Source organism: Solanum lycopersicum, chromosome 3, assembly GCF_036512215.1.
Source record: "Solanum lycopersicum chromosome 3, SLM_r2.1".
Lineage (NCBI taxonomy): Eukaryota > Viridiplantae > Streptophyta > Magnoliopsida > Solanales > Solanaceae > Solanum > Solanum lycopersicum.
The window spans coordinates 3,188,597-3,259,701 of record NC_090802.1 but is presented as its reverse complement, the minus strand read 5'-3'; the positions used below and the strand labels follow the sequence as shown (position 1 = coordinate 3,259,701).

Sequence of the window (71,105 nt, the reverse complement as noted above, 5' to 3'; positions counted from 1 at the left end):
ATTAGAAAAAAAAAATATTACGTGTACCGTGAGTAACTGCTGCATCAAAAATAATAATATTCTCCTACGTATAACTTTTGCTGGCCACAAAAAGCTAATTTTACGTTAAAATCCCCTCAAAAGAAAAGTCTCAATCAATTGTGAGAAAAATCTTGCTAACAAGTTGTTTGAGAAAACGAAGAACAAAATTAAATAATTGGGGGGTCATTGCATAATTCAATATGTCAGCATAAGAGCAATTCGAAACCATATAATTACAAAATTTAATCGATAATGACAAAAGACGTATAGTTATTAATTATAAGAAAATTAAATAAAATTAAAAAGTCGTCCTGTCAAAAATTGTTCACTTGTCTTTTGGTTTGGTGTGCCAAATTTTGATACTTTGTGCTAATGTTCTCTTTGATATTATCGTTTAAAGCTTAGTGACAAAATTAACCAACAGTTCTTGCTTGGCAGCACGAGGTAAGCAATAATATTAAAATCATTAAAATTATAAGAAAAAACACATTTAATAATAACTAATTGAATTATTGAAGTCGTTTTATCGGACTTCCGTATCGTATTAAAATAAGACAAAATGTACAAAAAGTCATTTTAGGAATCCTATTTAGACGAGGTTTGAAATTTACAAAGTTTTTTAAGTTAATATAAATATTTGGTACAAATTAATTTGATATAAGTAGTTTATTTTTAAAAAGTAAGTTTATAACTTGATATATATCATCTTAAATATGCGTGGAGTGTTATTTATTTAATTGTATTGAATCCTTAAAGTTTCGTTTGTCATGTATCTATCTATTTGTCTATATATTATATTTTTTTTTAAGTATTGTATATAACATAATTTTGTAATATAACAATGAACATATTTAATTTGTCTCTCATGTGATAACTTTCTTTGATATATTATGTAATTACCAGGTTAATTGATGATTGGGTACTAAATTGATTATATTTTTACTCATTTTTATAAAGTCTTTGATTTATTGTTCGATTTTCTATTTTTACTTCTGATTGTTTCAAATACTTGGTTATTCTATAATGTCAAAACGTTTATTTTTTAGCAAGATGTAACTTGTAAACTCATGTACATGATTCATTTGGTTTATCACCTTATTTCTAAGTTATTTTCAGTGTTTTTTATTTGTGTGTCAAATCTTAACAGTCAAACCGATAACAATCAAAAACCGATAAACCGAAATAATTAAATTTAGTATCTCTGCAAACCGAAATTAATAAGTCAAGTCGATAAACTTCAAAATCGAATCGAACCGATCGATACGCAACCTAATTAACGGGGTATTTTAATTAACTTAAAAGTTAGTCAAACGTACTTTAAAGTCCGTTTATTATTTCTGGAATAAATTAAAATATGTCAATTTTGACTTAAAATAAGTTAAAAAGTATCAAGATAAAAAATTGACTTAAAATAAGTCAAAAATAAAAAATAGGTCTCCTCTTACTTTTTATTTTTTGATTAAAACATCATTTCAGTTTAATTTTTTATTTTAACTTAAAAACTACACCTTTTTAAGTCAATCCAAACGAGTTGTAAGTCACTAAATTAAAAAAGAATATAATTTTTACCATTTGATCCGATTTTCGATTTAATTTTCAATTTCTTGGTAATCACGCCTAAGTGGGTTAAATGTACGGCCGTACGGGTTCGTAGCTCTAATCAAAGTTTTGCAATCTCTGTGTTGTTTGACGATGTCCACCGGCCAACACCTTCTGCCGACCCTAAAACAGACTCAAATTATAGGCAAATGACAAATATCTCTAATACAATTATGTACCTCTGACTTTCTCCTCGTGACTGTATTTTGATATTTATTCGCTCCGTCTCAATTTATTTATATTATTTTATTTTGATAAAATTAAAAAAAGTAAAAGAAAAAATATAAATCATGTGTTTTAAGTTGAATATATGTTAAATATATTAAAACAGTTAGTGATTTTGAAGTTTTTAACGTATCACGTGGATAATTAAAAATGAAAAAAAATGTGAAAAAAAAAAAAGCAATCTGATCCGTTTTTTCGTATATTTAGTAGGTATAGCTTGAGCGTATATGACAATTAACATTGACGTATTCTGATGTTCCTGCACGTTCAAATTTATCATGATTGGAGCACAAAATAATTTACAAATTAAGGGGAAAAGAATTTTTCCAAGTACAGGTGTTTAGCTATGTTTTATTGTAATAATAGAAAAAAAAAATTATCTTTAAATTAAAAAATTATATTTGGAAATAGTTGGGTTTGGCTATGAAATAAATTAGAGTGGTTTTTGATTTTTTGTGACTAATTTTGGGAGGAAATCATAAAAATAACTTTTTTTATTTTAAAATAAATGAAAATTCTTGAAATAGATGAATTTCTGATAACTTAAATATATTTGAAGATGAGATTTTGAAATCTGACCAACTTTATGGCTAATATCGAAACAAACATTTGGAGGTAAATTTTCAAAATCTAAGATCGCAAGCTAGCTAAATATTTGATTTTCGTTTTAGTTTGTAACCGTAGACTATAGCTTTTGCAAGTTCGCAAAGGTCTAATCAGAAATTTCATATTTTATTTGGCGGTGACATGTAATTATAGAATACTCACATTAACCAAATAAACATATATACCACTGTATACTATCTATTACAATAGAATACTTATAACGTATATTAAATATACTATTTAATATAATAGAATACTTACATTAATTGTATATATATATATATATATACTTCTAATATATTCTAATTATACACAATATATACTACTATTATATTATAATACTTTAGATTGTATTATATCTATAATATAATATATACTAAATATACAACAGAATATATTATCTATTATTATATTATACTTACATTATACTTTATATATACACTTCTAATATATACTATAAAATATACTATTTATTAAAGTACAATACTTAATATATACCAATCAAAAACACCCACCACCACCACCACCACCACCTTGTGGATTTTTTCTGAGCTTTATTGTCATTTTTCGAAGTAGAAGAAACAAATTAGAGGAATGAAGATGATGGTGAGATTTCTAATGGTGGTTGTGGGTTGAGAGAAGTGAAGGAAATTTGAGAAATATAACTATTTTATTTATTTTTAAAAGAAGAATTTGTATTGATTTTATTTTTTTATTGAACAATATTTTTGGTTGATAATTTATATGTGGCGTTAATTATCTGATGTGGATATGATATGTTATTTATATAAGTGAGAGTGAGTTACATATATGATTTGAAAGGTTTAAAAATTTTATTTTAATTGAGTTTGAGCATTCAGTTGAAAAATAATTAAACAAGAAGATCCGGTATATAAATTCATAATGTTAAATTTAATTGTGAGCACCTCTATATTGAAACCTGGCATACCTCTTCTTATAAAATCTTCTCTCTTTCACCGTTAAGAGTTTTTCTCCATCTTCAATCTATCACCAGACATTCTTAAAGAAAAATAACTTAAACTATACTCACTTTTTATCTCCATCTCTAACAAAACAATTTCTGGAGCTTGCACTTTCATACATACCAAAAATAAAATTAAAAATAAGTGAACACTGACACAAAATACAAACAAAATAATTTTTTTTTTAAATATTACCATAAATCAATTTTTTTCGAGCTTTAATCATATAGTCTGTCGATGAAGCTTTATACGGGAAGATATAACTTTTTTGTATATTCCTTTTCGGTATTAATAATTTTTTCATGATTTTACTTTTTAAATATAAAGTAAAAAATAAACAAGATAAAGTGAAAAGTAGAATTTTGAAAATGTTCTTTAAACATTTGAAGAAATTTTAATTTATAAGTCGAAGGATTTTGATAATTAACTTGTTTTCTTCGATAAAGAAGAATTGGATCAAGGATCTTTTTGATCATTTTCTCTATCTAAAATTCTAAATAAATCAAAATCTAGTAAAATTTGTAATATTATAAATTAAATTATATGTAAATAATGAACTCTTAAATTAGTAAAATTTTGTTAAATTTCACAATAAATAATACCAGACAATAATTTGGACTTGGCATCAAAGTAATTGAATGGCATAAACCAATTCAGTACACTATGTAGCCTAATACTGATGAACATTTCAATCTAACGAGCGAATTATTTTCTATTGTTCTTTATTAACTAACTTATTTTCAAATCAAACGATTCCTTATTTATCTACCGAGAAATTTATAAATTTAATCAACTATATGATACCCAATCCCTAATTTTTTGTCAACCACTTATCGAATAAACAACCACCGATCAAAAAAAATCTGGATTTAATTATACCTATTCAATTAAAGAATAATAATCATTAGTTTACATTTCTTAATTAATCCACCTATTTTCTTCTTCTTCATCAGCACCATCTTCAGCCCACATATCAACCCAATTCTTCTGAGCTTCTTCTAGCCCAATAAACGAGCCCTGTTTCTCCGGATCCCAACTGGCTGACAAAGTCCCATAAGCAGCTCCAAGTGCTGAAGCCCCAAATGTGATAAACGTCGTCAAAAACGGCAACCAAATTGGCAGATCCAACAGTTTCTGCTGCTTTATTAAATCGAAAATCTGCAGCAAAATCACACCGCCGATCAACGGAGCTCCGACGTAAAACAGAATCCTTCCGATAATCCTTTCCCATATCTCCGTCGGAATTTTCTCGTCGCTATCGTCATTGTTGTTGTTATTCCTTCTGTTTCCCTTTTTTGAAATTTCAGGTTTTCCATTGCCGAAGCCTTTTGCTTCGGCATTCAATTTCCATGTGGTTCGTTGGAGGTTTGGAGTTCTGTTTATTCTTTGATGAAAATGGATTGGGAGTTTTTGATTCAATGGAGATGAGTTTGTAATGAAGAGATTTGGGATTTGAAGACATATGAGAGTTTCCATATGAGCTAATTAATTTTGTTTATGGAGTTTGTAAATGAGTAGTAGTGTAGTAGTAGTCTTATCCAAATACATGAATGGTTGTGCCTAAATCTTTTCTTTCATTTTCAAGATATTTTTATATATATTCACTATATATTAAGTATAGTTGAAGAATTATAATGCATTTGATATTTTTTTCCCTACACTATAACTATCTCTATATGGGAAGTGCACAAATACTAGTTTTTTTATAGGCATAATACATAAATATACCCTTTAACTTGGTTTTAAATTACATTTATGTCGTTCAACAGACACTTAAACTTGTATAAAGTTGAACAAACAGACACACATGCTCTACATGTCATTTTTTTCGTCTTACGTGATGTCTTAAGTGTCTTTTGTGCATTATGAAAATAGAAGGTCAAAATTAAAATTTGAAGTCAAGTTTGAATCTAATATATGTCTTATACCTTTTTGATATTGTGATGGACTATTTTCTTTCAACATGAGTATTTACAAAAAGTGTGTTGTTTGTCTCAAGCTTCAAAAACTTTAGATGTTCGTGTTTGAAAGTGTACTCTTTTTAACAAAACCTATAATTCGTGACTCGCTGGATTCTATTGAAGAAATACAAGTACTCTTGATTCCTCGTTATAAAAATAGAAATTATAATTGGGAAAATGATGAAAGGGTTAATTTAAATTTAATTTGTGCCAATTCGTTTAATATGGCAAAATCCCATGGAAATCTCAATCCTTAAATCGCAACGGAATGCTCACCTTGTTGCTGCTGAGGTTATCCTGGTTAAAAAAAAAAAAAGTTACAAATTTGAAAAATTGTAGTAAATAGTAGAGGTGTACATAATCTGGTTGGTTTGAGTTTTTCAATTATCAAACCAAATCATTTGTATAAAAAATTTAAATTTATAAACCAAATCAAATTAATAAAATTCAATTTTTTTTGGATTTTTTAATTTCGAATTGGTTCGAATTTTTCAAATACCAAATCAAACTATTGTGTCAAATTTTTGAATTTATAAATCAAACCAAATAAGGTATCATGATGATGTTTATATTAATAAGAAAGAAATTAATACTAAGGAGAACAAATTTTTAAATTATATTTAATTTAAATAAATTTAAAGAATGATTAAGGAAAGTTGAGAAAATATAGTAATTCGAACTTAATTAGAATTTATTGTTTGATATGATTTTCCTAGTTTATATTGGAATAGGTTATTTGGTATTTTTTAGTGTACGCTTATAAAAGTAGAGTTCTCCTGCAATGTATTTTCATGTGCAGCTTCTTTAGAGATTTCTTCAATATAATCATAGTTCACTGAGATTCGATTCCATTCTATTCAATGGCTTCAAAGCTTCCTAGAGCTACACGGGTGAAGAACAAAACCCCAGCCCCAATCCAAATCACGGCTGAGCAGATCCTCCGGGAAGCTAGAGAACGTCAAGAGGCAGAAATCAGACCGCCCAAACAGAAAATCACTGACCAAACTGAATTAGCTGATTACCGACTTCGCAAGCGAAAGGAATTTGAATCCTTAATCAGCCGTGTAGGCTGGAACAAGAGTGTGTGGGTGAAATATGCTGAATGGGAAGAATCACAAAAGGACTTGAAGCGTGCACGTTCTATCTGGGAACGTGCGCTTGGAATTGATGCACTGAACCGTGACCATACCATCTGGTTGAAGTATGTCCATATGGAGATGAAGAATAAGTTTGTTAATCATGCTCGTAATCTATGGGATCGAGCTGTTATCCGTTTGCCTAGGGTTGATCAGTTGTGGTACAAGTATATTCATATGGAAGAGATGATCGCCAATGTAGCGGGTGCAAGAGGTATTTTTGAGAGGTGGATGGAGTGGATGCCGGACCAGCAAGGGTGGTTCTCTTACATTAAGTTTGAGTTGAGGTATAATGAAATAGAGAGGGCAAGAGAAATTTTCGAGAGATTCGTGCAGTGTCATCCCAAAGTTAGTGCTTGGATTAGGTTTGCAAAATTTGAGATGAAGAATGGGGAAATTGGGAGGGCAAGGAATTGTTATGAGAGGGCTGTGGATAAGTTTGCAGATGATGACGAAGAAGCTGAGCAGTTGTTTGTGGCATTTGCAGAGTTTGAGGACAAGTGTAGGGAGACGGACAGGGCAAGGTGCATATATAATTTGCACTTGATCACATACCAAAAGGGCGAGCTGAGGATTTGTACAGCAAGTTTCTGGCATTTGAAAAGCAATATGGTGATAAGGAAGGTATTGAGGATGCTATAGTTGGAAAAAGGAGGTTTCAATATGAGGATCAAGTGAAGAAGAATCCACGTAACTATGATACGTGGTTTGATTATATTCGTCTAAGAAGAGAGCGTTGGAAATAAAGAGAGGATTAGAGAGGTTTATGAGAGAGCCATTGCTAATGTTCCTCCTGCTGAAGAGAAGCGGTATTGGCAGCGATACATTTACTTATGGATTAATTATGCATTATATGAAGAGCTTGATGCACAAGACATGGAAAGGACCAGACATGTCTACAGGGAGTGTGTTAAGCTGATTCCGCATCACAAGTTCTCATTTGCAAAGATTTGGTTGTTGGCTGCCCAGTTTGAGATTCGGCAGTTAAGACTCAAGGAGGCACGGCTATTACTTGGAGAAGCAATTGGAAGGGCTCCTAAAGACAAGATATTTAAGAAGTACATTGAGATAGAGCTGCATTTTGGGAACATAGACCGTTGCAGAAAGCTTTATGAGAAGTACTTAGAATGTTCACCAGAAAATTGCTATGCTTGGAGCAAATTCGCTGAGTTAGAGAAGTCCTTGTATGAAACAGAGAGAGCCAGAGCTGTTTTTGAGCTTGCAATTGGCCAACCTGCACTGGATTTTCCCGAGTTACTATGGAAGGCCTACATCGACTTTGAGATCTCTGAGGGTGAACTTGAAAAAACAAGAGCACTATATGAAAGACTTCTTAACCGCACAAAACATGTAAAGGTGTGGTTAAGTTACGGTAAGTTTGAGGCTTCAGCTATGAGTTCAGATATCAATCAGAAAAAGAAGTGCTTGCAACATACCAGAGATGTGTTTGAGAGGGCCGTTTCTTACCTGATAAATTCAGCACCTGAACTGAAGGAAGAAAGAGTAATACTTCTCGAAGAATGGATAGATATGGAAAACAGTTTTGGTGAGCTTGGTGATGCCAATATAGTCCGTGCCAAACTACCAAAGAAACTGAAGAAGAGAAGACAAATAGAGACGGAGGATGGTCCAGCAGCATACGAGGAGTATATAGACTATCTTTTTCCTGAGCAGATTACTAATAATATGAAACTCTTGGACTCTGCTTATAATTGGAAGAAGCAGCGAGTTGCATCCAAGGATTAGCCAAACTCTCTGTTTGCTTACATTTTTATTGTTTTTTTACTGTTTTCTGTTAGCTTCCACAACTATAGTTTTTACCTTTTCTTGGCAGTTTGTAACAAATAATATAATTGAGTAAAGGGCAGATTTACAATTTTTAGTATAAAAGATGACTGGTTACAAAAACCTCATGGATTTTGTTGGACCCTTCAGTTTGTGATTTTGAATAAACTAGCTCTCCAATATTCACTACTTGGATGTAGTTGAGAGTTTAAAAGAAGAGAAAAAGAAGGACAAGATCAAGGTGTTCGTTGCGATTTTTGAGAATTCATAACGATCAGCAAGTACACCCTAGAAAAAGGGAGCACTCTTGAGTCGTCACAAGACGTACTTGATCCTTCGGAGGTCTTGTACTAGCCTCTTAGCTATCTTCATTACATAAGACATGAAAAGTAGTGTGAAATTAAAACTTTTCACGACATTAATAATAATAATAAGGAAAAATCTTTTTTAAAATACTAAGGGCCCGTTTGGCCATAGATTTCCCAAATAATATTTGGAAAAAAACTTGGCAAATAGTGTTTATCCATATTTTTTGTCATTATTTAGCAAATATTTTTGGCAAATATCCCAAAATCCTCAAATATTAGTTTTTTCTAGTATTTGGCCCAAATCTCATTATTTGGGATCTTGTATAAATTAAAGTTTTACCCCAAACTTTTATCTATAACAAAACCACCTTCTATAGTTGTTGCTTGCGTTATATTACATGATTTTTTACGTTAACACCAAAGTAGTGATGAAATATTCCGTGATGATATGGTTATTGATGAAAATGATGAATAATCGACTAAGGATTAAAATGTCACGTGCTTTGTTTACTTCACGATATATGGAATGATGTTTGTTGTATTCATTCCAAATTACCACGTTGCTCTAGTGTCATGAAAACTATTTGTTATTGTTGTAACGAAGATCCAATTGACTTGTAACACAAACTTATGATTAATTTTGATAGTTTTTAAAACTTATGGATATAAATCATATTTTTCTGAAAAAGTGAAATATATTTCTCAAATACTATGACCAAACACATGGTGAAATTCACCCAAATTTTTACCCAAATAGTATTTGCCAAGTGTTGAGATCCTTTGAATTGGAGCAACGTCGCGATAACTCAATAAAAAAGAATTATTTAAAATAATTTTAAAACGGGTAAAAGGGTTAAAAGGAAAAGGGAGTCGCCACCTAATTTTTTAGGAAAACTAGAAAATCGATTAATTAATTACCTTGAAAGAAGTGTCTACGAAACCAATATGATTCTAGGTAAGGGGTTCAAGTTATTTCGAATGGAAGAGGTTAGGCACCCTTTGAAATCCACGAATGTGGGTTCCGATTGAATTCATTTTTTTCAAATTGAGGAGAAGAATAAAATAATGTACAAGTATATATGATAAACACTCAATATACACAAATGATAAAATATAGCAATAATATAAGAGATGACTTAAAGTTTGCCTAACGTCAATTTATACAAATTATGAAATTAAAAAATATAATTTGAACTCCTTTCGAATAGCTTCAAGGAAGCAAGTCTTGGGTACCTGTAAACACACTTAGTAAAAGTGTTAGTAATAAATAAATATGAAAAAATTCTATAAATCAAATATTAATTTTAAAATAAAAATCCGTCTTATGAACATGAAAGACGTTGAAAATTGACGGTAATTTCTTAATCGGCCATTTTAACAAATAAAATATATAAACTCAAACTAAAATTTTATCTTTTTAAAATGAGAATGCCTCTAGAATCAACGGAGATATTTTTTCATTGGCCAACATTTAACTTGTATTCAACACGAAATCAATATTGAAATAAACATGAATAGATCAAAATAACTTAAAACATATAACAAGATAATAACAATACTAATTTAAATAATAACACGGAGTTGCTAGAACTTCTTAGAACAATAATAGGAATTGAAGTAGATAAATACCAAACTATAGCGAGAAAGATAAAAATAAAAAATAAAAAGTAAGAAAGAATTTCAACAACAATAACACAATAATAATAACACTAATAATCTTAAGAAGATATAATGATTATTTAATAATGACAATAATTATAATAAAAAAAAACAAAAGCCTAATAATAATAATATAATAAACGGAAAACGATCAAATATCCTTAAACTATCTGAAATAGCTCATTTATACCCTTAAGCTATATTTTGGCTCAAAACTACCCTTCCCGTCAAACTATTGAGTCAAAATGTACTTCTAATTAATGAAAATTGTTAAATGTCACGTGGATGCCACATGACACCCCAATAGATTTCCACTGCTAAATAGACTAAAAGGAAAATGATCAAAAGTATCCTTAAAATATACGAAATAGCTCATATATATACCCTTAAACTATATTTCGGCTTAAAACTATCATTCCCGTCAAACTACTGCGTCAAAAGTGACATTCTTATTAGTGAAAGTTGTTAAATTTCACACGTGCCACATTGACTAAATTCCTGAATCTTAGTAACTCATTTTTCCTCATTTCATTATTTTTGAGAAATGATTTCACCCCTTCTCTCTCATTTCGCAGCTAAGGTTTCACAGTTTTCTTCGTCGCTGGGTTTCAAAGTGGATATTAGTGGTTATAGGTTAGTAAACTTTTTTCTTATTTTATTATGTTCACAGCCACGAAAATCCACTTTAAAACTCAACTCCGGAGAAAATTATAAAACCTTGGCCTCGAAATGACGGGAAAGTTGTGAAATTCTAACTATCATATTTGAAATCGTAAACGTAATAAAATAAGAAAAAATATTTAAATGAATATTCACTTCGAAACTCAGCTCCCAAGAAAGTTATGAAGTCTTAGCTGCGAATTAGGGGAAAATTGTGAAATTCTAATTATCATGCTTTGAAAAATAAAGAAGAACGGATGAATATATATTTCTGAAATAATAAAATGAGGGAAAAGTAATTACGATTTAAAAATTTAGACTATATACGTTAAAACCTTATTGGCATTAATGCAATATGACATGCATGTGACATTTAACATTCTATCATAAGAATTGAGGAAATGAAGTCCAAATGTTTGGAGAAAGGTTTATTTAACTCAGTTGGAACTATTTTGGTCTCTTTCATAGTCCTCCAGTTAATGTAGGATCACTGGACTTCCATGAATATATTTATTTCTTTTAGCAGGCATCAGGGCTTCCATGAATAAATTATCAGAACAATATTCAGAAAATGATAAACTGCTATTTCATTTGATGACATCCATTACAGGACCCTTGCGTCTTTGCCGCTATAGTTCCACAGCCAATTCATATATACAAACAGTGAGAAAACCCCAGCTGAGCTACTCTCTCAATGTAGACGAAGTTTCTTCCAGTCGTATATTAGACAGACTCCCAGATATCAAAACAGTAAAGAAACTTCATGCCAAGATCATTTTTGATCCAGGTCTATGTAACAACACTTCTCTTGCCATCAAATTGATGCGTGCTTATGCTGCTTGTGGCCAACCGACTGTTACCCGCCAACTGTTCGATAAAATACCTGAGAGAAATGGGGCGGTCTATAATGTCATGATCAGGAGTTATGTGAATAACAAGTACTATAAAGATGCGATTTTTATTTATATAGATATGTGTAAGCGACATGTTAGCCCTGATAACTATACGTTTCCGTGTGTTCTTAAAGCTTGTTTTGGTTCCGACAATTTGAGGGTGGGGCTGCAGATTCACTGTGCTGTTGGCAAGAGGGGTCTTGATTCTGACTTATTTATTGGTAATTGTCTAGTGGCTATGTATGGGAAATGTGGGTGTTTAGTGGAGGCTCGCCAGGTTCTTAGTGAAATGCCCAAACGGGACGTTGTTTCTTGGAATTCAATGGTTGTTGGTTATGCTCAAAATGGAAGGTTTGATGATGCGTTAGAGGTTTGTAAAGAAATGAACGTGTTAGGTTATAAGCCAAATGCAGGAACCATGGCTAGCCTTTTACCTGCTGTAAGCAATACTAGCATTGAGAATGTCTTGTTCGTCAAAGATATTTTCATGAGTTTGGATAAAAAGGATTTGGTTCCATGGAATGTGATGATAGCTGTACATGTCAAGAATTATATGCCTAATGAGGCGGTTGAGCTCTATTTCCAAATGGAAACTAGTGGGATAGAACCTGATGCTATAACTCTTGCTAGCATTCTTCCTGCTTGTGGGGATCTTTCAGCTGTATCATTGGGAAGGAGGATTCATGAATTTATTGAGACAAAAGGTCTTCGTCCAAATTTATCTCTTGAGAACGCATTAGTTGATATGTATGCCAGGTGTGGATGTTTGACAGAGGCAAGAAAAATGTTTGAGGATATGAAGTTTCGGGATATTGTGTCATGGACTTCCCTGATATCTGCTTATGGTAAGAGTGGCCAAGGTCGGGATGGAGTTGCTTTGTTTTCACAAATGTTGGAGTCTGGTCTTCAACCTGATTCTATTGCTTTTGTTTCCATTCTTTCTGCTTGTAGCCATGCAGGATTACTACTTGAAGGAGAACACTATTACAAGCTAATGACAGACAAGTACAAGATTGTTCCTAGGTTAGAACATTATGCCTGCATGGTTGATTTAAAAGGACGAGCTGGACACATAAACGAGGCCTTCAATTTCATCAAGCATATGCCTATAGAGGCTAATGAGAGAATTTGGGGTGCTCTTTTGGGTGCCTGTCGGGTGTACAATGATATGGACATTGGGCTTGTAGCTGCAGACAATCTTTTTGAATTGGCCCCAAAGCAGTCTGGTTATTATGTCTTGCTATCAAATATTTATGCAAAGGCTGGAAGATGGAAAGATGTAACGACTGTTAGATCAATCATGAAGGGAAAAGGGATTAAGAAAATGCCTGGTGTCAGCAATGTAGAGCTAAATAACATGGTGCACACCTTTCTTGCTGGTGACACGTCTCACCCACAATCAAAGGAGATCTATGAAGAGTTAGACATACTAATAGGTAAGATGAAAGAGGAAGGATATGTCCCAGAAACAGATTCTGCCCTTCACGACGTTGAGGAGGAAGACAAAGAAAATCATCTAGTAGTTCATAGTGAGAAGCTGGCTATTGTCTTTGCAATTATGAACACCAGTCATGGTACACCCATTAAAATTACTAAAAATTTACGCGTGTGTGGAGATTGCCACATTGCTGCCAAACTTATCTCCAAGATCACCCAACGTCTGATTGTAGTTAGGGATACAAATCGTTATCATCACTTTCAAAATGGAGTTTGCTCATGTAGTGACTATTGGTGAATGGTGACTCTGCCAGGAGTTTCATACTTGTGCTCGTATTTCAGTTGCTCATGTAAGTAGGCTGCAAAGTTCTTATACTCATTTTGCTTAGCACATTACCCTTTTTGGGCTTCAATCAACAATTTGTTGGCCCTCTAGCAAGGTTTGCAGGAAGAGTCAGTGGGCACAGATGACACAGACAACACAAGCAATTGAATGGAAAATTTTGGACATAAGTTGCTCACACTGTGAGAGGCCTCCTACCATAATCTTATTCGTTATACATCAAATAGTAAAGAGCTCAATTGAGCCACTTCAGGAGCTGTAACTTCTTTTATCAGAGAAAAGAAGCCAAATTTGTATAAGAAAATATAGTCTTCAGTTTCATGCTCTTATTGTTGATTGGCATAATATACCCAATAACTGTACTAGTTTGCATAATCAGCACGCTTTCTTGATCTGATCCAACTGTTTGGACTAAATATATGTTTTGTTTTATTTTATTTTTAAAAAAAAAATCATTTTACTAGACATCAAGAATAATAGCAGACCTGTGAAAGAAATAATGTAAAGACATTGCATCCGAAACTAAATCAATTCTAAAAACTAACTCATGAGGGGATAAACCTATCTTTAGTATTATGTCAAGTTACGACATTCGAGCCTAAAGGATCATATATTATTCATATATATATATATATATATATAGATGACCAGATTCTTTACTAAGATATATTAATGTGCTTAAAAAAAAGATGTAACATGTGTGTTGTTATTGAATTAATGAATGACAATGACCCACTATGACAAGTTCAATTATTGCGGTTTTTTATACACACGCTCACCTAACTTTAGATGTTTCAAACTTGGGTAAGAAAGAGATGGAAGTGTTACTTTAGAAAAATAAAGGATATCAAATAATTAAGGTTTAAGTTATTGTGTGAGCTGACATTATTATAATTAAAATAGGTCAAATATATAAGCAGATTTCTAAATTTGTTGGATTTTTTTTTCCAGATATCTCAATTATGTTATTTTTTTATTGAAACATTGAACCCCAATAATTTGTTCCGTTTAAACAAATACCGTTGTTTAATGTGGAATTAGATTTGTGAGGACTATTTATAGAGGATACATATGTTGTTCCACAACTCATTAGTCTAATTAATAGTGAAAATGTTCGAGAATAATTGTATTTTATTTAAGTCATTTGAACACATTAGAAAACAAATGAGACTAACACGGTTTGTCTTCATTCATTTAATCAAAATTATTACAATTCGAACGTAATTGAAGGCATTTACAATAGAAAAGCTGATCAAAATCAATAAATAGTATTTTTAAAAAATAAATTATATATGATTCAAAATGAAATAGTTGAAATATCTGAGTAAAAAATTAACAAGTTTAGGGCCCGTTTGGATGGGATTAATAAAAGCAGCTTTAAAAAAATACTTTTAAAAGTGCTGAAACTTATTTTTAAAATAAGCAGTTATGCGTTTGGATAAAAGTGCTGAAGTTGTTATGTCAAACGTGAAAAGGGAAAAATGGAAGAAAGAAATGTTAGGGTTATATGGGTAATTTGGAGATTGTATAAAAATATTAAGCACAAAAAGAAAAAAATGTGGTCAACTTAAAACAGCTTATAAGCTAAAAAAAAAAAAAACACCCCTACCCCAGCTTTTAACTTTTGGCTTAAAATAAGTTTTTTTTAACTTAAAATAAGTTGTTTTGAGTATTGCCAAACAGCTAAATAAGTCAAAAACCAGCTTTTAAGCTGTTTTGAGTATTGCCAAACAGCTAAATAAGTCAAAAACCAACTTTTAAGCCAGTTTGACCAGCTTTTAAGCTGAGCCAAACAGGCTGTTAGAGATGTATCCACTAAAATATATTGTAAAAAAGTATAGCTGGTTGCTGGTTTTTGTGTCAACTCCATATTTGATACTCAGAAATAGAATTTTAGAGAGAAGAATTTAGACGGAAAAAATGGCTACAGCTTCTTCTTCTTCAATGGAACGGATCATGTCACTTCGGCATTCCTCAATGACCATGACGTTGTGCCATTCCAATGTCCCTTCTTTGCTTCGTCTTTCTCCTCAAGCTGCTCGTTCATCGTTTTCATCGTCTTTTAGGTCACCCACAGGTATTAATTACATCGTCTTTTTTTTTTCTCAGGTTCCTAGATAGTTTTAGTTTTTGCTATATCTGCTCTGCTTTTTTTTTTTTTGTGAAGTATAAAACTGTTAATTTGAGATAAGAAAACGAACTTTTGACTTCGCCTTAATGTATGGGTCTCAATCGGCTTTACCTGTAAAATAACCCGTTCGACATATCAGAAGTCTATGATCAATGAAGGCGAGACATCTCTCTTGTGAACTTCCTCTTGGTGCACATTTTTCAAACAAATTAGGATTAGGGTTTCTCGCAGTATATATAAACATGGCTTTAGTTTAGTGTATTTGTATAAAGATTTGAGAAATATATAATATGAATTGGTTGATCAATGACCGTGGTTTTCTTTCCGTCTAGGGTTTTTACCTAAAAGATTGTGTGTTCTTTCTTTTTGTTATTATTGCTTTCATTAGTGTTGTCTCGTATCAAGACCATCAGAGTCTAACTTTTCAAGGAAAAATAGTAGAAATGTATGAATATACCAGCTATCCGTCATTATGGAAATACAAACATTGATCCTATGGAGTAAATTTAACACAAATTGCAAAATTGACACACAAGGGTTGGATTATATACAAGTAAACTTAGCAGGCTTTATAGGTCCCAACTCTTTGTTATGTTCCGATTGAATGCATTCGTGTTCCGCATAAACAAAGAAGTTTTTTTACAGTTCCAAATTGGAAAGGAAAAGGAATTTACTTCCTAACTTTTAAGTTCTAGGATATTATTCGGTTTTGCATCAAGCCAGAGTTCTTTAGTATAAGGTGCAAACTTTTTCAGGCTTTCGACGTTGCATAGGTTCCAAGAGATCTCCTATCTTCAAGATCAGGGCTTCCTTTTCTGAAGAGGAAACGTCTGAACCTGCTGATCGCATCAGAAAGGTATTTTCCAATGTAAAAGACACGGTAAGGCTCTCTTACATTTCATAGTTCAGTTGTTATGCCTCAAATCTTCGTTTGCTGAGACCCAACTATGTGTGAAATCTTTATTGTAGTGGGATGGACTTGAAAAGAAACCCACAATCTTTCTTTATGGAGGTTCTGCAATCCTTGGTCTTTGGTTTTCTTCAATCATTGCTGATGCATTAGACTCCATACCACTGGTAAGTGGTCTTATTGCATTAGTCCTTTCCAGTGTTTTATCAACACATAGGGTGCCAAATACCAATGTCTACACTACATTGACTAGTTTAGTTAGACTTGTCCTTTTGGGGCTATCATAATTTATCTTCTTTCCTTTCTTGTGATTATTGAACCTAAGTGAATGTCTCTGACAGTGTTAACTTTTTCCTGAACCAGTTACCCAAGTTTTTGGAGTTGGTTGGGCTTGGATATTTTGGATGGTTCGTCTACAGATATCTTCTCTTTAAGGTACAGTCTTAACATGAATGAAATACAGATCTTTCCTAGCATCTATTGTACAGTTTGATATAAACATACGCTTAAATAGCATGCACCACAAGAGGTTTTTACTTGGAAACTTCAGGTCTATCGTATGTGAATAACAGTATCAACCCACCAAGTTAAGATTACTTTAGTCATAATGCAAATGTAGTATTATTCATTCATTTCTTTCCTACTACTGTCACCTCAGTTACATATAGGCCAATCATGCATCTTTTTCAATGTCAACTGACACAAATTAAAGACAAGTTGAGTTTTTACATGTTTTAGTTACATTAGTTGCATAATTCTCCATGCATTAGAGACCCTCAAACTTGCCAAACAACTTAGGTGATCACGTTTCAATTTAGTTTGATAATTTACATCTCTACTACAAGAGCGTATATGTTTGGGACTTAGGTAACATGCTGAATATGGTATCTTATTACTAGTGGTATCATTTTTCTGTCGGTGTAAATGGTTCTTAGTTGAGGGTAGATAGTGCATATATGGCTAATGAAAGGGATTTTCTGTTGTCAGAGTGGAAGGGATGAACTGAGAAGTGATATTCAAGCTCTTAAGAAAAAAATTACTGGTGATGAAGAGGAATAGCAGAAACCAGCTTCTGCATTGCTGTATTCTTACAGTCTAGAGTAGCTGAAAGAACATCTGAACAAATAAAGCTTTTAGCTGGAAGCTTTCTTCTCTGTTGTTCAATTTATATTGTACACTCTGTTGTATGAAGACATTTGTACATTACAAACTAGTCAATTTCTAAACCCCCTCCAACAAAATTAAAGACAAGGACTCTGTAAATGTTGAAAGACCACATGGTTTTACAAGGAGCCAGCTTACTCGAATGCAGAATCCGTGCACTCACAGTTGATAGTGGTGTCAATGGTGGAAGTTATATTCGTCAATTCACATATTTCCAGTTATTCGCTGCATTCATCCACATGACAGGAATAGATCAGCAAAATTTGCCTACAATAGCATTTTTAACAACCAGTGTACATCAATTTAGGCATTAGTTTGATGAACTGGAATTCTGATCCACAGATATAAGATTTGATTGTACAAGTGTACAAGTGATGAACCACAGATAAATCAACAGTATTCTTATATAACCTACAAATACTGCATTTTTTTGTGTTAGTGGTAAGAAATGATCAGAGATCTGGGAATCCATTTTATTCAACTTAAGGTTACTATAATTTCTGAGAAGTGGAATAGTGTATTGAATGTTTGCTACACGATTCAATGAGGAATTTAGAATTTAGACGTTGTGAGTTCAAAAATCATATCTAAAACTTCTTGAAAAGTTCGTGCAGACTGCAAAGAAGATAAGGAGATAAGGCTTAAAATATGTGTTCATTGGTCAACTCCATAATTAAGTGGTTTGAAGTATATCAGCTAGACATATGGTGCATTATTAGTAGCACGTCTTTGCTTGATCCACACTCATCAACTTCTTATTTAGGATATGATTTTGCTTCCTGAACCACCACTAGGGAAGGCTCCTCTTGCATTTGTGAGGCTTCATGTGGGATGATTGTGTATTTAACCTATTTAAATTGATGGAAAAAGCCAAAAAAAAACGCATATTATGGAACCAGTATGCTGACTTTTTTTTTTTTATAATTTTTGTTCTATTTATAATCATGTTGTTCATATAACTCAATTAATTCTATGAAACACCTATTACCTCCGCCATCCGTCCTTGATTCTATTTGAATTACCTGCTAGGACTCGACTTTTAATCACATTAAAAAATTTTAATTGATCGCGAATTTAAAAATGAATTAACGTCAAAATTTAGTGGGTAGCCTAGTAGGCAAGCTTAGGTGATGGAATTAGTGTTATATGATGTGACATATTACTGTTGTTAACTCTTGACTATATTTACGGTCTCCTAAGATAATGTTCGGAGCATATTTTATCCCAAATGTAAGGTGTAAGTAATCTATTTCGCTTAATTTTCAATGTTGACCATTTTTCCTATTTTTAATACATTTAATCAATACCATATAAAAATAATCTAAATATAATTAATACAAACATAACTAACACAAATATTATCAATATCACTATTACTATAGCTCAATTTACAATATGACTAGCAATTTTACCTTTAGAAATCCATACTTCACTCTTCTTTCTTTTCTAGCACCCATAGGCCATATGCACCCATTTTTTCACCTAAAGTACTTGAAAAGAGAGAGAAAAATAAACAAAAATTCACCAACAGAAAATGGCTATTCTGGAAATGACATGACCAAAAATATCCGTCTCTAATTATTTGTCCATTTTGACACATTTAAAAAGAATAAATAAAAAATTTATTTATTATATTTTCAATTAAATAATTAATTACTTCAAAAATATAAAAAATAATCTATTAATTTCATAATTAATAGAAAATAATAAACTTAACATGTGATTTAATTATTTTTTTTAATATATGTATCAATTCAAAAATGAACAATTAAAAAAAAAAAGTAATGGAGGAAGTACCTTTGATGTTTGACTTCCTCCTTTCCATATACCATTCTTTAGCTGTGTTTTGATATAAAATATTCCAAGAATCCCCATAATGCAACAGAGTGATACTATTATTTTAATGGAAAAATAAATATCCTCTCCATTTTTTCCTCTTTTGTTCCTCCCAATCTCCTCTTATATAATTGCTTCTAATTTAGCTCCCAATCATACCTCAATATTCAATCTAAAATGACCCTCAATCTCCTCTTTTCCTCTATTTTATTCTTAGCTATTGTCAAGAACTCAATTGCTGGTGGCATAGCTATTTACTGGGGCCAAAACGGCAACGAAGCAACATTAAACGACACCTGTAATTCTGGGCGATATGCCTATGTCAACTTAGCCTTTCTTAACAAATTCGGAAACGGTCAAACCCCTGAAATCAATCTCGCCGGTCACTGCAACCCTGCCGTCAATGGATGCACAATCGTCGGCCCGGAAATCAAACACTGCCAAAAATTAGGCGTCAAAGTAATGTTGTCTATTGGCGGTGGTGTTGGAAATTACTCATTAGCTTCGAAAAAAGACGCTAAGGACGTTGCGAAGTACCTATGGAACAATTTCTTAGGTGGGCGTTCCTCTTTTAGGCCTTTGGGAAATGCTATTCTCGATGGAATTGACTTTGATATTGAGCTTGGATCGCCTCTTCACTACGAAGACCTAGCTAAATATTTGAAAAATTACAGCAAGCGTGGAAGAAAAATGTACCTTACAGCAGCTCCACAATGTCCATTTCCCGATAGATTGCTTGGTACTGCCTTGAATACAAAGCTTTTTGATAATGTTTGGATTCAATTTTACAATAATCCTCCGTGCCAGTTCACTCCTAATAATACGGATAATCTGAAAAATTCTTGGATCCGGTGGACGACGTCGGTGAAAGCGAAAAGGATATTTTTGGGGCTTCCGGCTGCACCGCAGGCTGCCGGAAGTGGATTTATTCCGGCGGATGTGTTGACGGAGGAAATTCTTCCGGCGATTAAGAAATCACGCAAGTATGGAGGTGTTATGTTGTGGTCGAAGTTTTGGGATGAGCAGAGCGGGTATAGTGCCTCTATTGTGAAGAGGGTATGAAAATTGTTGTTTTTTTTTTTAATGGATAAGAAATTTGGAAAAAATTGAAGTTCAAAGACTACGAATTAAGCATTTGTTGAAAAATATTTTGAATTTTTTCTACTTTATTTTCACAGTATGATGTAAGCAAATTTGATGTGGTGTAGATATAATTGTCATTGCAATTGAAATAAAAAAAATAAAAATGAATGTCACTTATTAAGGGGGAAAAAAAAACTAAAGCAAAATGATCTTACAAATTATATAAATTAAATGAAAGAAAATAATCTTTCTTGATTTGTTACTTGTAAAATGAAGATCTATTCAAAAATAATATATAAAAACAAAAATAATAGTATGTTTGGCATTTTTAGGGGTGTTAAATGACGGGTTGGGTTGAAATTAAATATATTAAAGTAGTTTGAAATAGAAATTGAGTTGGGTCTTGATTCGTCTAAGTTTATTTTGAGCTAAAATGAATTTGTTCAAATGGGCTAAAAAACAGGTTGGATATTGACCCGTCCAATTTAACCTGATTAATCTCAATAAAAAAGTGATATTTAACTTTTATAATCACAATTTGAATTTCAGCTTAAGATTTTTTTTAAAAAAAAATAACAAATTGATATATAAATTTTAAAAGTTGTTAAATATATAATAATTCACACATTTAATATAGGAACATAATTTAGTAAAGAATTTTAAAACGGAATGAAATGAGAGATTGAATTGAGTTTATTGTGAATTTCCTAAAATGGGTCAGACTTGAATGGGTTAAGACCCAATTCAAATTATCTTGAGTCCAACCCTTAAAATCTTGAGCGGGTTATCTATGTTTGTGTTCATTTTTGACACCCCTAGGCATTCCTACTAAAAGTGTTTATTTTTTTAAAAAAAAATCTTAAAATAACTTCTCAGAAAAATATTTTACAAAAATATAATTTGTATTTGGCAAATTCAGCATAAAAGAGTTTGTGATGAACAATTTGTGTTTAACTAATTTTCTTTAAAAAGTGTTTTTGAGGGTCAAATTCGACGAAATAGAATTAATCGGATGGTAAGCACCCCGCACTTCTAACTCGAAGATTGCAAGCTCGAGTTCTCAAGTGAGAAAAAGGAGTGGATCCTCACATGGAGGGTACAAAAAGGTCAAATTACCCAAAAAAAAAAAAGAAGAAGAAAAAAAAAGAGACAAGCATCAATGTGCTTCTAACATAAAGATTACTGGGAAAGAGTTTGAAAAATTCCTCAATTTTAATTGAATTTGTTGTTGCGATTTCGATCAAAACTGGAGGATTTAACAGACCCTTATCCCAAAATTATTTTACAGAGAGAAACTATTTTAAACATCTAGTACAGAAACTTTAATTACATTTTAAATAATTAAATTTAAAATGTAGATATTCAAATTTTCAATCAATATTGTACAAATAAATATTGTTCAAAAATATTAAAAAGAGGTTTTTTTTTGTTATTTGTTACTCTACTTTTTCTTTTTTGGATTCAAATTAGCTTTTCTTTTTTTTTTAATAATACTCTAAAGCTTATTAAAAAATCAAATTTAAATAAAGTAATACTTGAATTGAGAAGAAAAAAAACTCTGTCATTTGGTAATTTATTTTGGGAGAGTCCATGTCACGACCCAACCCATCAGACCGTGCGGGCACCCACTCTACGCATAAGTAGGAAAATTCTCATACTCCAAAAGTTTATACATGCGAAAAATTAACGAAATACAAATATAGTAGAGATAAAATTCTTTGTAAACAAACTTTTTTTCACGAACTAGTTAAGACTTGTAATGTAATTAACAACTCCAATCAGGTACAAGAGCTACTAAGAATAAAGACCGACAAAATAACAAAAGACACAACTCCCACTAGAAGGAAAGATAAAAGTTGCTGAAAAATTTCTTTATCTTCACCTATTGAAACATCACCAATCCGCATCCAGACTATGTCTAAGAAATAGCAAGAGTAGTATCAGTACAGCCACGCGTACTGATAGGCATCATCAGTCAATCTTACGCCCATCTCATAATATAAGAAATAAACAATAAGATCACACGTTAAATCACTTGCTTCTCCACCTTCACCCTCTATTAGGACAACTGTAATTTACCCAATGCTCCAAATATTAATCACCCTCTCATCAATTAACACTCCTGATTTTATTAAATCATAGACTAAACATGCTAACTCAATCGAATATTCCCAAGTACAATCACCTTCCTATCATACCCTCAATTCCTCATCACCATGCCTAACCAAGGCCACATAATTTCTCGTTGCATCAAGCTCTAACCTTAGCCCAATCTTTTTCTCCCCCTCCCCCCCCCCCCCCCCCCCCCGAACACAACTCGTTATTCACCAGTAGACCCTACAATATATTGACCTTTCACTATTGCCCAACAAGTATACAAAATAAAACACATCCACGTCATCGCTTATTCTCATGCGTACACATAATTTCACCTACACCTGGTCATCAGGGATTTCACACACGCCCAATATGGAATATAACATACTTTACCACATACAATTTTTCGGAAGACCTATCATTTATTTTGATCTGAAAGTTGTTTAATTTTATTTGTCCCTATTTAAAATATATTTATTTATTTATTTTATTACTTTTATAATTTTAAGAAAAGATAATATTTTATCTAATTAAAAATGTCACGTCAATTAAAATTTGGAAAACCTTATTATATACCAAAATAAAAGAGGTTGAGAATGGAAGGCATAAACGGATTCAGTGAATGCGATTTATGTGTAAAATTTAGCGTCTTTTTATTTGTTGTTGAAGTGACCCCTTTCGTTTAATTTATTTGTCCACAATTTTTAAAATATATTTATTGTTTATTACTTTTATAATATCAAGAAAAGTGAAATATTTGTTTTTTAAAAAAATATTACGTCGTTAAAAACTTGAAATATTCTTTTCAGATACCAAAATAGAAAAAATTGAGATTGAAAGGCATAAACGTATTCATTGAATACAAGTACCCCCTCAACCTATACCCGAAATCCCAGAGATACACTTATACTATACTAAGGTCTTATTTACCCTTTTGAACTTATTTTATAAGTAATTTTCTACCTCTTTTCGGCTTACGTGGCACTAGCTTGAAAAAAAAAGTCAATCAGCATTGGGCCCACAAGATAGTGTCACGTACGACGAAAAAGGGTAGAAAATTATTAATATAATAAGTTCAGGGGGTAATAGGATCTTAGTATAGTATAAGTGTGTCTCTGAGATTTCGGGCATAGGTTGAGGGGTACTTGTGCATTATCCCATAAAATTTTATAAAATATTATTATTTATTTATTACGTAAATGAACCTAAAATACTCTTAAAGTATTAGAAATGATACAAAACTACCCTCCATCCACCTACTGACTTCAAAATACCCTTCTCATCAACCTATTGGCTCAAAAATATCCTTGTCATCCACATTTTGGTTCAAAATGATCACTTATTTAACGATTTTAAATTTAAACTATGTAAATATTTTTTTTAATACGTGGTGCTCAACTATTTGTTATAATTTAATTTAATAATATAATTTAAAAATCAATCCACTACTCACCCATTACTAATTAAACTCACCCAATTAATAAAATCGTCTCATTACTAATTCAACAACAGAAAAGCTATTTGAGTGTTTCTAAAAGTTTGAGGCAAAATTGTGTATAGAAGTACATTATTATACATTCAAGTCATCAATCAAAACATATTATAATTCAAGTGTCTAAATAAAAATTGCCTTAAACTTAAAAGTCTAACTATGTTCATCTTAATTATTAATTCGTCTCAATTATGTGTTGTTACTTAATAGATAATTTTTTTTAAAAATAATATATTAAAGATTTAATATTTAAAACACAATGAATATTTATAAAATTATATTTAAAAAGTGCATGAATTAATTCTGGATGTACTACTTCTTTACCTTTAATATAAATTTCAAATTCAAGCTTGAAAGAAAAATCCTAATGAAAGTGTCATCCTAAATAAGCGGATCAACCTAATTTTAATTGGGGCTTCAATCTAGACTCGAATTATTTTGAATGTTATTTTCAGGAATCTGTAATTTCATTGTGTTTTAATATTGTTTAGTGAGCCGCATGCAGGGAGACCGGCATGCACGGGTGTTAGGGGGATCTGGTCGAAAACCGATCGACGCCCACCCGATTAGAGGGCTGAGAAATTAATTGAGTTTAAAACTTATCTTCAAGATTTTGATATTAGAATTGATTTATTAATTGGATAAGGTTTAATTACTAATGGATGTATAATAGGTTGGTTTATAGATGATATTAATAAATTCAATTATATTCAATAGTTGAGCGCAATTTTTTTTAAAAACATTTAAATAGTTTTAATTTAAAACCGTTAAATAAGTTGTCAATTTTGAACTCAAAAGTGGATGACAAGGATATTTTAGAGCCAATAGGTGGATAAAAAAGACATTTTGAAGTCGGATAAATGATAGTTTTATACTATTTTCAATACTTTAAAGATATTTTAGGCCTTTTTTTCATATTTATTATAATTTTTAATGAGCCAGCAAAATGAGAAATATGATAAGTAATATTTTCTTTGCTTTAGTTAATTTGTCTTTATTTTTTTATTAGTTTGTCTAAAAAAGAACGTTTTTTTTTCTTTTCATTTTTTAGGTTTTTCATATGATGTTTGTTGTCCATATTGAAGTTCGATTAAATTTAGATTCTCGTTGAGAAGTCTCACATTGAAGGGTAAAATGTTTCCTAACAAAGGTGACTCCTTATCCAAATGAGCTCAAATCCGAAACCTTTTAATTAAAAATAAATGAATACTTATCACTTTATCATAATCTTTTTTGATATCTTTTTTTTTTAATTTTTCACCTGGTGTGCGTAGGAGTCTTTAATTTTGAAATTTTAATATGACATATTTAAAATAACAAGATTAAAAGAAGTTTCAATATTTTTTAATTTTAAATTTGACATTTAAAAAGGATTCGAATCGCAAGATCACGTGCTGTAACAAAAACAAGGACACGTCAGACAAAAAAAACGACGTCGATTTAATCCAATTTTGTTGGCAAAAACGCTATAGTGCTTTTAGATAAAGACTGAAGTTCTATTTATTTCTTCCCTAAAACCCAACAGTACCGTAACAGTTGAACAAACCTCCTGCTTCGATATTCACGAGGCAAGGCCCCTCCCCCCCTCTCTCTCTCTTTGTCATCTCCGCCAACCATAGCGGCGATTTCTTCAAAGTCCCAACACTCTCAGCTTTCGGTTTTTATTACTCTCTCGCTCTTCATTTCCTCACACATTTTTCTCGCTCTATAATTCTCTGTTCATTTTCCAGAAAATGGCTCAAGTGGTGGCTACTCGTTCGATTCAATCTTCATTCTCCAGCCCTAGCCATGGATCTCTGCAGAGTCAAGTTGAGAAGCTTAAGCCTCCTAGCTTTGCCTCAAAAGTGCTAGGAAGGAATGAACGGAGCAATAGTTGTAGAGCTGTTCGTGTTAATATGCCGCAGATCATTGCTAGGAGATCTACGCGGGCAGAGCCTCAAGTTCTCCCTGTTTCTCCTGAAGATGTTCCAAAGGTCCTTCACTTTTTTTTGTTTCCTGCAAAATTATTTATTTTGTTTTTATCATTTCAGAGTCCTGCTATGCTTCTGTACATCTAGAAATGTAAGTTGTAGCCAATCTCAACTCTATTTGTGAATTGCCACTTCATAAGTAAGCATTTTTTGAGCTATATGAACTTCAAAATGTTACTGTTTGTTTTAGTTTGTTGGTATGGTTTTGAGTTTTGACCTGGCATGGATTTTAAAAACGTATGAAATTTTTTGAATCTTGTGCTCATAAACAAAAGTTATGTAGAATGTAACAAAATGTCGTTTAGTCTTAAACATGACATGCGGAAACTAAAAATTAAGCAGTTGCCAAAAAAGGAGGGAGGCATTACTTTTTGAAAAGGAACAAAAAGGATATTAAGACAAATAAATTGAAATGAAGGAGTATTATGAATTCACATCTATGGATTTTTTGACTCTATAGACAAATGAAGGTTCATTGATAATAGTTGTTAATGTTACAGAGTGAGGAGCAAGAGCAGTATCTTCAGGCAATTCAGCAACTTGGTGACACTTCAGTGGGCATGTGGTCTAAACCTACTGTAAGACGTAAGACCAAGATAGTATGCACAATCGGTCCCTCTACAAACACAAGAGAAATGATATGGAAACTGGCTGAAGCTGGAATGAATGTTGCCCGGATGAATATGTCTCATGGAGACCATGCATCCCACCAGAAAGTCATTGATTTGGTTAAGGAGTATAATGCACAGTCTAAGGACAATGTCATCGCCATCATGCTTGACACAAAGGTAAAATTTTCTTCATTTTTTACGTGGGCACTAGTTTTGTGGTAGCAAAGAGGAAATTGTTTTTTATAAAGTGAACAGTTCTCCACCAGATTTGATTGTAATATCATGTAGCCGAAGTGTTGATCTATGACCACAAAAGAGGTATTTGTTCAAAATTGAATTGACTTTATTCCTATTAAACAACTCGGTTATTTGTGTGAATGACAGTTACTACACTGGTTAGAAAATCTAGATTGATTGAAATTTGAAGCTAGGTTGGAATGGGCAATTTGTTAAAATGAGAATTAGTTTATTTTTTTTATTGAACTATTTTGTGTATTATGTTTCTTCTACAGAGCTGTTTAATGACAGTTACTGGCGTGTAGCTTTTTTCACCAGTTGTGGTTCATGATTCATTTTGATTTTTTTTTTTCATGGACCCAACTATGTCTGTGTACCAACCCTCTAAACTGAATCAATAAGCACAAAACAGCTTTGTTGGGTACACTGAATTTAGGTACTCTTTTTTCTTTGATGTTTTTGCGTTGTTCCTGTCACATGAAATTCTACAAACCAGTTCACTTTTCCTGCGTTATATGTACATAATCACAAACTATTATTTCTGAAGCTAACCACATCCACAACTATGACGGTATATAAAGGGCCCCAATAGACTTCAGTCTGAGAAGAAATGTTTCACATCTCTGCTTGTCTCGTGCATAAAAAGGAAACAACAGTGAAGACTGCAGTTAGGATCAATTGAATCATTAACAAAAATGACAGCTCTGCTAAAACTCACCTTAGATGAATATGCCAATATCCACTGGGAGAAAAAGATAGAAGCATCCTTCCTACATGTATCAAGGGTCATTTAAAGGAGCCATGTTTAATTAAAGAGGGGCAGCTATCCAGTTTAACCCTGCATTTAACTCTAGAGCTTCATGAAGAAGTGATAATGGTTTAGTAAAAGTAGTTGAAAACTGCATAAGAATGAGAAGGGCAAAAATATTGCCTCATAGTTTTACAACATTCACACTCATGCAGTATATATGTTGCTTGTTGAATTGGTTTAGGCTCTCATTTTTACCTTACATTAAAAACCAAATCAAACTATGTATTATCTGTTTTCATTTTTAAAATTTAAAACCAAAATATACCGCATCAAACAACTTTTTTTTGTTAGTTATTCATTCTTTGGTCCTATTTGGTTTTCTAGTTTATTTTGAGCACCTCCAATTTTTCTGTATTCATCCCTTTCAACTGAGGACTATGAAGAAAGCAAACATTGTCTCCTTCAACTTATATACAACTTCAGATAATTACTATGTCACTGTTAATTAATTGTTTGATCATTGCATATTAGTGAAATTGCTCTCATGTAATATGTATCATCAAAGATAACTTTCACCTCTCATTATCACCTGATTACTATTTAGCTAGATGTTATCTTTCTTTCTGGTCAGTTCTCATTTTGTAGCCTCTTATTACTTTCAAGTTGGGACTTGAAGAAAGAAATATTGTTTCCTTTCAGGCTTCAACTCATATACAACTTCAGATAATTCCAGTATCACTGTTAATCAATTGTTTGTTCATTTCTTATTTGTGAAATTGCTCCATCAATGATAACTTCCTCCTCTCATTATCACCTGATAATTATTTAGCTAGATGTGATCTTATTTTTTGTCATGTTTAATTTTTAGCCTCTTATTGCTTTGTTGTTTTGGTGCTAACAGGGTCCTGAGGTTAGAAGTGGTGACTTGCCCCAGCCAATCATGTTGAAACCTGGACAGGAATTCACTTTCACAATTCAGAGAGGGGTTGGCACAGCCGACTGTGTCAGTGTCAACTATGATGACTTTGTAAATGATGTTGAAGTAGGAGACATGCTTCTTGTTGATGGTACGTTAAGTGGTTTCTTTTCTGTCCTTAAACTAGTTTTGTCTGATAACATCTTATGTCGCTTTGTCATTGGAAGGCATTAAACTTTGACTTCTTGAACTTCTTGTTTTTGACTCAGCATGAAATATTGTACTCTTATCAGTAGGGAAAAAGTTTCCTGCATGTTATGTTGTTGCCATTTCATTCTTATTCTCACCACTTGGATTGCGATATCTTAACCTTGTACATCTCCATGAATCAGAGGGGTGCAGGGCGTGAGTGACACAAATTGTGTTTCAATTTGTTGTGCGTGATTTTTCTTTTTTCCCTTTGTTTTATTTGGACAGGGTCCATCTCCTTATATCTATAATCTCAAATAAACTGCTCGGGCTTCTTGATAACAAAACTATCAGATTTTTAAGAATATGAGTTATATTTACGCTTGCAAAAAAACAAAGCATTGGAAAATTTGGGTAAAATAAAGAGATATATTTATAGAATTAACTGGCTCTTTAACATACTATTTGACTCTTCATTATCCTTCACCTATGTTACAACTCTTCATTACTCAAATATACAAATTTTCAGCTAATTTTCAGTTGTAAGATGGAAGCATCTAAAAAGCAATGAATAGATTAATGTCCAGAAAAATTATTAGATTACATTAAATGCTTGACACATACAGGGAATTCATTCAATATATATATATATATATATATATATATATATATATATATATAATGAATTAGATATTATAATATAGCATAGGAGTATAATGGTAATCCAACTTTGAGGTTAGGATCTCTAAAGAGTTCTGTCTGCAAATGTGATAATGGTAAGCCATGGAACTCATTTTCCCAAAACCAGAAAAAAAAAAAGAAGAGGCAGCCAACTTTTTTTTGAGAAAGGTAACATTCGTATGTATTGACAAAAACCAGTACATGGGTTGTATTGAAAAACCATAATTACAACTTATCAACAAAACAGGATATCTGAATCTAGATACTAAATAGAGCCAAGGATCTCAATAATTGACTTAGTATCCTCTAAGTACATCTGTTTACACCAGAATCAAAAAAGGATGATACAGTTCAATTTGATCTTCTGAATATCACAACTTTTGCTCTCAAAATATATAGCATTTCTGTCTCCAGACTGTCCACCAGATACAGGCTGGGACAATCTTCCATCTATCTTTGTCTGAAGCTCCCCCACCTACCTCTTCCCAACTTTAGAGAAGGTGGGTGATTCTGTTAGGCATAGTCCATACAACACCCCTGAGACTGATAACTCCTGCAGTGTAAAAATAGATGGCCAACTGTCTCAACCTCCTCTCCACACAAATAGCATCTTCAGCACATAGAGAACTTCCTTCTTGAGATTTTCTTGTGTCAGGACTGCTTCTCTTGCCAGTAACCAAGTAAAACATGCCACCTTGAAAGGGGTTTTTGTTTTCCAGATCTGTTTCCATGGCCAATTTGATGGTTGTTGGCCACCTTTGTTCAAAAACTTGTATGTTGAGTTCACCTTATGCATGCCTTTGCTGTCTTTGCTCCACCATAATCTATCAACCTCATTCTTTGTCCCTTTGAACTCTGCCAGAGCTCACAAAACCAGAAAAAAGAGAGTCAGCCATCTCATTTTCACTAAAAACCAAAAGAAAGAGAGCATCCTTCTCGCTTAGTAGTAGTCCAGATTTTTTTCTTCTGCTGTTGCTCTTAAAAAGATTTGTACTATTTAGCTGATTCCTTTTGTTGTCCGATGTAGGGGAATGCTTTTTCTTGTATTTTGTGCTCATGAGACATGTCCTAATTGACTTGGAACTATTAGACATTTATCATTCTGGATCTTTGGATAGCCTGTCTGTGCTGATATTTAATATTCAGCTGCTAGTGTCACGGCTCATCTCCCTCTTGCACATGCAATAGACATCTTGTATAAGTGTTTGTACTAACATGCTCAAAAACATTAAACCATTGAGAGACCTAAATACTACAAGTTAGACACCACGTTTTGAGCTTTATTGGTGGGTGATAGTACTTTGAAGGGAAGGTAAGATACCATATAACAGTCATGCATAAAGTAATACTTTGTTGTTCTGCTTGTGTATTTTTCTTGGTAGATATACCTGAAACTTTTGCAGAGTTTAGCTAAATGTAATATCTTTTTCCTGCTATAGGTGGCATGATGTCTTTACAGGTGAAATCCAAGACAGAAGAATCTGTGAAGTGTGAAGTTATTGATGGAGGGGAGCTTAAGTCGAGGAGACATCTAAATGTTCGAGGCAAAAGTGCCACACTTCCCTCTATTACTGGTCAGACTACTTCCTTTTTTCCCCCTATAAATTCAGGTCTTATCTGCATGTGTAAGTATGAGACAGTCACTCTGTCGGAAGAATGCTTGCCTTGCTGATACAGTAATCCACATTGTGCAACAGAAAAGGACTGGGATGATATCAAGTTTGGAGTAGACAATAACATTGACTTTTATGCTGTTTCCTTCGTCAAAGATGCAGCAGTGGTTCATGAGCTGAAGAATTATTTGAAGAGTAATCCCACTGGGTCCATTTCCTTTTAGTGAGCACTGAAAGTGCTAATGAGTGCTTATCTTTTTTGTTTCAACACTTTTTGACTAGCCATTTTCTTTTTTGTATGACAGGTTGTGGTGCAGATATTCATGTTATTGTGAAAATTGAGAGTGCAGACTCCATCCCAAATTTGCATTCAATAATTACTGCATCAGATGGGGTATTTCTCTAGGCCTTTATTTTTCTGGTTCAGCCTCTCTAGCTCTACGAGGTAGGGTGGTCTGCATACACTCTACCCTCCCCATTCCACACTTGTGAGACTACACTGGATATGTTGTTGTATTGTTTAGGAAAGATTCAGTGTCTGGCAGATCAAATATATTGCTGGTAGTATTTTTCTTTCTTCTTGATTGCTGAATTGGCATACACTGTTTAAACAACATTTGGAAATTACAGATTGTACTTGAACAGTTAAGAGCTTATTCTTCCTTTTCTCTCTATTAAAGACTAGAGGATTTTAAGAGTTAAAGCTCACAAGATCAATCAATCAACTACCCCCAATCCCAAACCAGTTGGGGTCGGCTATATCTTCTATATCTATTCCTCTCAAATCAGGCTCTATGCGATGGGTACTTCAGTGTCATACTTATGCTTGATGTTTACCCATAGCAACACTCATCCCACCTATGTTTGGCGCACAGCCACAAGAGATTATATTGAAATCTGTTTTACGATTTCCTAGACTTTAGTGGAGTTCCTACTTATGTGGAAACCTTTATCACTTTTTGTGGACTTACTACTTGCATGTTTGTCCTGGATCATAGCTCGAGTCTTCTATCTTTTTCCTTGTTAGACATCTAACAACCCAAATTAATGGTTTTTAAATGTTTTACTCAGGCGATGGTTGCAAGAGGAGATCTTGGAGCAGAGCTGCCTATCGAGGAGGTTCCTTTGTTGCAGGTAAAGGTCGACAATACTGTAGTTGTAGATTTTACTGCAAGGATGCAAAACTGGATGCAATTTCTTACCGTTTCATAAGAGATCTTGACCATGTATTTTCTATTTCTCCTTTGATGGAAATATCTTAATATGCAGGAAGAAATCATCAATATTTGCCGAAGTATGGGAAAAGCTGTCATCGTTGCCACCAACATGCTGGAAAGCATGATTGTCCATCCCACCCCAACTCGAGCAGAAGTATCAGATATTGCGATTGCTGTTAGAGAGGGTGCTGATGCTGTTATGCTTTCTGGAGAAACAGCTCACGGAAAGTAAGTTACTGCTTAAGGCGCTTTTAGTATTCTCTCTTTAAACTTGGGACCTTACACAGAATTTGGGTTTGTGTTGAAGTGTGTACGGTGTAGTAAGTTTTCCTGCAGTACCCACTCCCATGTCACTCCTGTTCGACACGAGTAATTCATGCGAATGAGAGATCCATGTAAAATAGCTTAGGGACGCTCTTTGGGAGATCTTGGTTTTGGAACCAATTAACTGTGTCTAGGTTCTCCATGAGTGATAAGTGTTTCTGCTGGTATCCTATTTTATAATTCTAATAGCTTTGGGGCACCAAAGTTCAGAAGTTAAGATTTCTTACAATAAATTGTAGTATAACCTATCCGCATTTCTCATAATTTGGATTCATTTGGTCACAGGTTTCCCTTGAAAGCTGTCAAAGTTATGCATACCGTGTCACTACGAACTGAGGCTACTATTGTTGGTGGTGAAACCCCTGCAAATCTAGGCCAAGCCTTCAAGGTTTTTAGTTTCATCTGTATATTACATATTACCTCATCTTTTTCTTGAAATATATTGTCTGAAGGAGCTAATACTTGCCAAAACTTTTTATGTTTTGCAGAACCATATGAGCGAGATGTTCGCTTTCCATGCAACTATGATGTCCAACACTCTTGGAACCTCAATTGTTGTCTTCACTAGAACTGGTTTCATGGCAATCTTATTGAGCCATTATCGTCCTTCTGGCACTATATTTGCTTTTACAAATGAGTGAGTATTTACTCTGTGGTCTAACTTTGATGTCAATGTTTGAAGTCGAAATTCTTCAGCTGAACTGGTTTCATTAAATACCATTACAGTGAGCCAGCCATTTATTGTCCTTCTGGCACTGTATTACTTTTTGCAGTTGAATGAATACACGACACACACTATTGGTTAGACCTTGATATCAGTAATTGATATGTAGAAGATGAATGTGTTAAATGCATTCTAAAGACACCGAAGGAAACATAGATAGTGTTCTCTTGATGATAAAAAGTTCCTTTTCTGTAAGGAACTTGAGATTACTTAGTTACTGCCTTTGGGTATGTTTATGTCTTGAGGTAAATCTTAGAAGAACGTTATGAATGATTTCTACCAAATGGGTGAATTTTAATCATTTGTTTATGTTTGGGCTTGCAGTAAGAAAATTCAACAGAGACTGGCTTCGTACCAAGGCGTATGCCCAATATATATGGAGTTCTTAGATTGCGCAGAGGAGACTTTCACTAGTGCATTGTCCTTGTTGCAGGTGAGATTCACCTTCATCATATCATTTACAGTTGTTGCTTAATAGACAGTATATGCATTGATGAATGCTGATAATGAATGCTTGAAAATGATCCTTTCATGGTCATAGATGAACGAATGATTTGTCATGTGACATATAGCCTGCTATTATCTGCCCCTTATAGTTAAAATCTTGATATGATAATTCAGACAATCAATTCCATTAGCTAGTTATACTCCTCTCTTCATCCATGATATTCTCCTAAATGTTCATGTTGCCAGAGTGTTATTACAATAATTTTAGACGACAGTTGTGTTCCTCTTATAATCTTTACCCTTTATCAATCTACAGAAGCAAGGGATGGTAAAGGAAGGGGAGCAAGTAGCTCTTGTTCAGAGTGGCAGGCAGCCAATCTGGCGGCTCCAATCCACTCACAATATCCAGGTCAGGAAAGTTTAGACAGATGAAAAAACTGGAACCAGCTTAAGATCCACTCCTTTGTAGTTGGGAGTTATTATTAGTGTTGGGCACTTGACGCTTCTGCCATCAAATAGGAATAGATCTCATTCGCCAGTGTTACCGAGAGTTGTTCTTGCAGGATTGCTAGGGTGTTATATTTACTGTTATTTGCTACGTGCTTCTGTATGTTGTGGCCTTAGACATCAAGTCAATGAAGCCGGCACTTGAATGCGTTGTTGTTTGAGAAGATTATGGAGTGAATCGTTGTTCTTCCGGAACAAATGTAATGAAGAAGAATCTAAGTTGAGTACTATATTTATTTTGTGAGGTTTAAGATCAAAGTCTATTAGTAGGCTACGTGAATGTTATTAATGTTTTAAGCTTAAAAGTTAAAAAATCTATGTTTTTAAAATTTTTATGTACAAATCAAACTACGACCTTAAAAGTAGAAAAGGGGGAGGTATAGTGCTAAAAGTTTCCACCTAGTATATCAGTGTACCACAATTGCGTTTATGCTCAGGAAATTATTTTTTAACGGCAGCACCTCCCAGCTTCTCTAATCTTTCATTGACTTGCATTGCTTCTTTAACTTCTACGGTTCTATCAGTTTCATAGTTTATTGACGTCTATGAACAAGACATCAATTTATACAAAAATTTATTTATAAATCACACGCGTCGGTGAATTCTTACAAAAATACAATTATGAATCGCACACTTCGGTGATACTTACAAAAATACATAATAGCCAGTAAGATTTAGCGGATAAATATTGATGATTCCTCCATTTCTCTCACAAAAAACTAGCTGGTTTAAACGAGTTCTAGCAACACAAGGTTGCCCATATGCTTAACAAATCTAAATTGCAAAATATTAAATGACCCAACAATTAGAGTTTTACGAATTCGCTTCTGCTTCTACCATAAATCACATTTGAATTAACTTGAATTAACATGTGATATTATTTTCTTAAGAAGTACATCTTTATCTACAATTCACCATACAAAATGATATTGCAAAAGATTTGATTTTTTATTTTTTAAAATATTTATTGATAAAGTATTTATAAATAAAACACTATTAAAAATATATATAAAAATATTTTAAAAAATTAATAGCCCACTGACTGGGCCTATGAGGTCAACGGATCAAATGGGCGAGCTCAAAACTCTCGTTCCTATGTGGACTAAAAAAAATAAAACCCAATCCCACTAATTTTGACAATTGGATTGGGCTGACCTCGCAGGCTAACTCCATATTGACGACTCTAGCATTGTAAACAAAAAATAAAACAACAAAAAAGAAAAGAAAAAATAGGCTTTCTCCATGTTAAAAAATGACGGTCTGCCACATGATGGGGTACTAGAGTTCTTCAGTGGTCCTTGGTAACACCGTATCATTCCAAAGCGCGGGAAATAATTTCATATACCCGTTTGGCGCCATCAAAACCCTAACAATTACTCATCAGTTCGTAAAAAAGATCCAAAAATTTCTTTCAGAATTACCATACAAGCTTCACCTAGATCTCATTTGATATCAGTTGTACCTGAATCCAGAGGAAAAATTACTTCAAACACTTCATAATCAATGGAAGGGTTGTCAATAATATGCGCGGGCCTTGGGATTATTGAGGAGGACGATGATGGAAATCGAATCGGCTATACCAAAGGAGATTACTGCCTAGGTTTGTTGTTACTAAAACAGTTAGAAATTACCTTTAGTTCAAGCCAAATGGCTGTTTGTTCGTTCAATTCCTTTATTTTTTTTTAAAAAAAATATTGGAATACAGTGGGCCGAGTAGAGTGATTTGATTGATTGATGAGAAGTTTTCATCTTTAAGCTAGTTTCTCTTTCTAGCTTCGTATTAGTTTCTGTTAGTGTAGGGGATGTTAAGTTTGTAACTGTATGTCAAATTTGAGCTGTCTCCATGGTTTTGTTTAATTTGTTTTTTAGTAATCCTGGTTCATTGGCAGATAATTTGAAGGATTTGTTGAGGTTCTTAAGGCGAGATGACCCTCAAACAAGAGAAGTTTTCAAGCAAGTATGTAAATGGAATATTGTGGGCAAAGATTTGATTCCTATTATTGAATATTGTCAAGATGATCGAAATTTGCTGTTGAATGCAGGTATCTGTCTTATTTTGTCCATTTCCATTCATTTTATATCAGGAAACGTGAAATTTGTTGTTTTTATTAATTTTGTCTGCCTTTTGCTCTTCGTCTTATTGTACAGTAAAAGTTATGGTGTTTCTAACGATGCCTATTGAGCCTACATCAAATGACATACCGCAACAGATAGAGCTTCTCTGGGGAATAAAATCATCAATTACCTTTAGTGAAGCTGTGCCAGTGATAATGTCTCTCTTGGAAAGCCCATTGGAAAATTTGGCTTGGTAATTGCAATCATCTTATGACTTCATATTTTTGTTAGTATATCCTACCTTCCCTAGACTCCACTTGTTGGATTACATTGGATATGTGGTTGTACATACGTATGTCAAATTGGTAAATTGGATCATGTTTGGCTGCTAGAATGTGTTCCTTATAGTGATGTAAAAATTTGATCTGACCCATGTAGTATTAGGTATAGGACATTCATGTTTTAATTGCATTTAGAAATGGTTTTTGGAGATAGAAATTAAGAATATGTCTATTAAAAATTTCACTGTTATCTGCTTAGCAGGATTATTTTTCTAAAACCTATGGATTTATTTCCGTGAAGGCAAGTGACATAATGGTCAAATCGGCAAGTGCATTTGCCACAGAAGATTAGAGGTTACTGTTTGAATAGTTGTCATACTCTAAAATTAACACATGCAACAAGCTAATCCAATCTTGTAACCCAGTTCTATTCTTTAGCTGAATCATTTTGAAGTAGTGACATATTTGTGTCATTCTCCACTTTACAAAATAGGCACTGCTTTACATGGATGCAGACTCAACTAGGGTATCAAATACGTGCATTTATCCATATGATAGATTTAACCTTTTTCAAGTTTGGAGTGCATTTGTAAAGATCCATGCCAAAATACCAATACTCATATTGCCTTTACCACATATTTTTATTAGGCTAACTTTGAAGAAATGCTATTTATATTTTCTTTCTGGAGTTTCATTAACGTTCTGTTATAGAGGCCTATTTATCACTCACACTCACATATCGTAGTCCTCTGTTGTCTTGTCTGTACTTGACTCTAAGAATGTTAAGCTTACATAAGATAGACTACTGCGTCATCATGGATTCATACAACTTATTTTCGGTACAAACTTATCTCACCATGTCAACAGCGAGGCTTTCACAGAAGATGATTGGAAAATGGTGCAGCTGGTGCTTACTTTATTTCGTAATGTTTTGGCTATCCAAGACATATCAACCCAGCAGAAATCTGGTGGTTCTATGATAGAATTTGTATTTCTCAGAGACAGGTTTCTGGAGCTCTTGTTTAAAGAGAACATAATGGAAGTAATCTTAGTTCTTTCACAACAAGTTGGTGGCTCTTGTAGCTATCTTCGTCATGATAATTTGCTCTTGTTGGAGACGTTCTATTTTATATTTATGGGTCAGCTTCCAGAGTTGATTGCTAAAGCACATTTCAAGGATCCAAAGGTTAGTCTTTTTGCAATATCGTGGCCACAAATTGAGTCCACTTTTTTCTAGTTTTTTTTCCCCCCTTCTTTTTCTCCTTTTTGTCATTTCTGGATGAAATTACAATTTTGATTAGAGAAAACACTAGTACACTGGGCTGATCTTGTTATGAACAGAATGCTATATGCAAGCTGGGATAGGTTAGCAAGTTTGGTTGGCAACACTTAATTTCCTTGGTAAAAATTGAATGAGAAGAGAGATGCATTTTTCTTTCTGCAAACATGCCACATATACCAGGTGCACCTTTTAATGCTGGTTAAAATAATTCATTGACCACTGGTTGTGTTTGACATCCAATAAAACTGGTAGGTACATTTAAAGATAGAGATATTTTTCAATTTAGTACTCAGAGAAGATAAAACGGAGCACTCACTTAAGACTTTTTTGTACATAAATCTTAATATCTTATTGAAGTATTAGGAGAATGGTTTTATAGATAAAGATGTTACATATAGAATCGGAGTAGGATGGTTGAAATGGGAAAGTTCTGCTGGAGTGATATGCTATAAGGGGAAACCTTTCAAAAATCTAGTTCTTCAAAGTGTTAGTTACTTTTTAAATTGAGATCGATTGATGCTTTGAATCAAAGAGTGACCAGGAATATCCAGGCATATCCAGGCATATCCCCCATTTGACCAAAATAACTATATCATCAATTTAAAGGAGAGAAATGAGTTAAAAAACAAGTCTTATTAATGGTTCTTTGGTTGACATGTTATGTATTAAAATGGATATCAAGGCAATGTGAATGTGAAGATATGTGATCATACAATTTAGACTAGATCAGAAATATTCACTTTCGGCAGAAAGTGCAAGTAGCACATATAGTGGATTAAATGAGAAAAGGTTGCTTAAGATAGTCTTGTCTTGTTCTATGTCAACCTCTAGACACACTACTTCATATGTGTGAAATCACAGTGATAAAATGTGTCAAAACAGGATGGTTGTTATAACGTAGAAGGATTGTCTTAAAAGACCTACAATGTCTAGGAATTCATGCAGACTCCGCACAAATTAGTGTACAATGGAAAAAAGTGATCCAATAAATGATACAATTTTTTTTTTGGTGAAGTAATTAAATTGTATTAGAATCTTTGTCTTGTTAGAGATTTCTATTTTACTAGAAAAAACAGAGAACCTAAAATGCCAGAGAATCCAAATATTGGATTGCTATGGGTTTAAATAGAGCTACATGCTCCTTTTTTTAAAAAAAATTATGTGTCTTACTTTCTTTTTAAGTCCTTTTCTGAAAGATTTCTCTTTCTATATTTAGGATTTTAATTCCAACATTCCTATTTACCCTTAATGATACATCATTATAAGAATGAGATGTCATCTTTAAGACCACAAGACTCAAAATGTAGATTTGATTAATTCACACCTTTAGTTCAGACCAGAAAATTCAAAAGTCTAACTTGTACTCGAAATGTAGATTCAGGGGGGCCCAGTGGTTTGAGCTTGGGACTTTCATGTTGGAGGTCTCTAGTTCGAAACCCCTTGCTAGCGAAAACAAGGAGTTTGCCTTTTGTGTCGGGCTCCTGGTGTGGGTTACCTCTTCTATGTGGTTTGCGAGTTATTGCATAAGAGCGGAGTTTTTTACCCTGCGCACCCAAAGGGTAGCGGCTGCGGGTTTTCCTTGTCATAAAAAAAATAAAACATATATTCTTAAATTTCGTGCGGAACCAAACTAGGACGCATCAAATTAAACGGAATTAATTAGTCAGAATCATGTAGCCAAGACTGACTAGGTTGGGATTTGGGCGTAGTGTACCAATAGAAGATGAAAAATATCTTAATGTATTGTCACTTTTATTTAAGTTTTAAACAGAATTGCCCCTGTGCATGAGTAAGGTGAAGAGACCCCGGCTCAATAACATTTTAGGAGAATAAGGAATTATTGCTTTGCCTTGAGAGTTTTATGCTCATTGGCCTGTCTTTTCCTTTAATCATGAGGACTAAAACGTTTTTGTGCATCCCAAAGATCAGCCATGCAGTAAGAAAATTCATCCTTTGTTAGCAATTGCCTTGTGAAGTTTTGGAGGAAGGCATCATCAAGTAGAGCAAATATGTTTTTCTGCATGCATTTGTGACACTTTCTGGGTTAGACTAGTTCATATGGTGAAGAAGCTTTTTCATGGCAGTTGGTCCCCCTCGGTGGTTTCTGATTCATCAATGGATTTTGTTCATCAGGTAGATGAAGATAATGATACTTCAATTAACTCCCTCAAAGATATAATGGAGGAAGAACGTCAAAAGAGAAAAGTTATCAGACAACGAAACCTGGGATGCTATACTCAGTTCAGCGGAACTTTTACACGGTTTTCCCTGGTAATTTATCCTCCTGAATAAAGAAATGGGATTTTACACATTAGAGCTGATGGTATAATAATGTTACTAAAAAGAACCGATAGTTTGTACTAGTACTAATGTTAACTTGTTTATTTAACAGGATGGTTCTAAAACTTTAATCAAGGGAAATCCTTGTTCTGTTTCTAATGATCCCCTGATAATAGCTCACACGAAGCATCGAGGTCCGGCAAAAAGGACTGTGTGGGACCAAGGAAGAGTACCAGCAACTAACAATAAGATTTTAAATTTGCTTTATGATTTTATTAACCAGTTCCTAGGAGGGGGATACAACGGTAAGATATGTGGTTAAATGATGCATCTGCTTTCACTTCATTCGCTTCTTATGTCACTACTTATTTTTCCATTCTGATTTAACTCATTACAGTCCTGATGCAGTCCGTTCGTGATGACATTGAAAAAGAACATCATGCTATTCAGAATAGCGATATTGTTATTTTCTTTCAGGTTGCTCAGTTTGTTACTTCTTTTCAGTACAACAAGTTTTTGAATCAGGTAAAGCAAAGTTTTACACAACTGTTGTTCTATGGTTAGTGTGTATCTGAATTATCTGTAAAGATGCAGAATACTGTTCCTATTACCGTCTCTTATTGGTAACTTCAGTTTCTATAAAAAGATAGATATAATGAAGTTGGGGGTTATTTACTAACAGGAATATTTTTCTTTTGAATCAAAGATCTGCTTTCTATAATCTCAGTCATGCCTGACTGTTAATTCAGCTGTTGCATAGAGCTTCCAGCAAGCCAACAAGTGAGGAAACACTAGTGTTACTGGACATTGAATATCCATCTAACAGAGCTAACTTAGGCGCGGGATATGCATTATTATCTAGCGGTTACAATGAATTCAGACATTTATAAAGTAGATCCCGAGTCCATTTACGTCATGATCAGATTTGATTAGTTAGTGGCTTTTATTGATTCATCTAATCAGTAATCAGTGTAAAGTTTAAATTAGTAAAAACATTATGCTGTCAAACTTTTGCATTGGGAAGTTTGACTGACTAGTCAACAACTGAATGTTAGCTATTCAGAGAATGCGTACACATTTACCAGTTAAATAACATTTATAGACCCCTCTTTCATTGTACCAAGCTTCATGATTCATGATCATCATTTCCAGATGATATTGGTATTCCTGATCTATGTTCGAATCTGAAGCTATCTAGAATATGGAGAACTAAATTTTTTCATACTCAGAACATTGAGGATCTAATCTAAACCACTTATTTCTGGTGTCTGATCATTAGAGTTGAGACACTAAAAAGAGAAGTACCAAGATATAATAATAAATGATACAGGCTCTTGTGAAAATTCTTTTTTGCATAATTCTGTGCTTCTCTTTTGTTGGAATTTCATTAAGTAGCTTCCATTTACCTTGTTTTGTCCTTGTGATCCCATATCTCAATCTTCTCTTGTCTCTTAATCAGCCCCACGAAGAAGTTGATGCCCAAGAACCGATGGATTCTAGAGCTGGCAGCACACTGTACAGAGGATGCATATGTGGTCCTATTGCCGAGTCCTTAAATATATCAATGTTCCAGTTGATTCTTTCGAGATGGTGTTTTTCGCTCGAGACCTTGAAGGAGACAAATGACTGCAAGTTTCTCTATGTGGCAGGATCTCTTATTAAAACTATGGTGATCACTTTTCTCACAGTTTGGGTCTTTCCTCTTATTTTAGTTTAGTGTTTAGCGTTGATGAAAGGAATGGGATGCATGTACCTTTTGACATGCCTCTGCATGGCTAAGTAGGTACAACATGCATATTCTAGGAGAGAGATTCATAGAACAGAAGAAAATGAGATTTGTTACACCTTTAGTAGTATGCAGCATTTCCCAGCCCAAAGGCTGTTGCTCGATACTTGCTTCAATATCTGCTTCAGCTTAAGGATTGGTCTAAAATGTTGGGTATTATGACTGAATCAAACTTTGGGATCCTTCTCTGACTATACTCATATTGTTTGACAGCTTCTTATGCTGGAATTGGTGCTTAAGCAGTCTCCAGAAGATTCCAAGGAGCATCGAACATCCCGAATTCTTCTTTACAAGTTATTCTATGATCAAACTGAAGAAGGGATGACCCAGTTTCTCTTGACCCAGATCAAATCATTTGATACCCATAAGCAAGCGAAAAGGTCTCCCTTCTGACACACATTTTTTTTAAAAAGAATTATTCCTAAAAATTGGAGAAAAGTTGAGTAAGAATGCAGTAAATGTGGTGCCTCTACCAAGTCTCATGACTCCTATATTGAATTATGAATAAGGAGAAAATCAACTTGTAGTTGATTAGTTTATTGGAGATCTTAATAGCTGTTATGCACTGCACTCTTATTCTGTATTGATGTAATTCAACTGCCTCATAAAGCTATCTCTATGGATAAAATTATTTGCATGCTTGCTGGAATCTGCTCAAAAACTTGCTTTCAGTTTCAAGCTTCAGGTGGAGCTGTTTTGTAGGCTTAGTTCACAATAATGCAACTTTGAAGTATATTTTCTTGTTAATAACAATCAATTTCTTTGTCCATGTCAGAAAAGCTTTAATCTTGAATTTTCTTAGCTACAGGAAACTTTATTTAGAAAGTACAAACCATGTCTAGACAAAGGATCTATGAGCTAAGTTTGTTATGTTGGCTTCTAAATTCCACTGTACTAATCATGAAACGATGTCAGCATGAATCAAAATGTGCTATTTATTTAAAAAAACAGTGCTATTTGTTGTTTTTTGACTGCATGCAATTTACCAGGTTAATGCAATGTTGTGTGTTTGGAGAAATGTATATCTAACCTAAAGCATGTATAATCTTCTACTAATATTTTAAATCTGTTATTGCCAGTTACCTTGCTGATTTGGTAGAAATTATCAATACAGTAATAAAGCTGATGGAGAACCTTCAAGCACGTGGTTCATTAAGGGTATTCCCTGATAACTTTGTATTTTTTTAAAAATTTTAATAAGCAAATACTTTCTTTTTTTGATGACGAGGGAAACCCGCAGAATACTTTTGTACTTAATATTGATTTCTAGGGGCTTTTGTTCATAATCTTGAATGATTCAATCACTTGCTAATCAAACTTCAAAGGCTCATATTCGCCTGCAGATACTTGCTAAGTAGATATGTTTATATGAAGTGGAGAACCTTGTTAGAGAAAAAATAACCTTGCTTGGATTGAGGAGAGATAGTATTAATGCTCATTTAGTCCAGATCTAAATTCTGTAATAAAGATATAATGGAGAAGTGAACCACAACAAGATAGCAGCAACTTTGATCTGTGTTCCATATCTTAAGCAAAGCCATTTTATCTTTATATGGTAGTGCTGTAGTTGGGGTTTATTTCATGGATTTTTTTTTTTTGCTTCAGATCTGATACTTATTGACGATAAAGGATCTATTTTTGTGTAGATTTCAAAAAAGTTGAGGAAGAAACGACCGAAGACTGCAGTTAAAGATGACAAGAAGGAAAATGATGATGAAATGATTAGAGATTCAGCCTCCGTTGGGCTACCTGTTGGTGGCTCTAGTCATGAATTTAGAGATACTGGATTAGCTCACAATGGAGAAGATGCCATAGACTCCAACAAGATTGATGAACACATAGGATGTACCAAGGTAAACGAAGATCAAATGGTGGTTGAGAGTACTGATACAACTCACAATAATGCTGCAGGCTCTGGAAGTGAAAAGTCAAATAATCTTCATGTAGTTGGAAAGGGAGAAGAAGATATAACAATGCTAGATCAGGTTAATCAACATGTTCCTCTAGAAGCTCAGTCAGGAAGACACCAGAACACTCAGCCAGAGACACAACAAAAACTTTCTGATGATGTTAATGACGATTATTCTTCTGGTGATGAAAATGTGTTGACTACAGAAGATGATCTCAAAATATCTGCTTTGGTCTCTACTCTTGCAAACAACGCTACCATTCATAATCTTTGTTGGTTACTAAAGTACTACAAAAGCAACTCCATTATTACAAATAATTCTGTGATACACATATTACAGAAAATATGCGATGATCTGGAACTTTCTCCCATGCTATACCAGGTAATTTATTGGAACTTCGTTTGCTTTTAATTGTTGAAAAGCAATCAAAATTTCTGTTTGAGATAAGATCAATGTGAAGATTAAGTAACGTATCTCATTTTAATTTTTCTGCTTGATATACAGCTATCTCTCCTCACCATATTCTATGACATTCTGGAGGAGCAGAAGTCTAGGCCTTGCAGAGAATATGAGAGCATTGTTTTCTTTTTGACTAACTTAGTTAGGAGAATGCTGGCCAAAATGAAGAGTAATTCCCTGCTTTTCATAGAGGTTCTCTTTTGGAAGTCACGGCGAGAGTGTCATTATCTCACTTGCGATTCCATGCTAAAGGATCTATCTCAATTTAAGAATGGTAAAAATAGTTCTGGTGTTAAAATGACTGGTGAAATTGGCTCATCTGAAGCAAATGGACGGACTCGCCGAAGTCTAGCTGATGCTCTTGGTGATGATGAAGCTGATTTTCCATTAGATTTTTCAGACACTGTCAGGTAGGATGTTTGCACTAATACCACAAGAGTGCTTTTGTTGATTGTTAAATGCTATTGTGCTTGAATCAAAGAAAACAAGAGTTTCATATGTTGAATTATGTATTACTTCGCCTGTGAATTTATTTTTGTGACAGACTTGATAAACTTGGGAAAAAAATTACTTTTTACTTTGAAGTTCTCTTTTTCTAAATTTTGATTATTTCCTATTACAAACAAGATAAAATAGCATTTGACAAAGTTGTAGGTCTTTCATCCATAAGAGAAACAGCCAAGTCAACTTTTTTCCTCCAACAGAATCTTATAATTCAGTGATTTTCGCAGAAACAAGGCAGATGTCACAAATAGGAGTAGCCAAAGTTTGGGAGAGGGAGCGGAAAGCCCAGCATCAATTTCAAATGATGAAAATGATGCAATGAATGAGAAACAACATTTGAAAAAGTATGAATCCTCATTCTTGGTTTTTTGCTCTTCTTGATTTCTCAGTTTGGCCATCTTCTTTATTGTGTTTTTTTTATTGCAGACAGAAGCAGTCAGTTGAACAAGAGTCTCAGAGAGAACCTAAAAGACGAAAACTTCAAGCTCTTAATGATGAATCACGACAGAAAGCTGAGCAACTATTTGAGAGGTACATATATATAGTTTCATTATTTGTATGTTTGAAACCCTCCTCTTAATCCTACCAATGATGAAGTAGAAGTGTGCACATACCTCGACTCCTCGAGTGTACCCTATTAGCTCCAACATTTACATTGCCCCACAGTAGTTGAGTCTTTTTACTAAGTGTTTGTGATATGTTAAATTAGGCTGTAGAATTGGGAGCTATGGAGTAATAATTCATGTTTGAACTTTGAGGGTGACACATGTTAGTTGTAAAAAAAAGTTCAACAAAATATCTAAATTTGTAAATTGTTGTATTCTACTATCTGTTCATATTGTTTTCACAAATGATGATCCCTTTCTTGTATGTTTTCCAGGTATAAAGATAGTCAAAATTGTTGTGATCTCATTGCGGAAGCCCTTGATCCAGATGGAAAGATTTCACCTCTCCAAGTTACCAGGGCGCTTAAACAGTTGGGATACAAAATCCCACGGAAGAAAAATACATTAAATGCTAGTGCTCCCGACAAACATAGGAGTGAAGTAAAGGTTCTAGAAAGTGATCTCAGACTGCAAAATTCAGATATACTAGAAGAGGGTACTTCACAGAGAAGGCATCTGTAAGTGTGTTTAAAGCAGTGTACTTATATGTTTCATGAACTTGATTTTAAATATTCTTGCTGGTCATTCTCAGGCACACTAGAAAGAGAGTGCAGGCATTTAGTCAGGAGCAAGAGCAAAAGATCAAAGATTTGTTCGAGCAGTGAGTTCTATTGCCCATCATTTTACTCAAGATTTTCCACTGAAATTTCTTCTAAACATAAATATTTAAGAAAGCAACTTCTTTTTTGAGATCCTGGCTTTCATATATCCATTCCTTATATGGACTAATAATATGATATGATTTTACTATGAAAGGTTTAAAGATCACAAGAGGTGCAGCCACATGATTGCCAATGCACTTGATTCTGAGGGCACTTTATCTGCTGCTAAGATTTCACGAAAACTTAAGCAACTTGGCCTGTATGTCCCCAAAAAGAGAAGCTTAGAAACCAACTTGCAATTGATGGATGAAGCAGGTGATGCTTCTACGAAAGGTTCAGACAACTCTGATGATGAGACTTTGTTATCAATGAGAAGGTACTGTTAAGTTCTTTGATGCGCACATTGCTTAAATATTTGGGTTATCTTGAGAAGTGGATTGCTCTTCCTTACTTCCAGAGTAATTTAGTCCAGTGCACTGTGTTAACTGATGGGCAACCATATCCTTTCCCCTTGAGTTTCCACCTATGATTTTCTCCATTATTAGTCTTCGCTAGCACAGTAGGAAATCCAAAGCTAGGAGTTGCTGTTCTAATAAACTTCCTAACCTCTCCTTTTTCAGCATGTGTTCTAGCTTCATGCTTTTTTTTACATGTTCAGAAACTAGTTTCTGCTGTTTTTCTTTACCTGCATAGTGACTCCAAATACCGTATTGAGAACCATCAGTCATGGTAATTCCTCTATTTGTTGTTGATGTAATCTACTAGTATATCTGGAATATGCAAGTAAAGATATACCATTCACGTTGCAGATAATATTGCCTGCACTCTCTATTCTTCCTGATTCAGAGTGTTTGGATTGACTTTTTTTAAGTGACCTATAAGTTAAAAGCTAAAATCATAAGTTGGGGAAAGTTACCAAGTTCAAAAAAAAAAGTCATAAGTTGGGGGCACCCAACTTTTGCCTCTTTCTTAAAAAAACTTTTTCAGCCTAAAAAAAGATCTGCTTAAATGCATTTTTTGTGTTTCCCAAACAATTCCAAAATTAAAAAAAAAAAAGCTTAAAAGCCAAAAGCCACTTAAAATAAGTCAATCCAAACACCCACTAAGTTTTGAAAAATTGTGGAAGAAGAGATTCTAATGATACTGATCTCCTGCTTCCTTCTCATCCTGAGTTGGGTTGTGATGTTACTTAATGGCATGTAAGCTAGAAGTTAAAAGGCACTATACTCATAGCAAGCAGTTGCATTATCACCTATCTTGCTGGGAGTACTGTTTTGGATGAATGGTGAACACAATTATTACTATGCTCCACCAAACATATGATAAGGGCTTTCATTGTTTTATGGAGTTTCAGGAGCAAACATCAGGGGAAAGGAAGCACTTCTGGAGGAAGAGAGAACCAGAATACAAGGAAGAAATTATCAAAAGATGTGTCTGATGATGAATTGTTGACTTCACTATTGGTGTATGCTTTCTTTTGTCTGTTTTTCCTCTGCTTTACATAATCTTTGCATGACTTTGAACATGTTCTTTGTTTTCTGAGCATCAATGAGAAGTCGTTGTGGGCATCTGTCTCCCTTTGGTCCTGCTTATGGTAGATTTATTCTGATTTATGTTTATGTTTATTTAGCTTATAAATATGACACGTCAGTTATTAAGTGTAGATAGGAGTGGGTCAAGCCTTACCATTACTTGATAGAAATATCTCAATTTGTTTGGTACAACCAAAGTTGCACAAATATATGCTGATTGGTCAGTTCATTTACAATCTGAAAAAGGTGAAAATGTCAAGTATAGATGTGCATTGCATTGATTGTTGGAGCACCATATTCTCAAACGCCATATAACATACAAGGGAAGTGTTTACTGTGTAACTAATAATTGGAGTCCCTTCAATAGTTTCTCTATGTCTGGGCTCAGATTCATGTTTCTTCAAATCATGATCTTCACCAATCACCAAGTCTTATTATTCTGTCAACGCATCAAAGTTGCCTATTTGAGTTGTCCTATTCATTGACTTGTATAGTTTAGACATGGTCTCCACATCCTTCTAGTTTTCAGGGCAGGAAGGAGCTACTTTTGTTGGTCAAGTTTAGGTTCTTTTGGTCATGCTCCAACAAGTTTCTAGTTCTTTTAGCTGGTGATAAATATAGGGGTAGAAGGATGAGATCACCTTTCAGATTTGAGAACATGTGACTACTAGGCACTAGCAAACATAATTTGGAGATAGAGTAGTTGGGTGGTGGGATATATATGCTATAGGGGAGATAATCTTTCAGACTTGCAAAAAATTTAGAGATGCTTAAGTGCTCGTTTGGATTGACTTATTTTAGGTGCTTTTAAGCCAAAATAGTTTTTAAGCAGTTTTGAAGTGTTTGGTAAAGTTAAAAAGTGCTCATAAGCACTTATTCTAAATTCAATAAGCCAAAAGCCATAAGTTAGAAATCCTAACTTATGGCTTTTGGCTTATAAGTCATAAGCCAAAAGCCAATCCAAACAGGCCCAAAGAAAGACGTAAGAGTGTGGAATAAGGTTGTGTTTGGGAGGATAGAGGTGAAAATGAGGGAGTATCAACGAAATAATTTGCTTGATAAAAAAAATGTTTCACAGGAAGGTGGTACTTTCATTAGTTAACACTTGGGTTTCTTTATTGTAACTGACTGTCATTGAATTGTAATCTTGAGTAGACTGTAGGCTTATCCGTGTTGGCTTATGAGGGAGCACAACATATATTGTGGTAATGCTTTCAGTTAGTAAAATTACTACCTTCTGCAGGACACTTATAGTTATTACAATGAATTATAATCTTATTTGATGCAGAAAAACTCAAAAAGCTGTTCCAGAGAGCGAGAATGGGAAGCTAAATATAAATTCAATCAAGACCAGCAGCGAAAGTGACATTGAAGACAAAGATGCTTATGACTCAGAGAGGTACACTACAGCTGTGTTTTTATTGATTCACTTTTTCTTGCACCACGGTGGATACTGCATATATCCTCAATTTTTTTGAGCCTCTTATATAGTTGCCCACTTTATCTTATTTGCTATTTGGGATCTTCCTCTAATTGCTTAGGAACTTAACAAAATTACTATGCCAGTTGTCTCTTCATTGGGTATGAACCCCTCATATCATCACTCACCTCATCCCAATTTCTTTTCGGAATCCTCTATTTTGTGAAGGAACTTTAGAACTACTATACCAGCTTTCCGAGGCTTCTGAGTTGTTTTAGCCATCCTCTTCTGCTTTCCTAAATTTGATACCCTTGCTTACTTCCTCTTATGTTTGTTAAACCAAGTTTTTGCATCTATATACATTCACATCAACGGCATATATAATGTACAATCTAGTAACCATTAATGTCTGATAGTGACTTTATATATTTGCCATAAATTAGCTCAGATGGATTGTAGCATCAGCATTTACATATGATGTTTATTCCCTCTAAATAATTTTCTCGTGCTTTTTCATATTTGGACTTCTTTATCTCAAAAGAGCATGGCATGATTTTAGATCCATTGACCTACTTAACTAACATGATCTTAACCTCTCTGGAATTTTAAGGGGAGAGCTTGATCAAGCTACTGCAATGGAGGTTACAGGATTTAATAATATTGCCTCAGATGTTGATGCTGGTAACCTAGCAACTGACCTTAGCAGTGAGCAAGATGTTCCTCCTGGCAATCAGCAATTACAGGACAAATTCCATTCTGAATTGTCTGATTTTGAGGATGATGATGCTTCACTTGAAGCCCCTATTATTACTGTATCGAGAAGGCGACTGAGGATGGTCATTGATGTGGAGGAAGATGACTGAATCAAGGGTAAGTCAGCCCATCTCGAGAGCTTGTGGTCGACTGAAATGTAAATTTTTATGATTAAAGTTTCTAATGATGCAATTGTGTAGATGAATGTAAAGCATCGTCACTTTTTACTTATTCTAAAGCTGGAGAAACATCACAAATTTTCTTAGCTAGTGATGAATCAACCTGTAGAAACATAATAGCATCGACAAAGCTTATTCTCTTTTGGTTGCTAACTAACTCACTATAATCTAAAGCCTTTTATATTTCATCATACTACGTCTAACTGGATAAATATCAACCTGTTTTGAGTTAATCAACTGTTATCACAATTCACAAGTTTACATAATATCTTTATCTAAACGATCTATTAAAATCCTGAAATTCAAAGCACTAACCTGGGTTTTTCAATATAGATACAGATATCACATGGTATATATGTTAGTGGTTCACATATGAAAAAAAAAAAACTCTGCCAATTACAAAATTTGGGGTGGGATAGACTTACTTGAGCATATCTATTAACGGTTTATGGTTCACTCGTCATATTTGATTATCTTAACACAACAGTATGTTGTCTCTCCTTGTTTATTTCTGAAGCACCCCATCAAAAATCTGGGATAAGACTTGATAATTACTGCTGAGCTAAAAAGTATCTACATTTAGACCAACCAAATGAATATATTGTGTGTTTTTCCATACACTTGGCATCACCAAATTATCGTAAATTAATATGGTTTGATGTCAAGCACTTGAACCTTAACGACTATTATCCAATTTTTCAGTGCACCGAATACTCGAAAAATTGTAAGTAAACTTCTTTGGGAATGTTTCTACGTACGCATGTTTTATTTGAAGTACACAATCTTATGTTTCAATCCTAGTTGAGATACGGCAAAAAGGAAGTAAAATACAGTATGCTAATTCAATTTTGCTGGCTCTTGAATGTTATTTGAAGCATCAATGGGTTTACAGCTTCATAATCCTAACAAAACTTGCTACTGAATCATTCCACTTTTTAACTATCTAGGTGATATAGTGGAGTAACTGCATGTAGCATTAGATGATGGCTGAGTAGTCATAGTGAAGGAGCTGAACTGATTGAGCTCTCTTTTCATAGACTTGTATACATGATCTAAGCCTTCTTCTATTAACTCTAAAACAGTTTGTGGCATTGGTGGCATATCAATGTCGACTGATCCTTCCAACATCTTCACCACTTCTCCCATTGTAGGCCTGGTTGAAACCTCATCCTGGATACACCAAAAGGCAACCATCAAAGCTCTTATTAGCTCTTCTTTTTCGATTGCTCCTTCCAGTCTTCTATCTACGACTTTTTCTGGTGTTCCTTCTGTCATTTCCTGAAAAAACATTAAAAAAAAAAAGAAGCATATGCAGCAACTTCAATACTTTATTTTTTTGAAGTTTTCAAGAAATGGAATAATATAATAAGGTCCATCTGGTGCACCAAGCTCCCGCTAGGCACACAGTCTAGCGAAGGGCCGGATCACATAGAGTTTATTGAATGCAACATTATTTTGCATTTCTGCAATAGGTTATTTAAACGGATCAAGAAATGGAAATGAGCTACAAAAGTTGATCAATTGAGTACCTTGTAAGCCCATCCAGGGTAAAAGAAGTCCACAGCATCACAAGTCATATCAAGATTTCTCCGGCCACCTATGATTTCTAGTAACAGCATTCCATAACTGTAAACATCAGCTTTTACAGTTATGGGTCGATTGCTGACCCACTCGGGGGCTAGATAACCTCTGGTTCCTCGGACCATAGTAACAATGTGGGAGTGCTCTCTCCCCATCAATTTAGCTAGTCCAAAATCAGAAACTTTTGGACAAAAATCCTCATCCAATAGTATGTTCTCTGGCTTGATGTCGCAATGTATGATCCTGTTCCTGCATTGCTCATGAAAATAGGCTATCCCTTGTGCAGTACCAATGGCTACGCGAAAACGTGTAGGCCAAATTAGCAGTCTATCTCTGTTACTATACGAATGGAATATCCACTTGTCCAATGAACCATTTTTCATAAACTCATACACTAGTAGCCTGGTGGAAGAAAAACACACTGCTATTAAATAGTGTAATATGACATGCTTACATACTTTGACACAATTCAGCCATCAAATTACAACGAAATCAGTTACTTACCTTCGTGTTCCCTCAGAACAGTATCCACACAGACGAACCAAGTTCATATGATGCATAGAGCCAATGGTATTGACCTCTGTAATAAATTCCCTCTCTCCATGAGGTAAAACTTTGCCAAGCTTCTTTACTGCTATCAATGTTCCGTCTCCTAGTGTTCCCTTGTATACACTTCCAAATCCACCTGTTAATGCAGCATTGTTACTATGATCAAATCTTGTTGTAATGGATAATTCAATCGTCTTAGTTTGGGTTCCTATGGTTCTGGGAAATACTGTATAAGAAATGAAATAATAATAGTGTCTTTACCTGTTCCAAGTAACTCAGAAAAATTGTTTGTTCGGTGTTGCAAGTCACGATAGTTGAAACTGATTGGAGCTCCTGAAAAGATCAAAGAGCCATCAAGGGCTCTCTTTAAGGATCTTTTCCTATGGATATTGATATACAACAGACAGCCGAGCAGCACGATCAGAACAGTCATGCTTAGGACTATAGGAAGTATCAATACCTTGTCGTGTTTACTCTGTGAATGGTCTGATGAATCGCCATTTTGTTTGTCACCAATGCCAAATGAACCATTGGCGTCAACCTTGATGAATAAAGTTGAGCCAGGATCCTCAAATCCACCAAATTCCAAGCTTCTTAGGATCCAACAGTAAGGCTTTTCCTCATTGAGACCGTAAACAGAAGCAACACAATTACAATTTGATAAGCAAGCATTCCCACATTTGGACACTGTATTTTTATCGCTATAATTTGCTATTACTGATGATTCTGAGAAATAGTAAGTCGTCTGTTGAACTGTAGAAATCTTGAACTGTGAAGTTAAGTTTTCATGACGAGGTCCACATTTTCCTGTCAATGAAGAATTTCCAGAACACGAAACATCATTTCCTACCTTGGACGTGCCTGGCAAACACGTACAAGAAGCATTTGTTTTACTTCTGTCTAAATTACATATCCCATTGCCACAAATTCCAGCAATGTCACATGGATTGGACACAGCTGCCCACTCTGCAACCCATTGTCTTGATCCATTCACATCATTGTCCCATCGATACAAACGTAGATTTCCATTAGCCTCGAGAATCAACCGTCTTAGAATAGATGGTTTTTTCCAATTAGATTGATTCAAAGCCAAGAATAGCCCTCCATAATCACCATCGTTTTTGTACACGTAAACTGCTCCATCCGAAGACGAGCCGTAAACAATACCAAAGCTTCCAGCTTGATCTAAGACTGCAACAACATCTCCTGTCACATTCGATATATCAGGTCCTGACCAATAAGAATAATTGCTGTAAAGTTCAGGTGACATATCAAAGGACTCAGGCACATTGTAAGTCAATCCCAGGTTAAGTGATGTAGGCTGCTGCAACATTTTTAACGTGTAATAGCCTCCAAGGGAAGGCGATTTTGATGATACTAATTCTAGTGACGCTGTTAAAGGTTGGCCAGGTAATAGAGTATCTGATGGATGTGAAAAGCTCTGCCACACAACGCTTAGTTTGTCGGTGTATAGAACAAAGTTGCCATTTTCAGACATGACAGCCGTCTCAACGCCAGCTCCTGAGGTGTTTGATGCCCATATGGTGGTGCCTCTGTCCGTCAACAAGAGATTTCCAGTGTTGTCGAACTCCAAGACCGCGTCTTTGGTGACTGGAGAGTTTCTATTCAGATGATGGACACAAAATGAAAGGGTTGGCCAATAAGAAATATATACCTGCAAAAGCTTTAGTAACTAAAGAAACTGTAATTCAAACTTATGTCTACATGTTTTAAGCATTTTTGAAGAAATTCTAGTTTCACATTAACTCAAATTGAGCTTATGCCTACATGTTTTAAGCATTTTGGAGAAATTCTAGTTTCACATTAACATTCACAGCTTCTTGCCCTTATTTTGGAACATTGTAAAGAAATAGTGAGTTTAACTTCTATACACTAGGGATAACTGCAGATAAACGTCCATAAAAGCAAAATCAGCAACATAGAGAATAAGACATGTTATAATGCATGACTTGTGTTCCCTCTGTTACAATTTGTTTGTCTTAGTCTTACTAGACATCGAGTTCACGAAAGTAAACATAACTTGTTAATCTCGTGGATGGAGTCATGGTCTTAAACTAAAGATATGCTTATTATACTGAAATGCTCTTTAATTTATGACCTCAAACATGCCGTGCAAGATGTAAGATGCATTCTTCTCTAAACAAACTAAAAAGGAAAAAGTAAGATAAACAAATTAAAACTGACAGGGTAATAATGTTACAAGCTTTACATAAAAATTAGTACTTAATATGGAAAGTTGTTTACACTTACATGTTAGGTGACCAAACCAATGTTGTATCCCCTGGGATTTGTGCAAACCAAATAGACAATTGATATTGATCATGTGATTCTTTTGTTGGAGTGAAGCCAAATGCAAATGTTTTATTATCAGAAAACCATGCTTTGTTCTCTTTAGCTAACAATCTTGAACCCAAAACAACCCCACTAACTGACTCAATGTAGCAACAAAGCTCTGCTACAAACAACAAAAGCACTAAGGCCAAAGCAGAGTAATGAAAATTTGAAGCCATTTGAACCATTCAGCACTAAGTTGGTTATAGTGAAAATTCTTTGTTTCAAGAAATTGAACTTCAATTAGAGTAAGACGTTAAGCGTCTTTATAAATAAAAGAAGAAAACTTTCATAATTTGGTGTTAAAAAGATATCAACACGTGGATATTGGTGGTTGAGCTACAAAGTTGAAAAAAAGACCAAATTCTTGGATGTTTTTTTGGTCGGTTATGTTATTTGATGGCACGTGTTTACTTAAAATCATTGTTGATTTCATTTCATTTCAACTATAAATAGACCAAATTGCCAAACTTTAAAAGCTGGAGTGCAGTTATTCTTGTTTTCACATTTTTTCATAGACTTCAGCAACATATAAGGAACTACCAAAGAACATGATAACTACTACTAGCTTTGACACATATGCCTTTTTCAGTGTAGGTATTTAATGGCAAATTCATGATTTAGAGTCGGTAAATTTAATGGGGATGTGATTTTATTTTTATTATATATATATAAAGAGATAATAGTTGAAAGTAGGGATGTACATGATCGGATTGGTTCGGATTTTCAAATATCAAATTAAATTATTTGTGTCGGATTTTTGAATTTATAAACCAAAGCAAAGCAATAAAATTCGGGTTTTTCAACTTCGGGTTTTTTCGATAAAATATTCATAAAAACATATAATTTACTTGTACTTCAGATATTTCCTTAGTCCTACCAAAATGCAACTATCTAAATTATTTCTCAAAAAATTACAAAAAATATGATATAATTAGTGACACGAAAATATCCAATAATAATAATAATAAAATCGCGTAAAATAAATATTGCGAATTAATAAGTCATAATGAAATTGATCATAATTTAAAGTACTAAATCATGCTAAAATAAGTTTAATAAGTATTAGTTACATGACTAAATACTAAAAGAAAGTAAAATTCTATATGTATTTTAATTGTCTAAATCTACGTAAAGCTAAAAAAACAAATATTCAATATTATTGTCATTCTTAGTGTTGAACTGATTTTCTTTTTGAATTAGTATTAATTTGATTTTTATTTAAACTTTATTATAATTACCAACATATATAGATATAATCTTATTAGATCATTAAGAATTCTAACTTCCAAACATGAAGTAATTATATTAAAAAGGGATAATGCCCAATTACCCCCTCAATCTATGCCCGAAATCTCAGAGACACACTTATACTATACTAAGGTCCTATTATCCTCCTGAACTTATTTTATTAATAATTTTTTACCCCTTTTTAGCCTACGTGGCACTATCTGGTGGGTCCAACGATGATTGACTTTTTTTTCAAACTAGTGCCACAATGGCTAAAAAGGGGTAAAAAATTGCTTATAAAATAAGTTCAGGGTGTAATAGGACCTTAGTATAGTATAAGTGTGTCTCTGGGATTTCAGACATAGGTTGGGGGTACTTGTGCATTTTCCCTATTAAAAAATAAAAACTATGAAAAAGTATAAGAGATATTTTAAAATTATATAAAAGTAAGTATTTTTATGTTTAAAATAAAATTTTAAAATTATATATATAATCCTCGGCCTTTTTTTTTGGTTGAAATGAAATCAATCCAAATATAGTTGATTTTTGTTTTCAACACCAAACCAAGTCAAACTAAATCACTAGTCGGGTTTTTTTTCGATTTGATTTAATTTGCGATTTGTTTTAAATTTCGGTTCGATTCTGTACACCCCTAGTTGAAAATATCACCGAATTGTCACTTTTTTTTAAGTTTTACTATTCAACTATCAACAGTAGCTTTTTGCAAGTTTCACACCATAATTATTAATTGTTCTCTTCCATATTTGAATCATCACCATCAGGAGCGTATCTACGTTGTTGGGTAGGGGTGCCACGGCATCTAATAATCTCGAAAAAACTTTGTTTATATATATATATATTTTGCCATCCAATAATTGTAATGTGGAATAGCTCAATTGGCAAAGAGAGTTTGCCACCTTGTCTATATGGGGTCAAACCACATTAACAACATTTTCTTTTCTTTTTTTTTGCTTGCTATTTTTTCATTTTCTTTTCTTTTTCTCTGTTCATTATTATTTATTTACTATTCTTTATTAATTCAAATTGACCCTTTTTCATAATTAGTTTTTAATTTTTATTACTTTCTCTTACACTAATGATTAGTCTATTGATTAGAGTGTAACGTATTAATATTTTTTAATCAATTAGTGATTACTGAATTATGAGCGTCAAATAAATATTATTTTAAATAGTAGTATTTAGAAAACATAAGTTTTAAAATATTTTTTTTAATTTAAAGGTTCTTTCGATCTTTATCGACGTTTCTGCTAAGTAATATAAATAGACTGAAACTATAATTTTTATTCTTTCCCAACTATATATCTCCAACAACACATAGAGTCAATTAAAGATGAATATATTATTTTAATATTATTAGATGGTTTATACAAGCTCAAATTTTAATGTAATTTTTTTCTCAAAGTTTCAACAAATAAGACATCTAATTCCAAAAAGAAAATAAAAATTGAATTGTTTAGTTATCTCTGATTACATAATATCTAAAAAAAATATTACTATATGCACATTTGATCGATTTATTTATAAAAATTTAAAAAATTTATTACCTGAATTGTAACCAAAAATTAACACAACTGGTCCTTTTATCTTACTTGAATGTTGTGGCACCTCCGACCTTCAAATCCTTAATCCGCCTCTGATCACCATCTACTCAAGTAGATATGTTTTAATACATAGATAATGATAGTTCAGGTAGAAAAATAGAATAATTAATATTTAAGGTATAAAAATCATAAAAAAATAAATTTTATGTTTTTGACAATTAACTTCTATACATATGTATGGAAATATAGTTCTTCTGCCAAACTCAACCCCAAAAACTGACTAATTAATTTTCTCTAACTCATCTTAAACGTGGATTAAGGGCCCCAATGCATCAAGAAGGGGGCAATGGGTCTACTTTTGATACCATTTACTAGAAATTGGAGAAAAATAATTGTGTATATTAAATTTCACTAGATAAGCAATATATAAATACAATACATTTAATACTAATAACTAAGGAAATAAATAAAGAAGCAATCTTAAGAATATACTATCTATACTATATTACTAGGAAATTAAGAGTCAATATACTTTCTAAAGAATATACATACAATTTAAGTTATTAATAATTTTTTGTATAATTGGGGCTAAAGTAACACGTTTAATTTGTATTAAAAAATAATCAAATTGTGGGTATTTTAAACTTATCGTGTTTTGACTATGTTGTACCAGTAATTAACGAGTCTGAAGCCTAAAGGGTATAAAATATTAATAAAAATTCTAAAACGGTATATAAAATTTTATGCTTAACAATTTTGCCATTTTAGTTAATATAAAATTTTATATACCGCTTTGAAAATTTATTAATATTTTATACATTTATGCTCCAGACTCAGTAATCAACGCTGAAAATGATGGCACCGAGCTATTAAGCTTTTTGTCAACACCTAACAATAAAACAGGTTGTTTATCTGGACAAGTAACTGCAGATTTGATCTTGGTCTAAAATATTAGTATATTTTAGGTTAACTTTCTGCTTTTTTTTTGTTTAGTAAATAAAGGTTATTTGATCCTTGTTCAAATGGAAATTAGTGGAAAATTATATACGATATACCATACGTATACACGTTATATACACGCTAAGCCTAATCTAGCTATAAGTAATAATTATACATACACATGTTAATTCTCTTAAATATATATATAGCCAGTCAGTCATATAAAACGAAGCAAATATAAATGTCAAATTGCGAGGGTATGGATATAATAATTAGGTTGAAGAAGAAGAAGAAGAAAATAGAAATAGGAATTAACACGTAATATATTCCCATTAACATATATAGATAATAAGAACGAAGTGTCCATAAACTTATTCTAATTATTCATAATGTTAGACATAGTTATATTATTTATGGTGATTCATTTTTTCAGATACGAAGAAAATTATTAGGGCGGTTGGATGAAGGTGGGAAGGGAGGGCAGCAGCTGTTGATGCAGCAATCATTGTAGTTAGGCTCCCCATCACACATATCGCACGAGTATCCGCTGCACAGATCAGAGCAAGAGTCTCCATCCGCTGCGTAGCTTGGTGAAACTATCAACATTATAGTCAGCATCATCAACATTGCTATTGTAGATTGCAACTTCATGGAAGCCATAGCTTTTTTTTTTTTCCTTCTCACTTTGTAATATTGATTTCTTTAGATGTGTGCTCTTTATGTTGTGGATGTCATGCAAATTTATAGAGGGGACTGTATGTATGGGAAATATGTTTGGTTGGAATTACTTTTATGAATATCTTTTTAATAAATAATCATTGATTTTAGTAATATTTTTATTTTTTTACTTCTCTGTTTCAGAAAATAATGATCTAGTTTGAATTGAAACAAAATTTAAGAAAAGAAAGAAGATTTTTTAATCTTGTAATTAAAGTTATGTCAAATTTCTCAAAATGTCATCTAATCTTGTAGTATTAAACATGTCGCATGAAAAATTAAAGTTAAAGTCTTGCCAAAAAAAGAAAGGGGTCATTCTTTTTGAAGCACACTAAGGCCTCATTTGTTTCCATTAATATTAAGAGGTCTCAATCTGAACACACATCAAGAGTATTAAGATTCACATTAAGATTCAAGTGTTTTGATTCGAATACACATCTAAATATTAAGATTTGGTCTCGAAATCTAAAAACGTTTGTTTTCAATATCTAAATGTGCATGTGAAATTAACATTAAATTAATTAAATATCATAAAAGATTTATTTCAACAAAATATATTATTTTTGATAAAAAAAAGTTTTAATAATCATGATTTGGAAGGAAAAATGGTGTTTGATTGAGAAAAGAGAGAAATAAAGTTTTTAGTTATGAGATAAAAAGGCACACTTAAAGCAGAGAAACGATTTTATTATTTGATAACTTATTAAATGAGTTTGAATGTTGTTAAGAGTCTTCTACAAATCTGAGTCATTCGGACCTCTTCAAGGCCATTAACATTTTTTTTTTTAAAAAAAAAATTAACTTAATGAGTTGAATCTGAATGATTCAGATTCAGACTTAAAAATCAAACGTACTTACTGAATCTGAATGATTAGGATTCAAACCAGATTCATACCTCCATTAAGTGCAAACAAATGAGGCCTAAAAAGGAAATAAAGTCATTCTTTTTAAAAGAGAGAAAATATCATTTATAACAATATCATGTTAAATTTTACAATATGAATTTAAAGTGAATTATGTATGTATTATAACTGTTTTTTTAAAAAAAATATTATGCTTTAATAAATTGATCTTTGTAATATGTAATAAAATTGTATTATAAATGTATTAAGTGTAATCAGAGTGAAAAATGTTATTACTATAAATGATAAATATTTTTTTAATATAGTATATCTATATGAGTTTTTTTTTTTAGTTTTTTTTTTAATTAAGTGAATTTCTTGTTTCTTCGTTAATAAAAAATTAAGATGAATTATGAAAGATGCGACAAAACTAGTTTCTTTGTTAGTTAAACTTTTTGTTTTGAATTTTCAGTTTTAGGAAATAATACAATTTATGTGACAGTGTAATATTTTCTTAATTTGTTAAGAGGTCAGGTTTAGCCCCCGGTTTTGTGTTATTGTTAACTGATTGTATATACTCAGGTACATGCATGGTCTAAAATAAAATATAATAAAATAATATATATTTTTTTCGTTTGTCATGTTGTCATTTTTGAAAGTCAATTTAACTAATTTTTAAAGTAAAATTAGATTACACAAAATTGATATTTTAAACAAAAAAGAATTTAGATATTCAAAAATTATATGAAAATACTATAAATTGCATTGTTTTACATATCAATATAATGAAAAAATAAATCTTAAAATATTAGTCAATTTTTTATAATTTGACTCTAAAAATAATAACTATGACAATAAAAATATCAGATGGAATATATTATTTAGACTTTTATAGAAATAGACATTGGATAAGTCACTCTAAAAATTTAGCTCATAAGAGTAATATTTTCCAAAATCATATAAGAAATGTTTATTTTTTAAAGGGAGAATGCACAAGTACCCCCTTGATTATCACTAGAATTTTAGAGACATATTTTAATTACACTAAGGTCCTATTACACCTTCAACTTATTTTTTTTTTGTAATTTTTTGCATCTTTTGTCTTATGTGGCACACTCCGTGACTCCACGCAATTGAGATACGTGTGAGATAATTAGATGACATGTAAGCCAAATAGGTGCATAAAACTACAAAAAAAAAAAAGTTCGAAAATAATAGACCTTAATTTAGTTAAAGTGTGTCTCTAAAATTTTAGTCATAATCTAAGGGATACTCGTACATTTCCCCTTTTTAAGAACATAATATATTAGAGTAGGATCCATCAAAATTCGTTAGTTTTTAATATTGACCCCATGTTATATTATTCATTCTCCTTATGTCTAATTCTAGACATGTGATGAGGTGTTTGAATCTCACATCGATTATTAAGGTATGATTGATCTATCTTTAGCGACAATCCTTCCCTTAAAAAAGTATAACCTTTCGATCGTTGGCCAAATTGGATCGCAAGTTCAATATATCGAATACACTTTTTTTTAAAAAAATATCAAATTAGATCATATTTATTGTATTAGTTTTTCAATTTTGAATTTTTCAATAAATTTTTTAAATTAACATGTGATTAATAATTTGTGGTTCAAATATTTCTTTAGTACTAGTAAAAGTATAATTATTTAAGGTATTTTTTTTTAAAAAAAAAAGAAAGTTAACACAAAATGTAACATTAGTGAAATTACATATTAATAAGTCACAATGAAAAAGAAATCTTAAAATATCATGTCGAGCTAAAATAAATACGATTAATAAGTATTAACTACGTGTACATAGAAGAAAAAAATTAACGTACTTCAACCTTTCTAAATTAATTAAAAACTAAAAAATAAATATCCCACATCATTATCTATTTAGTATTGAACTGAATTTCTTTTTTGTTAGCATTAGTTCATTTGATTTTTTATTTGAGCTTTATTTGAGTTACTTATATCATGGGCTATAAAATGTATTGGATCATTTAAAATTTTAAATCCAAGCTTAAAATAATATATTTAACAATAGAAACTATAAAAAGAAGAAGAAATACTTATAATATATTATTTAAAGGGGGACTTTCATGTATAGTCACTTAAAAATAGCTTAAATATCCTCTATAGCTATAGTTTGATCATTACAATTCATAGCTACATATTATATAGATGAGAGAGGCAAGAGAGAGAAGATAAAGAGTGAGAGAAAAGTGAATTGTATATGTATATCGGTTAGATAATTGTATATCATACATATGTATTTGTATATATGACAAGCGAGATTGGGAGAGGCGAGCAAGACTGGGAGAGTGAGGAGAGAGGCGAGCGAGATTGGGAGAGAGAGGCGAGCAAGAGCGGACAAAGAGTGGAGTGAGTTGAATTACATATGTATATAATTGTATATTATACGTATGCATTTGTATATTTGGCAAGTGATATTGCGAGAGAGAGGAGATAAACGAGCAAGAGAGTGCATAGAGTTGGAGAGAAGTGAATTGCATATGTATATCGGTTAGATAATTGTATATTATACATATATATTTGTATATTCTGGCGAATTATATATATATACAAACGTGACTAATTATATAAACTCAAAGTCAACCCATGTAATCAATGTATAATGTTAGCTGCGAGTGGTAATTATAACAAATTATAACTATGATAAGTAATTAAATAGTATAAGTTTGCTTAACCGCGTAACAATCCCTATTTAAAATTATATACATGCATGTAATGTCGGATTTTAATTTGATTTGAAAATTTAAAGTTACGTTAAATCAAACCAAATTAATTACCAACCCAAACAAAATCACCAATCATTTTCTTTTCGATACAACTCATCAATTTGATATGATTATTCAATTTTCTTTATATAGTACTATCTAATCAGAAAATATTTGACCGTAATTAGATATTAAAAATTGAAAATTTAATTTGCTCCGCACCAAACACGCCCTTAACGCACAAAGGAAGAGGGAGAAAAAATTATTTGGGTAATAATTGAGCTTAATTACTACATATAGACCCACATGAAATAACCAAACAGTTACATACATCTGTCAATTCTGAAATGGAATAACAGAAAAAGGTTGCCTAACTTTAATTAATTGTGTTTTTATATTTTTTTAAAATACGCAACTTATTAATTTGATTATTAATTTGGACATTATTTGAAATTAAAATAGTTTGATATGTAATTTGAATTATTAAGTTGAACTTTTTACTTATAAATATTAAAAAAATCTATAATTATGAAAAGTGAATAACTATCCAAATTTATTCTAACTCTTATATCATCTTATCAAATGAGTAAATTAGAGCCTGTTTGGCTCAGCTTGAAAGCTGGTTAAACTGACTTAAAAGCTGATTTTTGACTTATTTGGCTGTTTGGCAATACTCAAAATAACTTATTTTAAGTTAAAAAAACTTATTTTAAGCCAAAAGTTAAAAGCTGGGGTAGGGGTGTTTTTTTTTCTTCAGCTTATAAGTTGTTTTAAGTTGACCACATTTTTACCTTTTTGCCCTTAATATTTTTATACAATCTCCAAATTACCCACATAACCCTAGCATCTCTTTCTTCTATTTTTTCCTTTTCACGTGTGGATGATAGTCAATTACTATTACTAATGAATGAAAATAAAATAAATCTTAAATCTTTCAAGTGATCTATTCAAATTATATATTATTAAAATGTAAAATAAGTTGCACATATAACTTAAATAAAAATTTATATTCCTCTTATAAATAATTTGTGATAATAAAGAAATATGTGAATGATAGACAATTATTATTACCTATGGATGAAACTAAAATAAAATCTTAAATCGTTCTTTAATCTATTCAAATTATATATCTTTAAAATCTATAATAAGTTTATATTCCTCTTATAAATAATTTGTGATGAGAAAGAAATATGTGAATGATAGCAAAATATAATTATTTATGGCTGTAAAATATAAATAAATTAACTTTTATTATGTTAACACCTTTTAAAGGTATTTCAGACATTTTGATTTAAAAAGTTGTTTATCAGCACTTATTTGCCAAACACATCAACAATTTTTTTTTAACTTGAGCATTTTTATCCAAACGCATAACTGCTTATTTTAAATATAAGTTTCAGCACTTTCAAAAGTACTTTTTTAAAGCTGCTTTTATTAAGCCCATCCAAACGGGCCCTTATAGTTCATAAATAAAGTATTAAAATATATTAAGACATAAAATTAATAAGTCACATATGTTCTATGCCACCATAATTACGTGGGAAATTTGTGTTATAATTTCTCCATTTGATTACCACCGAACTAGCTCACTGAAAAAATATTTGATGAAAAATAAATTTCCATTGAAATTATGTGAATATAGCCACTGAATATTTTTCTTGACTAAATCATCAAAATACATGTGAAAATAGCCGCTACATAATTTTCAATGGAAAAATAGTTTGATTTTTTAGTAGCGATTTTTCTATAAGTAACAATATTTGGGTTTACGTGTTAACATAAACTTTTAAATACGTAGAATTTTCTAAAGATTCTGATAAAATAAATCAATCTAGTAATTAACTATTCTTTGATAAAATACTTCTACAACATGGTACAAAATCTCTTCATGTTGATCATAAGTCTTTTTTGCAATCTTCAAATTATACGTCTGTTTTTTTCTTTCTAAAATATACCTTATAAGTCAAGTTTTATATTTTTTAAAAGATTGAAATCACAATTGAAATTTTATATTCTATTTTTTAGAGAATTTAGGATTTTGAAATCTTGATTTGAATTGAAGTTGAATTTTTTTTTTTTTTTTTTATAAATTCAATTAAGAAATGTTGATTAGGGCTCTCAAGTCCTATGTCCAAAGTGTGATCTTTCTCATGTAATTTTCTAAAAAAATTCAACACTGTTAAGATGAACTTTTGAACTTAAGATGTTGCAATAACCAAAATAATTGTAAATTTAATCCTACAAAAAAATGTTGGTCCCTTTTTAGCTTTCTATATGACCTTTTTTTTTTGGTGTACTGCCGTAATTTTGTTCTATATGATTAGATAGGGAAAATGTCAAAATTTTACTTCCAATCAATTTATAAAAGATTCAGATCTTGCGTTCGTTTGTAAAAATTTAAAAAGTGGCAGTATTGTTTGCTGCTTAGTCAAATTCTAAGTCATCTAGGAGTTTGTTAATTTAGTTGGTTGTGTGGTATCTGCTTAGTTGAATTCTAAGTGTCTAGTGGTGATAACTTAGCGGGCGGTGTGGTATCTGCTTAGGCTCACTAAGTAATAGTGTTATTACTCTTCTTACTTTGGTTGTAACTGTGTTTCACTTTTACTTGAAGAGATTAGTGAAAACAGTTGAAAATCTTGTGAGACAAGTCGTGGTTTTACTCCCTTGAGCAAAGAGGTTTTTTAACGTAAACTGCTTGTATTGTGTTCTCTTTATTGTTTACTCTTCATTACTGTACTTACTGAGTCAAGGGACCTGGTCCGTTGACTGATAATGGACGCACGTATTCTATCAAAATTTAAACGTTGTTTAGTCTTTATTAATCCAAATGTTTAAACATTACAGGGTTTAAATTGAAAAAGTAGGTTCTTAAATGTATATATATCTACAGTTGGTATGTTATAGTTGATTAAAGTGTAGATTATCTTCGTTGTAGTTTTCAGTTACTTCATAGATTTAAGATAGCGGATATGAATGCTATGTTAACTTAAGCGCAACATACTGTTGACATTTCAGATTATTCTTTTCGTTGTTGCTTCAGGCATCTAATTACCCTGCTTTTGTGAATTAGATGAATTCTGATTTAGTGATAATTCGCAATATTTACTCCCTCTGTCTCAAAATAAGTGTTGTTTTAGCTCATCTTATTGATGATGAGAATGAAAATTCAGTAATGGTTATTATTGGCTAATGTGTTTCATTGCTCAATTACATCATTGTTTCTTTGTGACGACATCTAAATATTTATCCATGTGCTATTGAATAATATGTCACACCCTTTTCAATCAGGAAAAATGGTTGGAACCCATAAGTAGTTGGACAATCACTTTCATGTTTATTAGTTGCATTATGGAAAGTGTTAATGGAACATCAAAACTCAAAAGTTTAATGATTGAAATTTCAGAATCTCCGTGCTACAACGAAAGTGATTCTGCAAATAGTATCTTGAATAATTCCATCCTTAGACCTGAACACATCAAGGATGATCAGTTATCGGCTCATCGTTGCACAAGTTTTTGCTGCTATATTGTGTTCATCAATCGATCCATCTGATAGGTACATGTATAGCACAAGTGTTGTTTCGAGCGTAGGCTTGGTTAATTATTGTTTCAACATGCTCAACTTGCTCTCACACAGTCCCTTGAAACCAAAATTGGTGGTAATTTCCCTTTATGTTGTGATTGTTGACTCCATTTGTAAGGTATAAGCATGGTTGATGATGCCTCACTCAGTGTTGGCGAGTTCGATTGGATTGCCTTGGCACTATCAAGGAACTTATTACTGTGTGTGGTGTTACACATACTTTGTACTTCTACAAAACATCTTTCTTGTTTGAATCACTTATTTGATTATGCTGTTTTATACAAGTTGAGTAATACTCGAATCTTTATGAATATTTGGTTTTGTAACTTTCTTATCAACATTTTATGCTTCTTTAACATTATTGAACAAAATATATTCTCCAAGTTCTGTTTATGGGAATCCTATGTATGATGTAGTCATTCAACAGTTGATTCACTACATCAACAGAAACATGACATGATAGGTAACTGGCTAGTTTTTGTTGTCTGATGTTTTGGATTTCAGATTTTACTTTTAAAATTTACAGATTTCGGATTGAATTGCATATCCAAAAATCCAAAAAAAATAAAAAAATAGACAGGTTCTTAAACTTGTTGGGTTTTTTCTCTCAGATACCTCAACTATGTCATTTTCCTATTGAATCATTAAATCACCCCTAATTTGTTCCTTTTTAAAACATGATTGGCTGATTTTGATCGACTTTTTTTATTGTAAATGTCTTCAATTGTGTCCGTATTGTATTGATTTTGATTGAAGGAATGAAGACAAACTGGGTGTTAGTCTAATTTGTTTTCTAATGTGTTCAATGTCTTGAAGTAAATACAATTATTCTCAAACATTTTCACTATCAATTGGATTAATGTGTTCTGGAACAACATATGTATGCTCTATCAATACCCTTCACAAAATCTGGTTCCACTTCAGCTAACGGTGTTTTAAAGGAACAAATTACGGGTGGTTCAATGATTCAATAGGAAAATAGCATAGTTGAGATACCTGAGGAAAAAAACCTATGTATTTGGCCTATACGTTTTTCTTGTGAATTGAGGTTGTTAATTGTTATGGACTGTATTAAAGGCTCAAAATTCAAAATTGAAATTCGAAATATCTAAACAGATTAATCCAAAACCGAACATAAAAATATCCAACCCAATATGAGCTTACTTGAATCGTAATTTCTTCGACCTGGAAACCGAAATTTTCATTTCCAATCTGAAAGACACACCCCTAGCTAGATTCAAGACTTGGCCACATACATTGTATTCATTTTTATAGAGAGGACTGTTTTTAGACTTTTCAATTGTCCTCTGCTCATTGGAAATCAAATAACTCTTTAAGAGTACAAAAGTAATTGATTTTGATGAGAGTCTCAATTCAATTGTACTTAAATCTTTAATTCTTTTTATTTGTGGTGATAAAGTGTTTTGCAATGGTCCACATTAGAAGACAACTTAATTGTTTGAGAATATTTGTATACTTTTCTATTTGCTTTTAACTCTATAGGAGACATATGAGGGGACCATTTGGTTTTAGGTCACTTTCAAATTACTTGTTTTGCTCCCTCAAGGCTTCCTTAATGTCTATCTCTTTCTCCAACACTAATGGGGACCTCTGGTCTGGTATTTTTGTTTCTCTCTTCTCTTTGTAAATTATTACAAAAACTTTTTGAAAAATTGCTACCACTCAGGTTATTGGTGGATGTAAAAGTCTAACATTTCTTTACCAAGAGAAGTAGTATGATATTTCTTTCTTTGGATACATCCACACAAAGAATGATACAAAAATTCATACTTATAGTATGTAATATCAAGATATATATATATATGCTTTCATATTTCTATTGAAATGATTGTTGTATTTGCTGTCATGAAAAGGATAAGGGAATATTAGTAGTAAGTAACAAATCAATAATAACCAAAGATCTTTATTTCTTAAAAAAAATAAAAATCATATTCTTTTTTATATTATTTTATAACTTAAAGCATAACATGTTACTTCCCTAGACTCTAGCTATGAGCCTATGACTTCCAAAACAAATAAAAATTTTCCAGAGGACAGAACGTTAGTGTTTACCACAACAAGCACTAATGATTTTTGACAACAAAAGTGGTAACAGGAAATATTCAGTAACTTTTAAGTTATATATGCGCAGAGGTGGATCCACGGTATGAAAGATGTAGGTTCAAGAAAATCAATACCTTTTGTCTAGACCTTATATATATATATATATTAAATATTTGATTATGAATTCAATTTTTATCGTGTATTAATTTGAGATTGTTATAGAAATTCATAAATTTTAAATGTTTGATCCTTCCCTAAAGTTCACAATTTGATGATGAAAAGCTGTTTGTACTTTGTTCTGTAGACAATGCAATGCATGGTTTTGATTGGTAGTATAATGAGAATATTATTTTAGCAGATTAATATATGAAAATTCCAATGTGACATAAAAGTATAAACTAGTACAAAGTAATAATAGAAAATAATTTTTTGCATTGCTTTTTATGAGTAGAATTAATTCTTCAAGAATAAAACATTTAGTCAATCAACTTGTATGTGAAGCTTAGTAGTTGAATTACTTGCTTACAAATTGTATGCAAAAATTATTAAAATGTTATATAATAGTACTAAAATTAAGGTAATGTAGCAACATCCGCGAGTGTATATATATGGGGTTTGTCTTTCAAATTTTCGTTTACTCTTTCTTCATTTCGTTTTCAGTTATTAATTGAATTTGTCTGTAGTACACCACCCCATATGTTATTGTTAGAAAAAGAATAGTACATTATTCAATCAATACTCGTTTATTTTATTTTATTATATATGTACATATACAGTATTTATTCCTTTATATGAATGAAAGCTAGAGTTCATTCATTATTTGAATTGATAAAATCTTTCCTTTTTTTTTTATAATTTGATATGGAAACTTCGCAGTCTCTCTCGATTGAGAGTTTTTCGTATAGTTGGTTGGTAGATTTGGGGGATTCTTTTAGAGCTTCAATGGATGATTATGAAACTGCTTTTATTGAGATGGATCCTGCACTACCTCCGTCAAAGAGGTTTTTTAATGTGAATCCACAGGATTTGAATTTTAACTTTCCTACATCAGATTCGACTCTTGTTCATGCTGATGAACTCATTTCAAACGGCTTGTTGATGCCTTTGTTCATCAAGAAGCCGATGAAGATGGAGTCGGATTACGATGTAACTGAATCCGACTCCATCGTGAATTCTCCGGCATGTTCTGCTGCTGCGCAGCAGGAGGATGAGTCGCGTTGTTCGTCCAGGGTGAATCGTTGTGTGTCGTTGAGGAGATGCCGGAGTTTGTCGAGGAGGATTTTGGTGAAGTATTTTGATTTTCTTAGGCCATTTTGCCAGAAAATAAGAAGGTGCAGTAGAATTGGTAGATGCAGATCAAGTAGTGGAAAGGAAGTGATGAAGAAATGGGAATATTGTTCAGCAGCAACATCTCCAAGGATAAGTGTAGCTTATTCTGTTGATAATTGGCGTAGATCTTGTGATTCTGAAAGCTCTATTTATGAAGCTGTTTTACATTGCAAAAGAAATCATTAATGGTATGCTACTCTACTTCTTTTCACTTTCTCTCTCTTCTACTTTTTTTTCCACAACGGATCTACAGTCAGAAAATTCGAAATAAGTTAAATGTTTCACATACATGAGTGTATATACATAGTTCGAGTTAAATGTAATAATTCATAGAACTAATTGTTGAGTTTACCCCACTAGATTGATATGTTCGTTTCGTCTATGATCTTAGATAATTTACGCTGAAGATCCATTTGTTATTGAACTTTCATATTGTATTGTTCATGATACAGTTGTCAGGTCTGAATGTCTGAGATATATTGAGGTTGTCCACATTAAAAATTCATTTTTTTTAATAAGTTAACTTTTGAATTGAATTAGGGTCGAGGTTCATATTTCTTTTATCGGTTTCTCTAGCAGAATTCGATTGTCACTCAGATTATAATATTGTTTTTTTGTTTGTTTAAATTTCAGGTAAATGGAGAAAATGAGAAGGAGGTCTAAAGAAGTTCACACATGTGACTGAATTGCTATTTCTCTTATCTTCAAGAATGGGATTGTGAATTTTTTGTCTTCTTGAAGGAAGTGGAAAAAGCTTGTAAGGGACTGTGTCAGCCATGAGAAAAATATTCTTTGGAATTTTTGAAGATATGATATTATCTTCATCATCACTCATATTATTTTAATTTTTTGTCTTTTTTTTTCCTGCACAATTTCAACTAGGAAATTGTCTTGCTTCTGTGATTTGTATAAAGTTTTTATGGGAATAATAATAATAATAATAATATTTCAGAATTAATATATATTTTGTATGTCATCACTTACGTACTTCCCCTATAGCATTTACCCTTTTGATCTTGCTAATTATTATAACAAGCAAATATTATAATGATAATAATTATATTCCTATGAAGAAAGTACTAGTAATTAAACATTAATTAAACTCAAAGAGTTTTAGTACTACTACAAGTACTAGTTCTATATTATATTCGAAAGAGAATTCATATCATTTTCTGCATGCCTTGTATCTGCCATTAATGGCACCTTAAATGGTCGACAAACATAAATTTGTTAAGAGTGTATGGCCATTTTGTGAAATGACGGTGATATTTAATCGGTTTTGTCTGATATCATATCATCCATATTAAAATATGAAATAATTTTATCTAAAAATTTAAATTATTAAATATTATTATTGTTATTATGTTCTCAAACCTATGTATAGC

The 71,105-nt window shown here is 32.5% G+C and overlaps 7 protein-coding genes, 1 non-coding gene and 1 pseudogene across 11 annotated transcripts; 7 read left to right on the top strand and 2 right to left on the bottom strand.

Annotated features, from left to right (window-relative positions):
* Positions 1 to 4,286: 4,286 nt before the first annotated feature.
* On the bottom strand, positions 4,287 to 5,919 carry LOC101259028 (uncharacterized protein PAM68-like). The gene has a single exon (XM_004234237.5). The coding sequence runs from the start codon at positions 4,908 to 4,910 to the stop codon at positions 4,353 to 4,355; it is 558 nt and encodes a 185-aa protein (XP_004234285.2). The 5' UTR covers positions 4,911 to 5,919; the 3' UTR covers positions 4,287 to 4,352.
* Positions 5,920 to 6,203: 284 nt separating this feature from the next.
* Positions 6,204 to 8,439, top strand: LOC101263580 (uncharacterized; annotated as a pseudogene).
* A 2,868-nt stretch (positions 8,440 to 11,307) lies between these two features.
* Positions 11,308 to 14,013, top strand: LOC101263284 (putative pentatricopeptide repeat-containing protein At3g49142). The gene has a single exon (XM_004234167.4). It carries the CDS (start codon positions 11,484 to 11,486, stop codon positions 13,569 to 13,571), a length of 2,088 nt encoding a protein of 695 aa, XP_004234215.2. The 5' UTR covers positions 11,308 to 11,483; the 3' UTR covers positions 13,572 to 14,013.
* A 1,432-nt stretch (positions 14,014 to 15,445) lies between these two features.
* LOC101262783 (protein CURVATURE THYLAKOID 1A, chloroplastic) lies at positions 15,446 to 17,964 on the top strand. 2 transcript variants are annotated; one of them, XM_004234165.5, is made up of 5 exons: positions 15,446 to 15,693; positions 16,503 to 16,627; positions 16,717 to 16,824; positions 17,021 to 17,092; positions 17,645 to 17,964. In XM_004234165.5, exons 1-5 carry the CDS (start codon positions 15,537 to 15,539, stop codon positions 17,714 to 17,716), a joined length of 534 nt encoding a protein of 177 aa, XP_004234213.2. In that variant the 5' UTR covers positions 15,446 to 15,536; the 3' UTR covers positions 17,717 to 17,964. The 2 variants fall into 2 exon arrangements, with proteins under 2 accessions (XP_004234213.2, XP_004234214.2); XM_004234166.5 differs by having other exon boundaries at positions 15,457 to 15,693; positions 16,503 to 16,603.
* Positions 17,965 to 19,625: 1,661 nt separating this feature from the next.
* LOC101262490 (acidic endochitinase) lies at positions 19,626 to 20,803 on the top strand. The gene has a single exon (XM_004234164.5). The coding sequence runs from the start codon at positions 19,835 to 19,837 to the stop codon at positions 20,717 to 20,719; it is 885 nt and encodes a 294-aa protein (XP_004234212.1). The 5' UTR covers positions 19,626 to 19,834; the 3' UTR covers positions 20,720 to 20,803.
* A 4,989-nt stretch (positions 20,804 to 25,792) lies between these two features.
* LOC101262183 (plastidial pyruvate kinase 2) lies at positions 25,793 to 34,774 on the top strand. The gene is made up of 13 exons (XM_004234163.5): positions 25,793 to 25,897; positions 26,060 to 26,302; positions 26,800 to 27,087; positions 28,800 to 28,965; positions 31,124 to 31,258; positions 31,382 to 31,492; positions 31,603 to 31,691; positions 32,369 to 32,431; positions 32,567 to 32,742; positions 33,124 to 33,226; positions 33,327 to 33,475; positions 33,887 to 33,995; positions 34,326 to 34,774. Exons 2-13 carry the CDS (start codon positions 26,063 to 26,065, stop codon positions 34,431 to 34,433), a joined length of 1,737 nt encoding a protein of 578 aa, XP_004234211.2. The 5' UTR covers positions 25,793 to 25,897; positions 26,060 to 26,062; the 3' UTR covers positions 34,434 to 34,774.
* A 1,083-nt stretch (positions 34,775 to 35,857) lies between these two features.
* On the top strand, positions 35,858 to 50,415 carry LOC101258729 (uncharacterized). 2 transcript variants are annotated; one of them, XM_010319199.4, is made up of 20 exons: positions 35,858 to 36,116; positions 36,406 to 36,558; positions 36,665 to 36,824; positions 37,720 to 38,038; positions 40,268 to 40,405; positions 40,527 to 40,719; positions 40,812 to 40,939; positions 41,874 to 42,083; positions 42,414 to 42,580; positions 43,280 to 43,358; positions 43,847 to 44,491; positions 44,615 to 44,979; positions 45,301 to 45,417; positions 45,500 to 45,604; positions 45,954 to 46,196; positions 46,271 to 46,339; positions 46,495 to 46,716; positions 47,695 to 47,805; positions 49,161 to 49,271; positions 49,903 to 50,415. In XM_010319199.4, exons 1-20 carry the CDS (start codon positions 36,020 to 36,022, stop codon positions 50,153 to 50,155), a joined length of 3,885 nt encoding a protein of 1,294 aa, XP_010317501.2. In that variant the 5' UTR covers positions 35,858 to 36,019; the 3' UTR covers positions 50,156 to 50,415. The 2 variants fall into 2 exon arrangements, with proteins under 2 accessions (XP_010317501.2, XP_010317500.2); XM_010319198.4 differs by having other exon boundaries at positions 35,883 to 36,116; positions 47,689 to 47,805.
* Positions 50,416 to 50,782: 367 nt separating this feature from the next.
* Positions 50,783 to 54,947, bottom strand: LOC101261889 (G-type lectin S-receptor-like serine/threonine-protein kinase At5g24080). Of its 2 annotated transcripts, none has more exons than XM_004234162.5 (5): positions 54,626 to 54,947; positions 52,616 to 53,976; positions 52,310 to 52,490; positions 51,754 to 52,207; positions 50,783 to 51,502 (listed from the first exon to the last, which is right to left on the bottom strand). In XM_004234162.5, exons 1-5 carry the CDS (start codon positions 54,892 to 54,894, stop codon positions 51,164 to 51,166), a joined length of 2,604 nt encoding a protein of 867 aa, XP_004234210.1. In that variant the 5' UTR covers positions 54,895 to 54,947; the 3' UTR covers positions 50,783 to 51,163. The 2 variants fall into 2 exon arrangements, with proteins under 2 accessions (XP_004234210.1, XP_025886164.1); XM_026030379.2 differs by having other exon boundaries at positions 52,616 to 54,029; positions 54,626 to 54,932.
* A 13,926-nt stretch (positions 54,948 to 68,873) lies between these two features.
* Positions 68,874 to 70,678, top strand: LOC101261587 (uncharacterized). The gene is made up of 2 exons (XR_011220327.1): positions 68,874 to 69,908; positions 70,354 to 70,678. It is a non-coding gene; the product is annotated as an uncharacterized protein (transcript).
* The last annotated feature ends 427 nt before the right edge of the window (positions 70,679 to 71,105 follow it).

Coding starts and splice junctions, on each gene's coding strand:
- LOC101261889 (XM_004234162.5), bottom strand. CDS start 54,894: ATGGTTCAAATGGCTTCAAATTTTCATTACTCTGCTTTGGCCTTAGTG. Junction 52,491..52,615: donor TTCTGAGTTACTTGGAACAG/GTAAAGACACTA, acceptor CTGCATTAACAG/GTGGATTTGGAAGTGTATAC. Junction 52,208..52,309: donor TGTTCTGAGGGAACACGAAG/GTAAGTAACTGA, acceptor TTCTTCCACCAG/GCTACTAGTGTATGAGTTTA.
- LOC101262490 (XM_004234164.5), top strand. CDS start 19,835: ATGACCCTCAATCTCCTCTTTTCCTCTATTTTATTCTTAGCTATTGTC.
- LOC101258729 (XM_010319198.4), top strand. CDS start 36,020: ATGGAAGGGTTGTCAATAATATGCGCGGGCCTTGGGATTATTGAGGAG. Junction 40,406..40,526: donor CTTTTACACGGTTTTCCCTG/GTAATTTATCCT, acceptor TTTATTTAACAG/GATGGTTCTAAAACTTTAAT. Junction 43,359..43,846: donor AAGCACGTGGTTCATTAAGG/GTATTCCCTGAT, acceptor ATTTTTGTGTAG/ATTTCAAAAAAGTTGAGGAA.
- LOC101262183 (XM_004234163.5), top strand. CDS start 26,063: ATGGCTCAAGTGGTGGCTACTCGTTCGATTCAATCTTCATTCTCCAGC. Junction 26,303..26,799: donor CTCCTGAAGATGTTCCAAAG/GTCCTTCACTTT, acceptor TTAATGTTACAG/AGTGAGGAGCAAGAGCAGTA. Junction 31,259..31,381: donor CACACTTCCCTCTATTACTG/GTCAGACTACTT, acceptor ATTGTGCAACAG/AAAAGGACTGGGATGATATC.
- LOC101262783 (XM_004234165.5), top strand. CDS start 15,537: ATGGCTACAGCTTCTTCTTCTTCAATGGAACGGATCATGTCACTTCGG. Junction 15,694..16,502: donor GTCTTTTAGGTCACCCACAG/GTATTAATTACA, acceptor AAACTTTTTCAG/GCTTTCGACGTTGCATAGGT. Junction 16,825..17,020: donor CATTAGACTCCATACCACTG/GTAAGTGGTCTT, acceptor TTCCTGAACCAG/TTACCCAAGTTTTTGGAGTT.
- LOC101263284 (XM_004234167.4), top strand. CDS start 11,484: ATGAATAAATTATCAGAACAATATTCAGAAAATGATAAACTGCTATTT.
- LOC101259028 (XM_004234237.5), bottom strand. CDS start 4,910: ATGGAAACTCTCATATGTCTTCAAATCCCAAATCTCTTCATTACAAAC.